We start from the raw sequence: 72089 nt of genomic DNA, 5'->3' as shown, positions 1-72089 counted from the left end.
AGCAGTCCTAGCTCTCCTTGCACTAGCTGTCAAGTTCTGACGCCTTTCTTTCCTTGCATTAGCCGAGACAATTGCATCCTCAGCCTTTTTACCTCCCCTATCCCTAAACAACAACAGAATGGTACAATAGGTTAGTAAACTGTATAATCAGAAGTTAACTTAAATCCAAAGTCCCGAATATACATATTCGGTTTGCTGAGTTAACCACTAGCCTTCGATTATGCATAATAGAGAGTATAAAAAGCGAATATGAATGATCGGAAACAAAAGAAATTTTTTGGTGTTCGAATATGTTTATCTACACAAAATAATCAAAAACTGAACTTCAACATAACCTTCCGAATACGAATAATCGAAAGTAATAAAAAGTATACCCTTCCGAATGCATCACAATGGGAAGCCTCACAAAACTAATCCCTACCGAATATGCAGTACTTTGTCCAGAAACTACTAATATGGTTGAGCCTAAGCAATCGGAAGCCTCATAAAATTAATTCCTACCGAATATGCATCACTTCCCTAGTATATTCGGGAGGTTAAAACACAATTACATTCCGATTATGATCGATTTAGGCCGCAGTAATGAAAAATGTTCAACAATCGGTAGGCAACCTAAATATTTTCCACCCGAATATGACAAATGTTCTTGTGAAATGAAGAAATCGACCACAATCGAAAGTTTAAAACAATTACTAACCTACCGAATATGGGTAATAACTGAAAACCCTAAAAAAATAATTCATGGATTCGACGAATTGAAGCAATATAAACCAAATTAATGGTAGAATCTTACCTAATAGGCGCTATTTGAAGTTGGTGGAGAGTTTGGCTTTCAGTATCGCCTACATCAGGGGCCGCATCTTCTTCGTGTTCTTCGGGTTCGTGAGTTAAAACTTCTTTCTTATGGGCATGCAATCAAATTTTTGGATCCTTACCGCGACAAATGTTTTTGGTTTTAGCTTTCTGATGTTCCTTTTCTTTCATATTTATAGAGAATAATCGACGATGATTCGATTCGACGATTAACGATGTATAACGCGGAGTTGAACGAGGAGGAAAGTTTTCCTCTCTGAAATTGGAAGGGAAGAGGATAAGAGGAGTTGAAGTTGAAAAGAAATGAAATGAAATGAATTTAGGTTGACATTGGTTTTATCTGTCAAACGGCTATTAATCGGTAGGTAAGACCACCTCATAAGCTACCGATTGTTGAGTAGCCCCAAATCGGTAGGGATGGTTACTTATAACCTCTCTATTATGGGAAGCCCCAAATCGAACCTTTGCCAAATTCCATAGTTACGAAGATACAGAGCCGACCATAACCATTTGGTTCGACTTTTGGATGTAGCCATAATCGGACGTCAATGATGTTCCACAACCTACCGATTATAGGTTGCCCCAAAGTTAGTTTTTTCTAAAATCCTTCGTTGAATGAAATTTGAAAGCAACCATAATCGTTAGCCATTTATACTTTCACCATCCCGATTATCGGAAGCCTTAAATCGTTAGCTTAGATAGTTTTTTATTCGTCCGATTATATAGGAGCCCCAAATTTCACCACTGCAAATTCTAAAGATTTCTTATTTCTATACTTAAAAAATCGGTAGTCTCTTGAGGTTCTTGTTCCTCCCGATTGTTATAGAAGCCAGATACGAGTTTGGCATAAAACGAGCTCAATCGGTAGTATAATCTCGTTAATACGCTTCCGATTAGGTATTAACAATCGTGCACAAAATATCTTCCGATTATGTAAGGGCATTAACTTATTCTCCGCGTTTTTGGACATCCCTTAATGTAGTGTATGGGTTGGGAATAAAAAAGTCGCCCCTAATTCTTTTGGGTCGCCCCTAAAAATGTCAGGAAAATTAAAGGCTAAGCATGAAAACCAGGTGTAAACATTTTTGCAAGGGGAAAGAATTATATTGTCATTGCAAAATAGAAATAAAAAAATAAAACTTTATATCGGAGTTTTCTTCACTTCTTATATCCCTCATCTCCGCCGCCTGCTGTGTTTCCAAAATCACCACCATCATCTTCGTCTCTTGTTAGCAATACTGTTTTCCACTCTCCAATATTTTGTTTGAAGATATGGGGTTCTGGTTTTTGATTCTTGGCTAGAGGAAAATTTTAAAAAAGATGATTCAAAGTTTCTGCTTTAAAAAAGATGATTTTGAAAGGGAAGAAAAGAACAGAAAAAGACATAGCTTCAGTCGACCGGGATACCGTCATCTTCCTCACCCGGATACCATCATCTTCTTAACCTTCTCTGTTACTGGAACAATTAAAAAAAAAAACAATAATCTTCGATTGCAATTCATCAAGTTTGATCATTCGTTGTGCTACAGATCAATAGATCGAAACACAATAGCTGCAGTTCAATCAAAACTTTAAAATCAGCAGAGAACTTTTTTTTTTATCTAAGAAGAAATTGATATATTCCAAACGATTTAATAGAGACTTTGATATACTTTAAACATGTAATTTATTGATTTGATTGTCTTTGATTGATATCCATTATCAATTTTCTCAATTGTCTCAACTTTTTTCTAAAATTCAAGAAATTGAATATTTTTTTGAGTTTTTTTGCAAAAAAAATTGTGACGCACAAACACACAAATTCTCATCCGTAAAGGACTTCGTCGTCGTCCAATAAAATATATATTGATTTTAAGCTGCAACTATATTATCAAGGTTGTATCTATTAATAAAATTTAAACCTTTTGGTTTGAATTTGAATTATCTTATCCTAAGATATGTGACTTCTGATAAAGGGATTCTTTCAAGAGATGCAACTTTCCATGAAAATATTCTTTGCTACCTGGTAAGAGTCACCCAGTATATAAACCTCACTAATGACTCGTTATAGATACAAGAAAAACACTTAACAAAGTACACTTTTCCATACTTTTGCCGCTTCTCTTCTAGCAAAGTATGATGATCTTTCTAGATTGGTTTGCTTCTTCGAAGCGCCTTTTGCCGCCTTCTTGGTTGTGGTGGTGGTGGTGGACAGGCCATTAAAGAAGGGGGAAAGGTTGGAGAAATTTGATTTCTCAGGGTTTTTGTTAAAGAAGAAAGGGTTTTGATTCAGCGTCTGCTGCTGGATATCGTTGGATCATATTAATGGTTCTCGAATTTGTGTGGTGAGATTCGAGATGATTAGTTGGGTAATTTACTTGCCTTCTAACTGTTAGGAGTCCTGTTAATAGGAGGGAAACAGTGGATTTGAGATGAGAAAAAAATCCACCAAATCCTGGTCAATGTTGGGTCAAAGAAAAACATAATCAAAATAAATGTTTATTTCAAAAATCCAACCCTACCCTTACTAAATTAGGGTTCTTAATCACTTTCCTCAAATTAGGGTCCTTAATCATTTGCCTCCCAATCACACGTTATATCACTTTATCTTCTTCTGAAAGCTCTAGAAGCAAATGAATTTTTGTTTGTAATTAATGTCACCCATTGTAATCTTAATGACTAAAGTCGGATTATGGGTGCACAGATGACAAAATAGTTAACCAAATTTATTTTTGTCACATCTTTCTACTTTTTCTTTAAACTACATTTATAGATGAACTAAAATACACCTTAAAATTGAAATATTAATCGAATTATTTTTTTGGACGTAATGGTTGAACTAGCTCTTTGCATGTATTTTGTTCTTTTTTAAACTAGTGGAAGGAAAGTACGTGATGTAAAATCATTAATATATCTTTTACCCGACCAAGAAAAGATCCTAGTCATTGATATGGGATTTAGATCTTGATGTCTAGAGCATCTTCAATGGAGGGTGAAAATGTTACTCTTTTCATGTAGACAAATAGGTTTTCAGATCCTTTCATCTTCAATAGTTAATAGTTAAGTCCTACAAACTATACGAGGGATGACATACTATATACGAAGATGTTAAAAAAAGTCTTTTCTGTATCTTTGGATTCACCACCATGTCATATTTTTCATTAATTTTTCTTTTTTAATAATTATTTGAAATAAAGTTAAGCATTTAAAATTTATTACATAAGAGATCACTCTAATGTTTAAATCATATTGGAGATAGTTTATTAGCTATGGGATACGATAGTTACTATATGTTTAAAATCTCCTAAATAAAGGTCTAGATAGTTTATTAGCTATGGGATCATGTAGTTACTATATATATATAAACCTCCTAAATAAGGGTCTTAATAAGACTTCTACCTAGGATTTTTTACACCCGTTGTTGGAGATGCTCTTACGTCTTTAAACTAATTAAATATAATTGCTAACTTTTCTTTGTTAAGAATATAGTTGTGATAATATTTAACTTGTTGCAAAATGTTAATAGACCCCTCAAAATTGATATTTCATGCTTAAATAATTGATTTTTTGTTTTGAAAATCATGTTTATAAAAAACACAAGGTAGATGAAACCCTGACGCTTAAGGAGGAAGAAAAACATTAATGAGAACAAAGATGAGTTTAATAAGTCACGTAAACTAGTTATATTTACAAATCATTGAACTTTTAGATTTTGGGTTGCATTTAATTTAATTGTTTGTTGGATTTAGTCCCTGACAAACATAATTATTCATTAGAAACAACGAATAGTGCTTCGGAAGAAAAAAAAATGTATTGAAATGGATATCAGGACTCTAGAGAGTAAAGACTTTAAAGCTGAAGCAAATATTGTAAATAATATAAAAGATATGACATTGAGTATGTTATCACAAACCAAAAGTGATGATTTACAATTAAAGTTTGATGATTAACTTGGGAAGCCTAAGAAACAAATGAAAATCGTCCGGTTTAGAAATAATGATGAATAGCTAAAAGAGAGAGTCAACATCTTGATAATATTAGAAACTATTAGAGCAGTGCTCAGCTGGACACACATATACTGGTATGATAATTTTGGAATTACCAAAAGATGTCAAAACTTACACTTGAAGCGTACAACTAGAGTCAAATTCGTAAAATTTATCAAGAATAGACTAAACTCTCATTGAAATTCTAGAACTTTTCTTCTAAACATTTTTTTCCTTTGTTAGGCTGGCACCGGCTCTGATTTACACCGTAAGTCAGTAACAATTGTCAATGATTTAAGAGATTAAATGTTGACGCTATCGTTAAAAGATAGAAACCTAACACAAACATATTATTGCGGTCCGGAACCCAACGATCCCATTTTCCTTGAACGATAAATTTAGCAATTGAATTAGGCGACAACATCTACTCATTTACGAAGTTGAAAATTAATTCTCCGGAACGATGCACTCTAGATCCTAAGAGCTAGCACTATGGAGAGGGATATCCCTTCCCTTTCCCTATCCCTTTCCATCCTTCCCTTTCCCTATCCCTTTCCATCCCTCAAAACCCCAAAAGTTCAAGTAGTGTGGTCTCCTAAATCCCCTACTCATGTAGGGATACTCACCTCTTTCTCTACTTGCCTGATCAGATCTGATCATCCTTGTAGGGAAGGGAAATCACAGGGATACTCAGTACCCGTAAATCCGTTGATACGAGTACTCAGTACGCGTAGATTTTTACACGGGTACTGAGTACGCGTTTCCGAAATTTTATTTGTTTGACCTTTATCGTTTACACCTCTCTCACACCTGATCCTAACCATCCATCATTAATAGCGGCTCTATTTTCTACACTGTCTGATCCCAACGACCATTTTTTCAAAATCCTCTATAAATACCACCCTAATTCTCTACTCAAACCACGCCAAATCAATTTCTTTTTCCTACATCAATTGATTTCTTCACTTAAATCTTTCTAATTTTATTCTCGTTTAATAGTTTTAATTTTGTTTTGCTCATCAATAGCGGAGAAACAAAGCCAAAAAAGGAAACACAGCAAGGTCTTCAAATCGAAGGTAAATGCTTCACCGGATGGTAATGAACAAATCCATTCAACTTGAGCTCCAAAATCGCACGGCAAGGTCTTCAAATCGAAAGTGTTGAGGAGGAGAGAAATAGGGAAGAAGGATGAAGAAAACAAGAATTGTCGACTAGCTCTGCTTCTGTGTTCTTAAACCTATGAAACGCGTACTCACTACTCGTTTTTTGGTCAAGTCAACGAGTTGACTTATATGGGTACTCAGTACGCGATTGGCACTATTCATACGGGTACTGAGTACGCGTCTCGTGTAGGGTAGGAATGAGAAGGCACCATAGCAAAATTGTCTTTCATGTGACATCCCTTCCCTACATTTGAGGGATAGGGAAGGGATAGCTAGCACCATAGTACTAGCTCTAAGAAGGTATTTATTGAATACCCACTTATGCACAATACGTACAGGTAATTTGGTTGGTCATGGAGACTATGTTGGACTGATTGGTTTATTTTGATAAGCTAGAAGGTTTGTTGCCGTCATATTATCAAAATTCGTATCTCTATGGCAAAGATAGATGTGGTAGTAAAATTAATTATTGGCAAGTCCTCCAAACTTATCATATCAATCCATTATCTTTATACGAAGGGATTGAATCATTTTCACTGATTCATAGTCATGAAAGACTAAATCATGTTAATCTTGATTACATTTCCATGAAACCTAAAAATTCTTTAAACAAAAAATATCACCACTTAATTCTTCTTCTGTAAATACAGTTCTACGTTATCTCCATTAATGGAGACCCTGCTAAATTTTTTTGTTTCAATGCTTCATGCAACCATCACCACCACCTGCAACCAATAGATTCTCAGTTGATCTTTACCGCCACCATCACTTGCATTCTACGTCCGCCAGTAGCACCAGCATATAAACCTAAAAAGATTTAAAAATACTGAAGAGCTAGATTTGTTGGTTAAACTTCAACATAGAAGTCACTAACAAGCTGGTTAGGACAAGATTAGGAAATTGATGTAATCCTAAGGGAATTAGAAGTCATCTAGTTCTAAGAAAAGAAAAGACATGTAATAAGGTAATAGGACTAGGAAAAGGAATTCATAGTTCTATATATATATGATCACCAAAGTTTTGGTTGATCATATGAGCAAGATTAGAGCTTGTGTTTAGTTTTGAGAGATTTTCTAAACATCAATAAAGAGAGTTGTCTTTATATAATCTAAGTTTCATCTTGCAGTTGCCATTAATTGATAAACGAAACCACCATTGTGGATGCAAAACAGCTCACGCCACCATCAATACAAGTTCCAATCCTCAACGCCACAAACTACACAGTATGGGTCATGAGAATGAAGGTATTGATGAAAATCTACAAAGTTTGGGAAACAATTGATCTTGGTACACTGGACCCAGACAAACACAATGTTGCCATTGGATTACTCTTTCAAGCAATACCAGAATGTCTTGTTCTACAAGTTGGTGAACAGGAAACTTCAAAGAAAATTTGGGATGCAATAAAGGCACGTAATCTCGGAGCTGATCGAGTTAAAGAAGCCCGTCTGCAAACCTTAATGTCTGAATTTGAAAGAGTGAAGATGAAAGACACTAATACTATTGCTAGCTTTGCAGGAAAGCTATCAGAGATAGCCTCAAAAGCTGCGTCACTTGGACAATCCATTGATGAAGATAAACTGGTAAAGAAGTTTCTCAATAGTTTACCAAGATCCAAGTATATTCATATCATAGCTTCTCTCGAACAAGTCTTAGATTTAAAGAAGACTAGCTATGAAGATATAATTGGAAAATTGAAAGCATATGAAGAAAGAATCCTTGATAAAGAAAACAATGGAGAAACTCAAGGAAAACTCTTGTACACAAACTCTTACCAACAAAACTCTGCAACAAGAGGAAGAGGTCGTGGAAGAGGTGGTAGAGGAAACAGAGGCCGAGGAAGGGGAGGAAGGTTTAACTCACAAGATAGAACAACAAGTCAGAATGATCAAAACCAAGGGAAAGAAAAGAAGGATAGATAAAACACTATTTGTTACAGATGTGATAAACCAGGACACTTCTCCTCTGTATGCCCTGAAAGAATACAAAAGATGGAAGAAACAAACAAGAATGAAACAAGGGAAGCAGATACATCTCTTTTCATGCACGAAGTTGTCTTCTTAAACGAAGGGAAACTAATACCAAAGAACTACGAATCAAAGGATGGAGAAGAAGGAATCTGGTATTTAGATAATGGAGCCAGCAATCACATGACTGGTAAGAGACACTACTTTTCTGAACTCAATGAGAAAATCAAAGGACAAGTGAAGTTTGGGGATGGATCTTCTGTAGAAATTGAAGGGAAATGATCAATTCTATTTCTGAGCAAGACCGGAGAACAGCAGTTTGTCACAAACATCTACTTCATCCCAAACTTACAAAGCAGCATTCTAAGTTTAGGACAAGCTACAGAAGTTGGATGTGATGTTAGAATGCGACAAGATTATCAAACAGTTCATGATCCAAGTGGAAGACTTTTAGTTAGAGTCTCACGCTCACAGAATAGACTCTACAAGATAAGACTCATGATTGGAAGGCCATTGTGTCTGAATATGAGACTGGAAGATCAGACATGGAACTGGCACGCAAGGTTAGGACACATAAGTTTCAGAACCTTAAAAACTATGTCTCAGAACAAGATGGTTCGAGGGCTACCACAGATAAACGAGGAATCAAGGATCTGTGAATCATGTTTAGTTGGGAAGCAAACGCGTCAAGGTTTTCCAAAAGGAACAACATTCAGAGCCTCAAAGCCATTAGAGCTTCTTCATGCTGATTTATGTGGTCCTATTACACCATATACACCACAACAAAACGGAGTGGTGGAGAGGAGAAACAGGACTCTAATGGAGATGACAAGAAGTTCTTTAAAGGCTATGCAGGTACCTAATTATCTATGGGTAGAAGCTGTACGACACTCCACATACCTAATAAACAGGATACCTACGAAAGCTCTGAAAGACATGACTCCATATGAAAGTTTGCGAAAGAGAAAACCAAACATAGATCATTTAAGAGTGTTTGGTTGCAAAGCATACGCAAAAGTTGATTCTGCAACTCTTAAGAAACTGGATGATCGATCTCAGACTCTTGTGAATATAGGAATTGAGCCTGGATCCAAAGCTTACAGATTATTCAATCCAACAACGAAAAGAGTGATAGTGAGTCGAGATGTGGTATTCGATGAAAAAGCAAACTGGAACTGGAAAGAAACTAATGATGGACCAAGTAGGGATCCAGGAATGTTTCACATGAGATGGGGTCAAGTAATTGATGAAGGCGAAGGACCCATAATCATCAATACCAATGCAAACAATGATGTTAATCAAGAAGAAGAAGAGAATAATGAAAACACTGAGAATAACGAAGAAGTAGTAGTAGAAGAAGAAGAAGAAGAAGAAGAGATCGATGAAATAACTGAACCCATTCCACTGCGAAAATCAACAAGACAGATACAAAAGCCACAGTATCTGGAGGATTATGTTCTTCAAGCTGCAGAAGAATGTGAGATTATGCTACTTTCTGTTAATGATGAACCAAGGAATTTTCAGGAAGCAAAGGTCTCGACTAAATGGACACAAGCATGTAAAAAAGAAATTATTTCAATCAACAGAAACAAGACTTGGTTTCTAGTTGATAAGCCAGGTGGAGTAAAAGTGATTGGTCTTAAGTGGATCTTCAAAATAAAACGGAATGCTGATGGTACTGTCAACAAATATAAGGAAAGACTTGTAGCTAAGGGATACGTCCAAGAATCAGGCATAGACTTTAATGAAGTTTTCGCACCAGTTGCTAGACTAGAGACAATTCATCTCTTAATAGCAGAAGTAGCATCAAACTCATGGGAAATTCACCACTTAGACGTTAAGACAGCAGTCTTACATGGTGAATTGCGAGAAGATGTGTATGTTGAACAACCAGAAGGTTTTGAAGTAAAAGGACAAGAGCATAAGGTTTATAAGTTATCAAAAGCTCTATATGGTCTAAGACAAGCTCCTCGAGATTGGAATACAAATTTAGATCAAATATTAAGCGAAATCAGATTTGTTAAGTGCTCTAAAGAAACATCAGTATACAGAAGAGAAGAAAAGGGAACGCTTGTTGTGATTGCAGTTTATGTAGATGATCTATTTTTGACTGGAAACTCCCTTAAGGTGATCAATGAGTTCAAGAGAGAAATGTCATCAAAGTTTGAGATGTCAGACCTCGGAAAACTCACTTATTACCTTGGCATAGAAGTCCATCAAGGAGTAGATGGGATTCAGATTAAACAAGAAGGTTATGCAAGGAGAATTCTGAAAGAAGCAGGACTTGAAACTTGTAATCCAACTAAGATACCAATGGAGTTTGGACTTAAAGTTTCAAAGGCACAAGAAGAAGCTGAGATTGATCCAACGAGTTATAGAAGAAATGTTGGATGCCTTAGATACTTGTTACACCCAAGACCAGACTTGGCGTTCTCTATGAGAGTAGCAAGTCGTTATATGCAGAGTCCACGCAAGTCTCATGGTGATGTAATAAAGCAGATATTGAGATATCTAAGAGGAACAATCAGCTATGGATTGAAGTATGATCGAGGAGGATCAAAAGGAATTGTTGGGTATAGTGACAGCAGTCATAATATTGACCAAGATGATGGAAAAAGTACAACTGGTCATATATTTTATCTAGAAGAAGCACCTATTACATGGTGTTCACAGAAGCAAGACATTGTAGCCCTCTCATCCTGTGAAGCTGAGTTTATGGCTGCAACAGAAGCAGCTAAACAATCAATATGGCTTCAAGAACTGTTGGGTGAAATCAAAGGAAGAGAACCTGAAAAAGTTCTCATCAAGGTTGATAATAAGTCTGCAATTGCACTCACTAAAAATCTAGTGTTTCATGGGAAGACGAAACACATTCACAAAAGGTATCATTTCATACGAGAATGCATCGAGAAGGAGGTCATTAACGTAGAACACATACCTGGAACTGAGCAGAAAGCAGATATATTGACAAAGGCATTAGCTCGGATCAAGTTTGAAGAAATGAGACAACTGATTGGAGTACAAGATATGTCACGGGTAAGGTTGAAGCTTAACGAGGAGAATGTTGGTTACACTTCAACATAGAAGTCACTAACAAGCTGGTTAGGACAAGATTAGGAAATTGATGTAATCCTAAGGGAATTAGAAGTCATCTAGTTCTAAGAAAAGAAAAGACATGTAATAAGGTAATAGGACTAGGAAAAGGAATTCATAGTTCTATATATATATGATCACCAAAGTTGTGGTTGATCATATGAGCAAGATTAGAGCTTGTGTTTAGTTTTGAGAGATTTTCTAAACATCAATAAAGAGAGTTGTCTTTATATAAGCTAAGTTTCATCTTGCAGTTGCCATTAAGATTCAGTTATGATTAAAAAAAAAAGCTAAATTCATTTATCACCTTGCATCATCGTTGAATCTTACTCAAATCCATCAACAAATTAATAAAACCCACAGACAAAATCAGTGGAAAATTAATTAAAACCCACGAACACTAGGATTGGTTGCAACTCTTTGACGATCACCTATGATAGAATAGTCTGTGTGTTCAATGGGACACATGATAAGGTGTTATTGATTGATAATCAAGTTCTTGAGTGATTGAATTAATTCGGTGTTATATTTTATTTTTTTTCTGGAAGTCAATTTGGTGTTGATGTTGTTGGGTCTGAAGGAAAACAAAGATGAAATGGTGTTGGTGATTATTTTCTTTTCTCTCCGTAAAAAGGTCTTGTAAATGAAATATGGAAATTTACAAGGGTTGTTTTATTTTTGTAAAATTAAATTAAAGGACTTCTCATGATCCAGCTGTATATTCATCTCAACGGCTATGAGAACTTATGTATTATCATCCGAGGGCTGTTAACCCGCTAGCTTATAACTCCTCCCCGCGCGGCCGTGCAGGGGAGCACTGCCCTGTTTGTTTTTATGTGTAAGAGAAGTAAATTTCATTTCCTTTGGCCTGATGCACCTTGTTTTGGTGCTTGTTGTCTTTAGTTTCATTTCCGTGTTTGTTACATTTCTATTGTATTAGATAATTAACCAGCAATTGTTTTCTTGTTTTTTCGATTGGGTGGGATCACTCATTTCTTTTTTCTTTTTTCTTTTTTTTTTTGAAGGTGAGATGAGTAATTCATGAACTTCAATTTTTAAGCCCAAATAAATTTGGTTCATCTCACTTTAAATATGGATGCAACAAAATTTATCTATGTAAAGACACGTGAAACCAAACACTTCTTAGTTTAAGTCAGGATGTATCCATATTCATCCTAGCTATTTTTTATTATTTTTTCTCTTACTTTAAGGAATGATGCATCCAGTTTCATCTTGGTTGTTTTGCGGATAATCTATTTTTCCAGACTTATTTTTAGACAGGATGTAACCAGTTTCATCTTAGCTGTATTTTAGATAATTATTCTTATCTTAGTTTATGCCAGGATGCATCCAGATTCATCCTAACTATTTCGTGAATATTTTTTTTTCTAGTTTAAGTCAGGATGCATCTTATTTCATCCTAGCTATTTTTCAAATATTTTTTGGTCATCTTAGCTTACGGCAGGATGTAACCAGTCATCTTATTCTAGAAATAACTTATATTTCTAGAATAATTTTTTCTATCTTAGTTAAGCTAGGATGTAAATAATTTCATCCTAGCAAAAAAAATTTGGGAAAAAAAAAACTTTGGAATTTACTATCAACAATGGATCTTGTTTTGTAAATAATTGAAAATCTTTCCAAAAATATAAATTTTATTAAAATCCGACTTATATTTTACAAGTTATCACAAAATGAAATAATAAGAATATAAAGACGAGGGAGGATCCATGGACACTCTTAGATGGACAAGGTCAGACAAGATTTGCGTCATTTTCTCCGCAAAACTTAAACGACAATGAAAATGTTGTTATAGAGCTTGTAGCCCATGGATGTGCGGCCCAATATTCTTCCTACTTTAAAAGTTATGTCTCCTCAAATTAATCTGATTTGGTTACATTTATGATGTCTGTGAACCTATTTTAAAATAAATTAATAACTTCATGTATGTTGTATGGTTGATTTATCTTTCTTTGGATGTCTGCATTACAGCCCATCACATGCGATTCAAATAACTATCTTTCCTAAATTCTTCTATACCGGCCATTTTCTTATAATGATCCTACTTTGATATTGAGATCGGAATATACATGTTTTCCTTTAAGATGATTGTTAGTCCACTGACCTCCTACGTTACGCGTCTATTTACATGAACTCCTTGAACGGAGTGAATCTTCTTATTTGCTGGCGAAGGGATTGAAGTAGAAACAAGGTAGTTGTTTCATCGGTGGGAATTCTCTTTAAAGGAAAGCCTAATCTCAGTTCTGGCCGTCGCTGGGAAATCTCTTTTGTGTAGACGAAGACTTTTGAAATGTAAATCTGTTAAAAAGTGAAAACTTTTCGGTCAGGTCAGGCCGATCCAGCCAACCTGGTCCGGTCCAATCCAGCCCGGTCTATGCTGTTCCAGCTTGAGCTTAGTTCCGGTGTCTCGTTCCTGTTTCTTCGTGTGTGTTTTTGGGATGTGCGCGGCCAAGGCTGTGCCGGTCCTGACTATATATAACGGGAACCAAAGATCAAGGTATGTAACTATAACACTAATGTGGACCTTTACATTGAATAATTGCTAGGCTTATTTATTCGTTTTTAGAACATGCCTAGGTTTATTTATTTTTATCTTAAGATAAGTCCATATCATATAGACAGTCAATTTAATTATGATTGTTGATCATTAAGAGTTTTGGTTTTATTGTTATTTTATTCTCTTGAATATGATATCGGCTATAGTTGAATGGTGTCTTTTGTTTAATTGGTTGTACCAACCCAATTCCAATGTATTTATTTGGGGTCTAGAAGTACTTAAAAAAAAATTTTCATAAAAGAGGCAAGCCTCGGAGATACTGATTACAATATTCCGATTCAAGGTGGGGTTCCATACTTCCATTACAGGACTGACTCTTAAGTTCACAACAGTTACATAGATTTCAAACAGACAACACAAGACATCAAGATAATTAACAACATAACTACAATGCCAATTCTGAGAATGATTTCCTACCATTCCAACCTGATTCAAAGGTAACAGAACTAGTTTAAATGGTCTTGGTTGGAAAAAAAGTAACACTTCAACCCAAATGACAAATCTATAATCAATAGAAGTGTTAGGATCTGTAAATCCAACCATTTCTCAAAGGTTTTTCAAAATCATAGTACTGACATAGGTGTAGAAGAATCCATAGATCCATCCAATTATCAATGATTTTATAGTAAAAGTAACAAAGGTAACCGGTATAACTTAACTCGGTTTCCAGGTGACGGAATCGGTCTGGGTCAGTTTGGGTCTTCATCTGACTCGGTCTCATAGAACTGATAGTTGCTGGGATCTTCCGTGTCTTTGTAGTAGCCGTTGTCCGTGTCTTTGAAAACTTTGGTGCTGGTGTCTTTGTTGTTGTTGCTGAGTAAATCGGAATCGGAATCATGGGGCTTGCTTGAGAACTTTTATGATGTTGCTGATTGAGTGTTGTTGAAAACTCCTTTGAAACAAGATCCAGAACAAATGCTGGAGTGAACATAATAGCAAGATTTTTGAGAAAAACTTGATGAATCTTCAACTCCCAAATAGGAATATCAACAAACCCTTATAAAATTACCACAGCAGGACAATAGATATCCTAAAAGAAGAACCCTAGAGAAAGCAAACCCAAAGCTAAAAAACAGAAACTAAAGACTTTGCAACTCTTCCTGAAATCAAAGAAGAGATTAAAGTAGCAAATAAATCTGAAGAACAGTGCTAATATATCGAAATCTAACTCAAGTTGTGTTTGAATCTGAAAAAAAAAATCAGATTCCAACCCAAAAATCTTAAAAAACAACTAGAAACAAAGCATATGTCGAAGATTAAATGAAGATTGATGGTTGGTTGATCTTATCCTGCTCAGATGTGCTCCAAGAGAGCCGATCTGAGCAGGAGAAGGGAATGAAGGCTAGGGTTCTGAGAGGGGTGGAGAGAAAAAAGTTTTAGGGAGATAGAAAAAGGGGTCTAGAAGTACTTAAGCACCATTATTGTGTACTTGATATTTTCTTCCCAAATTTGAAATGTTATGCGACTATTAAAAGTCGGTATTTTCAAAAACTACGTTGCAAATAAAATCACATGTATTCCAAATTTTGTGGAAGAACTCGCAAAACATGATATGAGTCAGAAAATTTACATTTCTCTACTTCATCCACGATACTAACAAACCAGTATATGTTGACATATCACAACAAGATAACTATCTTTAGTAATCTATTCAACCTAAAGTAATTGGTTGACATGTACCACTACAAGAAAACTGGCCTTTACCGACAAACACAATACAGACGCAAGATGTCACTTTTAAATTCTACAGCCCTCCAACGGCTAAATTTCTGTAGTTGCATCGGTGTCGCAAGAAAGTATGTGACTAAGAGGTTCGCAGCGACACTGTTGTCGCTAGAGATGCATTTCTACAATCATCAGCGGCTATAATACCTGATCACTATACAATTCTTGTTACTGGCGCGTTTCAGTCGCATGGGTGTAGTCAAACATGTGCTGCGACTAATCTTCATCACATTGCAGAGCAGGTTCACCGAGTACGATTATGTTGTAGTACAAGAGGTTCAGCGATAACATTTTTGTTGAAGCATAAGAGGTTGAGCGACTACATAGTAGTGGTGGAACAACAGCTGCAGCGGCTGCATATTTTTTGAAGCACGAGAGATTCAGCGACTACAATTAGGTTGTAGCATAAGCGGTCCAGGAATCAGATTATTGTTGAAGAACAAGAGGTTGAGCTACTACATCTAGTTTATAGCACAATTGAAGCATAAGAAGTCCAGCGACTGCATTTAGGTCATAGCACGAGAGGGTCAGCGACTGCATTTTTGTTAAAGCTTAAGAGGTTGAGCAGCTACACTTTAGAATGTTCATATTTGGTTTCAAGAAACTACCATATATTGCTCATACTACTATATCCGAACACTGATTATAAACTTAGAAGTCAGAACTAGCTATTATATATATAGAAAAAAGAAGATCTAACATACGGGTCATATCCAGAATATAAATGTGTGAATAATTAAGAAATGTTGTGCAAAAAACTCCAGACAAGTACCGTCAGACTTCCATTCATTCCTCATCCTCTTTAGCTTCATTATATGCTCATCCAATTCCCCATCATTCCCAATACTGACCATCCACCATATTTTCTTCTTCGCCATATCTCTCGTTTTCCTCGTCCTCGCTATAAGCATCATTCTCATCTTCAAGTTGTCGCCCTCCATCCTATGTTTCACATTTGGATCTAGTGCATCCTTTGGCAGAGAAGCTTGACCTAAATTCTTTAAAGCCACATTCATTAACTTGATGAATTTGGACCTACTCTGTTTCATCCTTCATATCTTCCTGTTCGCAGCATCAATACAAATAGTGAACAATTCAAATTAGAACAATAAAATACAAAGTTCAACTTCTATCAAAATTAGAATGATCCAAAAATTTGGTCTTCCCTCTTCGATCTTTCCTATGAAAAAAAAACAGGCCCTCTTCGATCTTGCCTATGAAAAAACAGGAATATAGAATCAGAATTACACGTAAACCACTATAGACTTTAGAAAAACTTAAATTCTCATTAGAGCCAAACATAATTACCATGAAATTCCGGTGCTCTCAAGTAATTCCACAGGTTGGCCCAGTTTTCCAAGTTTTCAGCCTTCAGCAGGATTTTTTAAAGAAATTTGGAGATTACGCTTACACTTCACCCTGAAATGTTTACTCAAACTTGCCCCGTAACTCTTATTGGCTGTCCTCATATGCTTTTTCAATGGCAGCAAACTCAACATCGAGTTCAAGCGTGTAATGGTCCTAAAGGTGACAGAAATTACTATAAGATTTCATAAAAAAAAAGAAGAAGAGTGAACCCGAAATGAAAAGAAAAAGTACATAACAAGAGTCCTATTACCCTAGCGCAACTCTTTCCATATGTACTTGGCTCAATTTGCGTCAAACATGGGGTTTTTATGCTTATTGACCCAGACAAATGTATATATATTTCATTACCATTTGTTGGTGGCTTCTGTCTTGCAACTGCACTTCTCTCTGACACAAAATTCTGCAAAGGATCAACTCTCCCACCAGATCTTTGTGACAATCCCCCTCTACTTCTTCCCATCATAATGACTGCAGAAGAAAGAAAATATTGATGATAAGAAATAAAATCAAACTGATGAAAAGGCTATATAACAATAAAAATCTCTTAAAATCAAATTGACTAGCATCACACATAATCTTCCCCTTCATACCTGCTAACAAATGTCTTCACAGCCTTATTCATGGCTTCTCCACTTGTTCCATACTTGACATAATTCAGTTCAGTTCCTTATCTAGCCTGCAGCACCACTTACAGTCTCCAAAACTACCTGCTATGCCAGCTCTATCTGCAACTTAACTGCCAAAATCCAGCTAAGCCTCAATCAGCCATTCACTGTATTAACACCAAAACTGCAGCCATCTAGCCATCTGTTGCAGCATCAGTTCAATGACCACCTAGCAATTGTGACCATGGAAGCAACTCCTTTAAGAACAGAACACAGCTCCAACATCTCTTAATTCAAACTAGACTTTGTCAATACTGCCAAAAATAACACAGCAATACAAGCTCCTATTTCCACCTGCAATCATCCACCAGAAATCTTCATTCAAAGCTGCAAAATCAACCACCATTAACACCATTGAGTCTCTATCACAATACTCTCAAATCCAATCCAAACCCAGCTTTTAATTATTGTTGTAGAATCAATTTGACAACCATTTTTTATTCTATCTCTCAATTTCATCCCCTCTGATCTCTCATTTTCCGTAAAAACAACAAGAATAGAGTGAGGAAACCAAAACATAATCTCACACAAGCAACACCACTATCCAAAGTACAATTCAATCCTAAAATAGAGAAATCCTGTAGATAATTTCAAGGAAATATTCACAAGCATATAGAGAGCAACAACATCCGGCTTGAATAAGAAGAAATACTACTATACAATTCAGACTGCAACCAATTATCCAACAATATTATTAATTCACACAACAGCTTAGAGTTGAAATCACTCACCTTAGCTCCCTAAGCAGCTGAAGTTCTAGAAGCACGAACACCACCACTACCAGCACCAATCACAAACAGATCGTAATCATATTCCTGTTCGTTAGAGATGTTCACTTCTCCATCGATTAGCATCTTTCTCGACATGATAACACAACCAAATCAAAATTCAATAACCAAATTTCGATGATTTACAACACAAATTTAAAGAAAGACTCCACTTGATTGTCCCTAATTAAAAAATGTAGGAGTATCCTTTTTCCGTCTGATTTCAGATCGGGGTTAAATAATTGTCTGTTGTTGTTGTAGTTGTTTTATGTCTGGGGTTTGGAAAATTTATCACGTTGAGATTATCCCTTGATTTCCCCTCAGCTTGAACATAAACACAAACCCATCTCTATATTCCTTGAAACCCTAACTTCTCTGCTTCAATTTCTTCGTCCATCAAACCCATCTAACAGACCTTCATACCAACCACCATCTCTTCCTCATCTTCAACCAGTTCCCCGAATTCATGGATCTCACTGAAATCCTGCAGCAGCTGTTATTCTCGCTTCCCTAAATTTGAGAAGAAAATGATTGATAGAAGCTCATTCCAAACCAAGTCGTTCTGCTATGCTGAAAATGATTGAGAGAAGAATAGCGGTGGTGATGGAGCACCGACGGTCGTATGTGAAGAAGAGGAAGAACATGGGAGAGAAAGAAAGAGAAAAACATACAGAAATTAGAGTTTGAGTGGTTGAGAGAGTGTGTGGTGATACAACCAAATGAAAGTGATGGATAGACCAGATTTCGTTTCATCCACTCATACGGATTGAGAAAAAGAATTTGACGGTTGGGATTGTATTTTGGGATAATCATACGGATTAAGAAGTATGTGTGTTTCTCTTTGTGCTAATGCGAACTCATGTCTTCCGTTTTATAAAAAAAAATTCCAAAAGATATTAATATATTTAGGACATTTTTATCAACATTCTGATATAAAAAATCCAAAAAAATATATAAGAATGAAGATGAAAAATAAGAAAAATGAATTTGATAATTGGTGTGTTTCTTTGTGTTTTCGGTTTGAATTTCGACAAGCAATTTCGACAAGTCACATAGGTCACGAAGTAATTTTGATTGGTCATACAGGTCATGAAGTAGCTTTAGTTCACACTCGTAGACTCAATAAGCATAAAAACTATGAACCAAGAAGCTTCGGGAGGGTTCTGATTAGCATCATACATCATCGAAATCGATAAATATGAATCTCAGTGTCGATTTGAACTTCAAATTTGGTATAATGGCATATAAACTATGAAGCACAAAGCTCCAGGAGGGTTTTGAATTCAAACTTAGCATGACACATCATCGAAATCGATAAATATGAATCTCAGTGTCGATTCGAACTTCAAACGTGGTATAGTGGCATATAAACCATGAAGCACGAAGCTCCGGGAGGGTTCTGACTTCAAAGTTAGCATGATACATCATCGAAATGGATAAATATGAATCTCAGTGTCGATTCGAACTTCAAATGTGGTATAATGGCATATAAACTATGAAGCACGAAGCTTCGGGAGGGGTTTGACTTCAAACTTAGCATGATACATCATCGAAATCAATAAATATTGAATCTCAGTGTCGACTCGAACTTCAAATGTGGTATAATGGCATATAAACCATGAAGCACGAAGCTCTGGGAGGGTTCTGACTTCAAACTTAACATGATACATCATCGAAATCGATAAATATGAATCTCAATGTCGATTCGAACTTCAAATGTGGTATAGAAGACTAGTCTTATTTAATTCAATTATACGATTCGATAAAGAGGGTCATTTTTGGAATCGACATATATATGTAATTCTAAGCATGCATATTCAACAAAGTCGAACGAATTATATAGCTAGACGAATATTTCTTGACATGTAAAGCTAAAAACGAAATCAGTCGCTAGACTTATTGTTGCTGGACGTGAATAATGTCCAACCTAAGTTGGTTCTAATTTAGCTCCAGTGACTAACATAAATTATCAGATGCAAGGAAATAGTAGATAGAGAATACTAGTGATTGAAGGAAATCAGTCACTACAAAAATTATTGTTACACAAAAATAGATTCCGACGTTTTTATGTAGTTGCTCCAAAATAAGTTGTAAGATAGCTCCAGCGATTAGTAGATATTTTCAGTCGCAAGGAATTTGTAGATAGATAACACTATCGACTAAAAGAAAATTAGTCGTTGCATTCATTGTGGCTGAACATAAATGGCTTCAAGCGTATCCAAGTAGTCGCTCCAAATAAGTTGTACGATACGTCCAACGACTAACGTAGATTTTTTGTTGCAAGAAAATAGTGTATAGTATTCTGTAGTGACTATTTTTTTTTCAGACGCAAACATGAGTAGCTACAGGAAACCAACGACTAATTTTTTAGACAGTCGATAAAATTAGTCGCAAGAGACACATTTTCTTATAGTATGTATAGTGATATTCTCTTGGCTTATTGAGATAAAGAAATTTCTAAAATTAAGCTAAATGTAGCAAAATTGAAAATGGAAAGAACCCCGAAGTAATAAGGGTTAGACGTAATGACTCATATAAAGCATGTGAAAAGGGACATATATATCATGAGACAAAGATGCATTTTTTCCCAGCAGTAATGACACCAAAGTACAAGTATCAGCTGATTACAGGATGAAGCTAAGATGTAATTCTACCTCCCATCATAAATGAAAGAGTTGGAAATGCACCTGGTCATAAGTGTTGATATAGACAATGTAATGTGTGTATCATAGTATATGGTAACAACCAATTTTCACATCAACTTTAATGGCAACAAGAACTTTGCCTGGCCAATTGACTATTTTATTCAATTGAACTAGATCCAATGTTTGCACTTATGGAGTGAAACCACGAGACATAAATTCTCTAAAGCACTTGAGATATATCTGGATGAAACGTAACATATATTCTCTTTAAAGTAATTGAGTTAAATTCGACTTTTGTTACGTAATAAGGCCACACCACTTATTAAATCTCTCACGACTCAATGTCTAAGCTCTGAATGTAATAAGGGCTAATCACACCAAAGGATGTCCATGCATGAACTATTACCTACCTTTTTGTAAACTTACAGTGAGAATGAAGTTGATTGCATCTATTAACTATTCCTAATGAATGTGTAAGAAAGGATATCCTTAGAAAATTAATGTGTAAATCTAGTGAATTGTAAATCATTGGAACTTGAGTTACTGAATTGTAAATGATTGTGATTGATTCGTAAAGACTTTGACATAAACATAAGGCACATTGGTTGTGACACGATGTTCCGTTTTGAAGTACTAATTATACTGGCATTACTTCATTTGAGTGTACAATACAATGAACTAATAGAATGCGAAGTTATGGCATCTATCACAATAAGTGATTTCTAAAGTTACTATATTTGCACTGCCTCTCCCCATTATGCTTTAGAGTAAGAAAGCACGTCACTCATCTTACAAAATCTTTCTTTAGTAAAACATGATTAAGACCATCCTGTTTTACTTAGGTGAAAATGGTAAATAACTCATTTTTCAAAGAATAAAGTGTTGTTAGTGAACATATATCCATGCAGAATGCGGACCAGTCAAGTGATTTATGGCTCTGGTGAATTATTCGACGCATTGAATTAGTTATTGCTCACAAAAAATGATGCGTTTAATTTTTGTAAAACTCCTAGCACATACTACACAATGCAAAGTGCAAAGGCTCACCACCCTTGTTAATGCTAGAGAATGTATATCAAAAGGACTTGATGAATATTGCATGTTTAATAGGATCAATATGGATCATATTTATACCCAATGGTCTCGCAGATACTACCATCAAAGGTTACGAATGGTGTCTAAGGAATAGGTTATGCGTACCAACCTACCTTTTATTGCTTTGGGGATATGCATTATTATACGCATCTTTACTTAATTAGTTTTAGAACCCAAAATTAGTCAACCTTTTCTGCATACCAGTTGGTAACTGGATATAAGCCTGACATTCGTGTTTCTTACGCATTTTTGGGTGCACTATATATGTTCCATTACGAATCCACGTCGTACTATGATAGGTCATAAACGATAAAGTAGTTTTGTTGGATATTTACTCCCAACAATTATCCACATTTTAAAACTTTCGGCAGGAGATCTCTTACCGCTAGATTTGCGGGTTGTCATTTTAATGAGATAGTCTTCCCGTTGTTAGGGGGAGATAAGAAAATTATTTTATAAGGGAACGACAGGAATTGTTGTGGCGTGTTCCCACTATGTCTCATATTGATTATTGTACTCCACAAATGTAAATGTGAAGTGACAAAGAATAATCGATTTCAGAAAGTGCACTGATATGGCCAACGTGACAAGATCACACTTACCAGCTACAAATATTCCTTCATGGTTATAAATCTTTAGTATGGGGTACACCGTAGACTAAGGTGTTGCAACTACACTTGGTGGAAATGTAGTTAAGGCCGTGTCTCCACCAAGGAAGATGGAGAGACCACCAAGTTCGATCAGTGTTCACCTAGAAAGGATGTAGATGAGTAAGGAACAACCTAATTTTATCATTAATGAAATCATCTCATTTGTTTGTCTCTGACTATGTCCATGAATCAATACCGGAGGACGCTCCGAAGTTTAATGATTCCACGGAAAAATGAAATCTTAAAGGATTATGAGAACCACACGAGTTAATGGAAAGATTGTGCGAGCATATTAATGATTATTTTTGTGTATAGTTCCTCAAGAAAATAGAGCACGACGATATCGAACCATGCTTCTTATTGCTTAATGTCAACAAAGAGCATATTTGGCCTACACAATCCAGGTATAACTTGGTTCTTTGAAAAATATAACGGGTATTTGGTGTGGTAGTGCTAACCAACCAAGCGTAAAGCCTTTGGGACATACATGATTGTTCGTCATAGAGAACAATGGGAAGAATGAAGTCTCAAAGTATCAAGACTCTCCTTGTGGCGCGAGGTTTCTCACAAAGCCCTGGAATTGTCCTCTTGTAATGAACGTTATAGTGTTCCTCTACTTAGATAGCTTGGTAATTTCAAAAAGACTTGAAATGCATCATATGTATGTGGTTTTTACGTATCTATGAAAGAATCAAGAGACAAAAGATATGTATAAAAGTACTTGATAGACTTTTGTTTCCCAAATCAAGTGACTCTAAACGACGGAGTGCGTTTACAGTTAGATAGAATGCTCACTTATAGATTGAAGCAATCAGGCAGATGTGGTGTACCCGTCTAAGTGGCTATTTGGTTTGGAGGGATATACAAGTAAGTTATTTTTCCTTGCGTATTCACAAGAAAGTTCTCGATTTGGAATTGTAGTTATTTATGTAATAAGAGACCTTAAAATCTATTTGAAATTCGAATTTGAGATGAAAAATCTGGGGAAAGCTCGACCGAATATTGATCTTGTGGTATATTATTCCACCAGTTTGCATATGTCTAAAATTTTCAGGCAATTTAACAAAGACATGCATCTTGATAGCATTTTCATGATTAGTCAAGGTTCAAATGTAAGTAAATGACCGTTTTGTCTAAAGGAAGATGATGAATACGTGTTGGGAGATGAAATTCCCATATCTAAGTACAATAAACGCATTGTTGTACTTAGTATAATAATGTACTCGATTAAATTACATCCCCAGGAAACTTGTTAGCTAAATATAGCTCAGCGCCAACGCAACGTCATTGGAATGATATAATGAACATAATAATATACTTAAAAATAGCCATTGACATGAGTCAGTTTTATCCCAGCAAATACATTAAAAGGGAATGCTAAAGGAACTGCAACCCAAAAGTTGTTGATTATGAAAGAACAATAATCTCTTCTGCAACGAAAGTAATCGGGGGGAGATATGGTAGATTATTTTCTAAGTCATTACCGATATTCAGTTTCGAAAAGTACATGACTAAAGGAACTGTTTGGAACAACTCTGAAAGTAATCAGGGATAGATGCCGACATCAGGGGGAGGATCCAAGGACATGATGTCGACAAATGTTACTTCGTAATTGAAGTTGCGTTGTACTCTTTTTCCTTTCGATCGAGAATAGTTTTCCCCAAAGGGTTTTGTTACTCGACAAGGTTTTTAGCGAGACAACACTAAAAACATCAAGTATGTTGAACGTTGGAGACATAAAGATCGCGTTGATATTACTGAAAATATCTGAATCAAAGAAATGAAACGCGATATTCTGTCAAGCAACGTAACTTCCAGAATCAACAACATGGTCATATAAACATTCAAGTCACCAAAGTATAGTGTGATAAACTCGTTTTGACTGCACTAGACTAATGAAAATTGACTGACATCAGGGGGAGCATCTAATGGTGTGTTGAACTATTTTCCTTCACCGAGGTTTCTTTTTCCCACAGGGTTTTGTTACTCGGCAAGGTTTTTAATGAGACAACAACAAACACCAGGAATGTAATTTCTCAGCAAAGGCTATTGTCTTTCCCACGAGGATTTTCTGCCTTAAGAGTTGTGAAATAACTAGTCAACTTCAACAGAGCAAAGTGATCATCTACAACAGATCACCTTTACTAGCATATGTCACGTTTACTCTTTTCCCTTCGTCAAGGTTTTATCCCACTTGGTTTTCCTTGTGAAGGTTTTAATGAAGCAACATATTCGAGTCCAACTATGTTCTAAGTTTGCTTAATATTGTACTTTTTTTCTTTAGTTCAAGTTTTGTCCCTTTGGGTTTTCTGACGAAGTTTTAACGAGGCAATTAACTTAGACTCATCGATCTTTGAAGATCGTATTGCATGTGATGAACTACATGTAAAGATGTGAAGAGTTGTACCAAGGTTTTATCCCACTGGGTTTTTCCTTGTCAAAGTTTTAATGAGGCAATTGATTTCGGCACAAGTTATCAAGGAGAGGACGATATTTGAAGAACTATATTCGAAGCAATATATGTGAAGCACTACATATGAAGTTCTACTGGAACGCACAAGGGGGAGTGTTGTAGGGATTGTAGCCTATGGATGTGCGGCCCAATATGGTGTCTGGGGTCTGCTTCCTACTTATGTATAAAGGAATATATTTATGTAATACAATTTACCCAGATCAATAGAAACTTCTCTCTTCCTTTTTATCTTCTCTACATTCCAACAACAATAAGTATAATATTTTGATGATATGTTACTTTTATAAGACTCTACATTCCTACAAAAAATGAACACAATTTGAGATGTATAAAACGACCATCTACCCCTTTGAATATCAGTCGTTCAAATTTAACGGTTGAAATTAAGATTGGTAGATGGTGAGGTTTGTTATCTCGAATTGCGTTCATTTTTTTATAGGAATGTAGAGTCTTATAAAAGGAACATAACATCAAAATATTAAACTTAAATTCATTGTCATTTGGGTTTTGCGGAGAAAGTAGCGCAAATCTTGTCTGACCTTGTCCATCTAAGAGTGTCCATGGATCCTACCTCAATAAAGATTAGGGACATAATTGTCTAAGATTTTTGGTGTCCTTTTCACCCATCTCTAATGTTTACTTGTCCATTTGAACCATATTTTAAGAATATTTAAGCAATTGATCCATTTTTTCTAAATTAATTAGTTGTTTAGGAACACAATATCGGAATGATTTTTAGAAACAAAAAAGCCCGTAGTTTTATAAAACAAAATAATTTTACTTATGACTTTTACGATTGACTTATGCGATTGATTTATGCTTTGGAGGAGCACAAACTCTTCTTCCTCTGCTATCCAAAGAAAAACTAAAAAATTTAGTGCAAAAATAGTCCACGCTCTTTTAATTAGGTACAAATTAGTATTTGATTCCTACTAAACACCTTATAAAGTATTGGACAACAACGACCACTTATTGAATTTTGCGTCAGCAGTATTATTTACCGCTCGTCCAGTGATGTAAAATTGGTCCAACTCATTTTTACCATTTTTGGTAAACTAGGTACAAATTAGGTACACCCAATATTAATATTTTGGATACCACCGGCCACTTATTGAATTTTGCGTTAGCAGTATTATTTACTTCTCCTTCAGTAATGTAACATTGGTTTAACTCATCTTTACCATTTTTGGTTTTGTTTGACTAGTCATAAAAACCCAAGGCGACCAAATTTATGGTATAAAAATCCCACTCAAATGTTGGAATTCATTAAAACTCCATCTTAAACTAAATTGATACAAAAACCCCAAATTTCAAAATTGGTTTCATCAAATTTTATGATGAAACCAAAAATTGGTTTCGTCAAAATCTACGAGGTTTCATCAAATTTTATGATGAAACCAAAAAAACTTTGGGGGTTTTGTGTTATTTTTGTTTTTTAAGGGTTTTATGTTACTTTTATTTAGGCGAGTTTTTTGTGAATGGATAGTGACATCTTTGGGATTATAACTCGCGGATCGTTGGACAAATGAATGAAATTGTTGGCTATAATCAACTCCGATCAATACATCTACCGATCAGCTTCCGTAACTAATAGCTGTGTTAGTTAACATCCATTAATGTAAATAGAAGGACCAGAAAAAACAACTTACTCCGTATTTGTTTTTTTGATTTTTTCTTATCAATCAAACAAGTCAACTGTCAACATGGGCACATAGCAACGGAAAGTCTTTGCAAGTTTTGATTGGGATAAAGCGATAAAGAATAAAAAAAAGTTTGTCGTGATCCACGAGATAAAGGCAAAAACATTCTATAAAAGTTTGACTTTTAGTAACGCGGCTTGACCCCAAGTCGTGCTACATATAGTACTAGCATATATCGCATCCGGCAGCGCCGACAGTATTCAGATAATGTTAGAAAGTATCATCAGTTGATTGGTATTTTCACGCTGATTGCGATGTAACGCGTTTTGATCAATTATTTTCTTACTTAACCTACAACTTCAGATAATTTTCCTATCAGGTGCGTTATGGTGTCTAAATAGTGGCATACACCCTAATATAAAAGTATAAACATTCATGTAGTTAAAATCCATAATATGTGCATTTCTTCTATCTGATCTATTTATTATTAGACCAGTTCTAAATAAAACAAGTGAATGCGTTCCATTGACTGAGTTTGATTTGCTGGATCTTGAATAAAATATGAACATTACTTATTTCCGGTAAGAATGCGATTGATGTCTACTTGTCATGTTAATAATTTCACCTTTACCAATAAACTCGTAGAGTCAGAGTTGATATTTCACAAAGATGCGACAGACAAGTGGTTGTTTTTTTATTTTGGTTTTAAACTCGATTATTGCACTTTCTTGGTGGTGGCCTGCTGGCGGTGGTAGGACTAACGCGTTTTTAAATATTTTGGAATTGTGTGAAGGCGGATATAGGGAAACCGGGGAGAAAGAGGAGACAGAGAAGTCGAAAAACTTCATTTCAATGGGGGTTTTAGTAGGTTCTTTGAATCTATTTGAAAACATCTTATCATATATCAGTAGAAGCTAGTAATTTGGGAGCGTGCGAGATATCAATGGCGCCGGGGCTTTATGAAGCTTCACTGAGAGGAGATGTTAAACTCCTCAACAATTTGCTTCATCAAAATCCACAGCTTCTTGATGAAACATGTCGGAGAAAATACTAATAATGTAACCGAGAAGAAAATACTTAGCTCAAAATAATGTTGCTGATGTTGTTGCACAGAAAATGTAGAGGCACGTAAACTACGTTGTCCTAAAGGCAATATCGCCTGCCACTCCTCTGAGATGCTACAGCAGTTGGCGAGTCACCTCCAGGATACAACTACAGTTAGTACCCCTCAATGTAGCATACAATGAGGGTACCCTTAGAGCTTGACAGAACTTAAAACAGTAGAAGAAATGTTTACAGAAAAACAGAGGGAGAGTAGAAGAGATGTTTCTCTGTGGTGTGTCAAATGAGCTCAAGACTCCTCCCTTATATAGTGTTTAAGACGTTACAAACGAGAGGAAAAATGCATGCAACCAAACCATGCGTATGACAGAAATACTGGTAATGTTGGGTTAAAAACAGTGTTGCTTTTGTCAGGCTTAGAGCAGTGTGTTGTCAAGAAGCCAAGCCAAACATGTACGGACAAGAAACCCAAAACAAATACGTACAGACAAGAAAGCCAGGACAAACATGTGCAGACATGGAAAGCAAGACAAACACGTACAGACAAGAAAGCCAAGACAAACATGTGCAGACAAAGAAGAAGATTCTTCTACATGTGTGTAAAACACGTACCAAAAGTTTCAGCAAAAAGATAGGATCTAATGAACCCACACCCACACCCGAACCCGAACCCACCGACCGACCGACCGGACGGCGGCGGCGTGCGTGCTTCTGTGCGAAGCACCGCGCGTATGGGAAAGGCAACCTTGCCCTAGTCTAAGCCTTCCCTCCAAGCACAAAAGTCTAATGACCCAAGGGCCATTCCCTTATAGCCAATTCTATGGTATTTATGTCTAAAACTCTTTAGATTTTAGTCAATGTGGGACTATTGTTTTATCTATTCAAAAGAAAAAACAATTAATGGGCAATAGGTCTAGGGATCAAAACATAGTCCATGGAAAAATTGGTAATTTTAAAGCGTTTTTTCTAACAATCCCCCACATGAATGATAAAACATATCGACGAAATACGAGAAAACATAATACATCAATATTAGGCTAAGGTGTCCCAGAGATTGAACCTTAACATAGTGAGAGGTTACCGGAACTGCTTGTTGTTTCGGTGAACACAATGTCTTGAACCGTCAACAGTGAGTGCAATTCAGAAATAACAACCACACTTTGATGTCTCAAAGAAAAAGAAAGCTGCCAAGCTCTTGCCGTTGTGCCCGTTTTGGCCGTGGGCTAAATCCCGGACTTAATGAATGTCTCTAGAGAAAAAGCTCAAATTCTCATAGGAAGCGGCCCCACTTCCAACATCCACATAGGTGAGTCCATTAATAGTGTCCTGCCACACTCCGCTTTAAGCAAAGCCATGGAACTCATTAAGATCTTGACAGATCATCCTAAAACATGCAGGCAACACTATCATACGGTTACACCATAGGGAGGGACAAAGATAGTGCTTTCTCTCGACATCACCAAAAATTAGTTATCTCATTGAACCTTGATCTTGGAGCTCCATTCACAAGGTTGAGTGTCCTTCATGACGATTTATTCTATGAGCTTGAGTCCCATCCCCTTCGATGTGGATCTAACTACCTCTCTAGATAACCCTTTCGTCAAAGGATCTGCAATATTCTCTTTAGACCTTACAAAGTCTATAGAGATGATGCCAGTAGAGAGTAGTTGTTTCACTGTCTTGTGTCTTCTTCGAAGATGTATAGACTTTCCGTTGTATACACTATTCTTTGCGCATCCAATAGCAGCTTGACTGTCACAGTGGATTGCGATCGAAGACACAGGCTTGGGCCAGAGTGGAATTCCACCCAGGAAACCTCGTATCCATTCAGCTTCCTCTCCAGCTTTCTCCAAGGCTATAAACTCAGACTCCATGGTGGATCGGGCTATACATGTCTGTTTGGTAGACTTCCATGACACAGACGCACCACCAAGTGTGAAGATGTACCCACTAGTGAATTTGCACTCATCTGAGTCTGATATCCAGTTAGCATCACAATACCCTTCTAGCACAACAGGATACTTCCCAAAACTTAGGCAATAGTTTGAAGTTCCTCTCAGGTACCGTAGAACTCTGTAGAGAGCATTCCGGTGATCCTGCCCAGGGTTGCAAGTGTAACTGCTTAATCTACTCACAGTATAGGCAATATCAGGTCTTGTACAGTTCATTAAATACATAAGACTGCCAATAACACGAGAATACTCAAGTTGATAAATACCCTCACCCTTGTTCTTTTTCAATTTGCAATTGGGATCATAAGGAGTAGTTGCAGGTTTAGCATTTTCATGATTAAATCTCTTAAGCACAGTTTCAACATAATGAGATTGACTAAGACTATATCCATCAGACATCTTTCTGATTTTCATCCCTAAGATTACATCAGCAGGGCCTAAGTCTTTCATGTCAAAGTTTTCGTTAAGCATGCTTTTAGTGGTATTGATACTATCAAGGTTACTACCTAATATGAGCATATCATCAACATATAGGCACACAATAACATGAGAATCATCCACAGATTTAATGTAAACACATTTATCAAATTCATTAACCTTGAAGCCATTAGATATCATTACATGATTAAATTTTTCATGCCACTGTTTAGGTGCTTGTTTTAAACCATACAAAGATTTTTTCAGTTTGCATACTTTATCTTCAAAACCTTTCACAACAAAACCTTCAGGTTGGTCCATATAAATTTCTTCATTCAATTCACCATATAAAAAAGCAGTTTTAACATCCATCTGATGTATATGCAAATCATAAATAGAAGCAATATCAATCATCATCCGGATAGAAGTGATTCTAGTGACCGGTGAATAGGTATCAAAGAAATCTAATCCTTCCTGTTGTCTGTACCCCTTAGCTACCAACCTAGCTTTGTGTTTTTCTATAGTTCCATCTGTTCTAAGTTTCCTTTTGAAGACCCACTTGCAACCTATGGTTTTACTACCAGGAGGTAAGTCTACAAGCTCCCAAGTTTCATTTTGTTGAATGGAATCCCACTCATTATTTGAAGCTTCTTCCCAGAAGGGAGCTTCCGGATAAGTCATAGCTTCCTTATAGGTTTGGGGTTCAGACTCTACCGTAAGAGTCACAAAATCTGGACCGAAACCTTTCTCGGTTCTGACCCTCTTACTTCTTCTAGGTTCGGTTTCAGCATCTAGAGACGGGGGTTGACTAGTCGAAGGAACATCTGAGAGATCATTGCGGACCCTTTTATGAGGTCCAGACCCTAAAGGGAAAATGTGTTCGAAAAACACTGCATCTCTGGATTCCATTATGGTGTTCTCACCAATTACCATGAACCTATAAGCACTAGTGTGCTCAGGATATCCTAGGAAAACACAATCTACAGTTTTAGGTCCTATTTTGGTTTTCTTGGAACGAGGAGTGGCCACCTTGGCCAAACACCCCCACACTTTAAAGTATGCATAGGACGGTTGTCTTCCTTTCCATAACTCATATGGAGTTTTGTCGGATTTCTTAAATGGAACTCGGTTCAAGATATAGCAAGCAGAGAGAATTGCTTCCCCCCACAGGTTCGAAGGTAGCCCTGAACTAGCTAACATAGCGTTCACCATATCTATGAGTGTTCGGTTTTTCCTTTCAGCTACTCCATTCGACTCAGGTGAATAAGGTGCAGTAGTTTTATGAATGATGCCATTAAGTTTGCAGAATTCTCCTATAGGTATCACATACTCACCGCCTCGGTCCGACCTAAGAGTTTTAATAGTAACACCTCTTTGGTTTTCTACTTCAAGTTTATATAATTTGAAAGCGTCTAGGGCTTCATCTTTACTTCTAAGAAGATAAACCTGACAGTATCTTGAGTGATCATCTATAAAAGTGATATACCATTTTTTCCCACCTCTAGTTGGTGTTGATTTCAAATCTCCCAAATCGGAGTGGATTAGTTCTAGGGGAGTTGTACTACGTTCAACCTTTTTGTTAAAGGGTTTTCTAGCATATTTAGATTCAACACAAATTTCACATTTATGACCTCTGTCAAAGTTTATTTTAGGAATGCAGCCTAATTTAGCAAGTCTTTCAATAGATTTGAAATTAACATGTCCTAGTCTATCATGCCAAACATGTGAGGAGTCACAAACATAAGCAGAAGAAGATGCATTATCATTCAAGTTCAAAGAAAGTACACTAAGCTTAATCATGTTATCAGTGACATATCCTTTTCCTACGAAGTCACCACCTTTAGAGATTACAACTTTGTTAGACTCAGCTACAAATTTAAAACCTTTTCCAAGTAAGATGGTTTCTGAGATAAGATTCTTGCATATGTCCGGGACGTGATACACACCCACACCCACACCCACACCCGAACCCGAGCCCGACCCGACCCGACCCGACCGACCGACCGGACGGACGGTGGCGGCGGCGTGCGTGCTTCTGTGCGAAGCACCGCGCGTACGGGAAAGGCAACCTTGCCCTAGTCTAAGCCTCCCCCCCAAGCACAAAAGTCTAATGACCCAAGGGCCATGCCCTTATAGCCAACTCTATGGTATTTATGTCTAAAACTCTTTAGATTTTAGTCAATGTGGGACTATTGTTTTATCTATTCAAAAGAAAAAACAATTAATGGGTAATAGGTCTAGGGATCAAAACATAGTCCATGGAAAAATTGGTAATTTTAAAGCGTTTTTTCTAACAATCCCCCACATGAATGATAAAACATATCGACGAAATACGAGAAAACATAATACATCAATATTAGGCTAAGGTGTCCCAGAGATTGAACCTTAACATAGTGAGAGGTTACCGGAACTGCTTGTTGTTTCGGTGAACACAATGTCTTGAACCGTCAACAGTGAGTGCAATTCAGAAATAACAACCACACTTTGATGTCTCAAAGAAAAAGAAAGCTGCCAAGCTCTTGCCGTTGTGCCCGTTTTGGCCGTGGGCTAAATCTCGGACTTAATGAATGTCTCTAGAGAAAAAGCTCAAATTCTCATAGGAAGCGGCCCCACTTCCAACATCCACATAGGTGAGTCCATTAAGAGTGTCCTGCCACACTCCGCTGTAAGCAAAGCCATGGAACTCATTAAGATCCTGACAGATCATCCTAAAACATGCAGGCAGCACTATCATACGGTTACACCATAGGGAGGGACAAAGATAGTGCTTTCTCTCGACATCACCAAAAATTAGTTATCTCATTGAACCTTGATCTTGGAACTCCATTCACAAGGTTGAGTGTCCTTCATGGCGATTTATTCTATGAGCTTGAGTCCCATCCCCTTCGATGTGGATCTAACTACCTCTCTAGATAACCCTTTCGTCAAAGGATCTGCAATATTCTCTTTAGACCTTACAAAGTCTATAGAGATGATGCCAGTAGAGAGTAGTTGTTTCACTGTCTTGTGTCTTCTTCGAAGATGTATAGACTTTCCGTTGTATACACTATTCTTTGCGCATCCAATAGCAGCTTGACTGTCACAGTGGATTGCGATCGAAGACACAGGCTTGGGCCAGAGTGGAATTCCACCCAGGAAACCTCGTATCCATTCAGCTTCCTCTCCAGCTTTCTCCAAGGCTATAAACTCAGACTCCATGGTGGATCGGGCTATACATGTCTGTTTGGTAGACTTCCATGACACAGACGCACCACCAAGTGTGAAGATGTACCCGCTAGTGGATTTGCACTCATCTGAGTCTGATATCCAGTTAGCATCACAATACCCTTCTAGCACAGCAGGATACTTCCCAAAACTTAGGCAATAGTTTGAAGTTCCTCTCAGGTACCGTAGAACTCTGTGGAGAGCATTCCAGTGATCCTGCCCAGGGTTGCAATTGTACCTGCTTAATCTACTCACAGTATAGGCAATATCAGGTCTTGTACAGTTCATTAAATACATAAGACTGCCAATAACACGAGAATACTCAAGTTGATAAATACCCTCACCCTTGTTCTTTTTCAATTTGCAATTGGGATCATAAGGAGTAGTTGCAGGTTTAGCATTTTCATGATTAAATCTCTTAAGCACAGTTTCAACATAATGAGATTGACTAAGACTATATCCATCAGACATCTTTCTGATTTTCATCCCTAAGATTACATCATCAGGGCCTAAGTCTTTCATGTCAAAGTTTTCGTTAAGCATGCTTTTAGTGGTATTGATACTTTCAAGGTTACTACCTAATATGAGCATATCATCAACATATAGGCACACAATAACATGAGAATCATCCACAGATTTAATGTAAACACATTTATCAGATTCATTAACCTTGAAGCCATTAGATATCATTACATGATTAAATTTTTCATGCCACTGTTTAGGTGCTTGTTTTAAACCATACAAAGATTTTTTCAGTTTGCATACTGTATCTTCAAAACCTTTCACAACAAAACCTTCCGGTTGGTCCATATAAATTTCTTCATTCAAATCACCATATAAAAAAGCAGTTTTAACATCCATCTGATGTATATGCAAATCATAAATAGAAGTAATAGCAATCAGCATCCGGATAGAAGTGATTCTAGTGACCGGTGAATAGGTATCAAAGAAATCTAATCCTTCCTGTTGTTTGTACCCCTTAGCTACCAACCTAGCTTTGTGTTTTTCTATAGTTCCATCTGTTCTAAGTTTCCTTTTGAAGACCCACTTGCAACCTATGGTTTTACTACCAGGAGGTAAGTCTACAAGCTCCCAAGTTTCATTTTGTTGAATGGAATCCCACTCATTATTTGAAGCTTCTTCCCAGAAGGGAGCTTCCGGAGAAGTCATAGCTTCCTTATAGGTTTGGGGTTCAGACTCTACCGTAAGAGTCACAAAATCTGGACCGAAACCTTTCTCGGTTCTGACCCTCTTACTTCTTCTAGGTTCGGTTTCAGCATCTAGAGACGGGGGTTGACTAGTCGAAGGAACATCTGAGAGATCATCGCGGACCCTTTTATGAGGTCCAGACCCTAAAGGGAAAATGTGTTCGAAAAACACTGCATCTCTGGATTCCATTATGGTGTTCTCACCAATTACCATGAACCTATAAGCACTAGTGTGCTCAGGATATCCTAGGAAAACACAATCTACAGTTTTAGGTCCTATTTTGGTTTTCTTGGAACGAGGAGTGGCCACCTTGGCCAAACACCCCCACACTTTAAAGTATGCATAGGACGGTTGTCTTCCTTTCCATAACTCATATGGAGTTTTGTTGGATTTCTTAAATGGAACTCGGTTCAAGATATAGCAAGCAGAGAGAATTGCTTCCCCCCCACAGGTTCGAAGGTAGCCCTGAACTAGCTAACATAGCGTTCACCATATCTATGAGTGTTCGGTTTTTCCTTTCAGCTACTCCATTCGACTCAGGTGAATAAGGTGCAGTAGTTTCATGAATGATGCCATTAAGTTTGCAGAATTCTCCTATAGGTATCACATACTCACCGCCTCGGTCCGACCTAAGAGTTTTAATAGTAACACCTCTTTGGTTTTCTACTTCAAGTTTATATAATTTGAAAGCGTCTAGGGCTTCATCTTTACTTCTAAGAAGATAAACCTGACAGTATCTTGAGTGATCATCTATAAAAGTGATGTACCATTTTTCCCCACCTCTAGTTGGTGTTGATTTCAAATCTCCCAAATCGGAGTGGATTAGTTCTAGGGGAGTTGTACTACGTTCAACCTTTTTGTTAAAGGGTTTTCTAGCATATTTAGATTCAACACAAATTTCACATTTATGACCTCTGTCAAAGTTTATTTTAGGAATGCAGCCTAATTTAGCAAGTCTTTCAATAGATTTGAAATTAACATGTCCTAGTCTATCATGCCAAACATGTGAGGAGTCACAAACATAAGCAGAAGAAGATGCATTATCATTCAAGTTCAAAGAAAGTACACTAAGCTTAATCATGTTATCAGTGACATATCCTTTTCCTACGAAGTCACCACCTTTAGAGATTACAACTTTGTTAGACTCAGCTACAAATTTAAAACCTTTTCCAAGTAAGATGGTTTCTGAGATAAGATTCTTGCATATGTCCGGGACGTGATACACACCCACACCCACACCCACACCCGAACCCGAGCCCGACCCGACCCGACCCGACCGACCGACCGGACGGACGGTGGCGGCGGCGTGCGTGCTTCTGTGCGAAGCACCGCGCGTACGGGAAAGGCAACCTTGCCCTAGTCTAAGCCTCCCCCCCAAGCACAAAAGTCTAATGACCCAAGGGCCATGCCCTTATAGCCAACTCTATGGTATTTATGTCTAAAACTCTTTAGATTTTAGTCAATGTGGGACTATTGTTTTATCTATTCAAAAGAAAAAACAATTAATGGGTAATAGGTCTAGGGATCAAAACATAGTCCATGGAAAAATTGGTAATTTTAAAGCGTTTTTTCTAACAATCCCCCACATGAATGATAAAACATATCGACGAAATACGAGAAAACATAATACATCAATATTAGGCTAAGGTGTCCCAGAGATTGAACCTTAACATAGTGAGAGGTTACCGGAACTGCTTGTTGTTTCGGTGAACACAATGTCTTGAACCGTCAACAGTGAGTGCAATTCAGAAATAACAACCACACTTTGATGTCTCAAAGAAAAAGAAAGCTGCCAAGCTCTTGCCGTTGTGCCCGTTTTGGCCGTGGGCTAAATCTCGGACTTAATGAATGTCTCTAGAGAAAAAGCTCAAATTCTCATAGGAAGCGGCCCCACTTCCAACATCCACATAGGTGAGTCCATTAAGAGTGTCCTGCCACACTCCGCTGTAAGCAAAGCCATGGAACTCATTAAGATCCTGACAGATCATCCTAAAACATGCAGGCAGCACTATCATACGGTTACACCATAGGGAGGGACAAAGATAGTGCTTTCTCTCGACATCACCAAAAATTAGTTATCTCATTGAACCTTGATCTTGGAACTCCATTCACAAGGTTGAGTGTCCTTCATGGCGATTTATTCTATGAGCTTGAGTCCCATCCCCTTCGATGTGGATCTAACTACCTCTCTAGATAACCCTTTCGTCAAAGGATCTGCAATATTCTCTTTAGACCTTACAAAGTCTATAGAGATGATGCCAGTAGAGAGTAGTTGTTTCACTGTCTTGTGTCTTCTTCGAAGATGTATAGACTTTCCGTTGTATACACTATTCTTTGCGCATCCAATAGCAGCTTGACTGTCACAGTGGATTGCGATCGAAGACACAGGCTTGGGCCAGAGTGGAATTCCACCCAGGAAACCTCGTATCCATTCAGCTTCCTCTCCAGCTTTCTCCAAGGCTATAAACTCAGACTCCATGGTGGATCGGGCTATACATGTCTGTTTGGTAGACTTCCATGACACAGACGCACCACCAAGTGTGAAGATGTACCCGCTAGTGGATTTGCACTCATCTGAGTCTGATATCCAGTTAGCATCACAATACCCTTCTAGCACAGCACGATACTTCCCAAAACTTAGGCAATAGTTTGAAGTTCCTCTCAGGTACCGTAGAACTCTGTAGAGAGCATTCCAGTGATCCTGCCCAGGGTTGCAAGTGTACCTGCTTAATCTACTCACAGTATAGGCAATATCAGGTCTTGTACAGTTCATTAAATACATAAGACTGCCAATAACACGAGAATACTCAAGTTGATAAATACCCTCACCCTTGTTCTTTTTCAATTTGCAATTGGGATCATAAGGAGTAGTTGCAGGTTTAGCATTTTCATGATTAAATCTCTTAAGCACAGTTTCAACATAATGAGATTGACTAAGACTATATCCATCAGACATCTTTCTGATTTTCATCCCTAAGATTACATCAGCAGGGCCTAAGTCTTTCATGTCAAAGTTTTCGTTAAGCATGCTTTTAGTGGTATTGATACTTTCAAGGTTACTACCTAATATGAGCATATCATCAACATATAGGCACACAATAACATGAGAATCATCCACAGATTTAATGTAAACACATTTATCAGATACATTAACCTTGAAGCCATTAGATATCATTACATGATTAAATTTTTCATGCCACTGTTTAGGTGCTTGTTTTAAACCATACAAAGATTTTTTCAGTTTGCATACTTTATCTTCAAAACCTTTCACAACAAAACCTTCAGGTTGGTCCATATAAATTTCTTCATTCAATTCACCATATAAAAAAGCAGTTTTAACATCCATCTGATGTATATGCAAATCATAAATATAAGCAATAGCAATCAGCATCCGGATAGAAGTGATTCTAGTGACCGGTGAATAGGTATCAAAGAAATCTAATCCTTCCTGTTGTCTGTACCCCTTAGCTACCAACCTAGCTTTGTGTTTTTCTATAGTTCCATCTGTTCTAAGTTTCCTTTTGAAGACCCACTTGCAACCTATGGTTTTACTACCAGGAGGTAAGTCTACAAGCTCCCAAGTTTCATTTTGTTGAATGGAATCCCACTCATTATTTGAAGCTTCTTCCCAGAAGGGAGCTTCCGGAGAAGTCATAGCTTCCTTATAGGTTTGGGGTTCAGACTCTACCGTAGGAGTCACAAAATCTGGACCGAAACCTTTCTCGGTTCTGACCCTCTTACTTCTTCTAGGTTCGATTTCAGCATCTAGAGACGGGGGTTGACTAGTCGAAGGAACATCTGAGAGATCATCGCGGACCCTTTTATGAGGTCCAGACCCTAAAGGGAAAATGTGTTCGAAAAACACTACATCTCTGGATTCCATTATGGTGTTCTCACCAATTACCATGAACCTATAAGCACTAGTGTGCTCAGGATATCCTAGGAAAACACAATCTACAGTTTTAGGTCCTATTTTGGTTTTCTTGGAACGAGGAGTGGCCACCTTGGCCAAACACCCCCACACTTTAAAGTATGCATAGGACGGTTGTCTTCCTTTCCATAACTCATATGGAGTTTTGTCGGATTTCTTAAATGGAACTCGGTTCAAGATATAGCAAGCAGAGAGAATTGCTTCCCCCCACAGGTTCGAAGGTAGCCCTGAACTAGCTAACATAGCGTTCACCATATCTATGAGTGTTCGGTTTTTCCTTTCAGCTACTCCATTCGACTCAGGTGAAGAAGGTGCAGTAGTTTCATGAATGATGCCATTAAGTTTGCAGAATTCTCCTATAGGTATCACATACTCACCGCCTCGGTCCGACCTAAGAGTTTTAATAGTAACACCTCTTTGGTTTTCTACTTCAAGTTTATATAATTTGAAAGCGTCTAAGGCTTCATCTTTACTTCTAAGAAGATAAACCTGACAGTATCTTGAGTGATCATCTATAAAAGTGATGTACCATTTTTTCCCACCTCTAGTTGGTGTTGATTTCAAATCTTCCAAATCGGAGTGGATTAGTTCTGGGGGAGTTGTACTACGTTCAACCTTTTTGTTAAAGGGTTTTCTAGCATATTTAGATTCAATACAAATTTCACATTTATGACCTCTGTCAAAGTTTATTTTAGGAATGCAGCCTAATTTAGCAAGTCTTTCAATAGATTTGAAATTAACATGTCCTAGTCTATCATGCCAAACATGTGAGGAGTCACAAACATAAGCAGAAGAAGATGCATTATCATTCAAGTTCAAAGAAAGTACACTAAGCTTAATCATGTTATCAGTGACATATCCTTTTCCTACGAAATCACCACCTTTAGAGATTACACGTCATTCAATGCGAGAGTTTTTCCTGAAGTGATTTTTAATTCAACCTTGCCTTTTCCCACCACTTTAGAGGTAGAAGAGTTTCCCATAAACAATTTCTCATCGTCTCCTACTTTGTTATAGGAGGAGAAAGCATTTCTGAACTTACAGACATGCCTAGTGGCTCCAGAATCAAGCCACCAGTCTCTCACATTGGTCACATTAGAGACAAGGTTGACTTTAGACACCATGCCAGTAAAATATCCAGAATCATCTACTACGTTTGCCTTATTTTTCTGTTTAGGATCATTTTTGGTCTTTTTAGGTGCCCTGCAATCTTTGGCCATATGACCAGTTTTCCCACAGTTATAGCAGTCGCCTTTGATGGTGTTTTTGGAGACACCACCCTTTGGCTTAAGATGGTTACCTTTGGAGTTACGTTGTTTGTTACGTTTACCATTTTTGCTGGATTCTCCGTGCCTTTTCTTTGACGCAACATTATCGTCCAGGACATGAGCTTTGTTTGACATGTCTTTGCTCAGCATCAGGCTCTTGTCCTTGCAGCACAGAAGTTCTTCCACCTGGATCTTTTTCCCCAGCTCCACCATGGTGATTTCACGATTCTTGTGTCGCAGCCTCCTCTTGTACTCGTTCCATGAGGGTGGTAGCTTTTCAATCACTGCAGATACTTGTAGAGATTCATCAATATGCATGCCTTCAGCAAGAATTTCGTTGATGAGTAGCTGGAGTTCGACTAATTGTTCTACAACAGGCTTTTCATCAGTCATCTTATATTCCAGGAACCTAGCCACCAAGAACTTCTTGCTTCCAGCAGCTTCAGCAAGATATTTTTCTTCTAGGGCTTCCCATAAATCAAAAGCAGTAAAATTCTCTTTTGCATTATAAAAGTCGTACAAGGAGTCATCCAGACAGTTAAGAATATGGTTTTTGCACATGTAATTTTTCATAGTCCACCTATCCAGTCTATCTTCATAACCACGGTCATGAAGCCTTCTTGAGGGTCTTTCTAAGGCAACTTCATCTAGCCTTTGGTCTTTTAAGAAGAATAACATTTTGGACTGCCATCGTTTAAAGTCTTTGCCACTAAACTTTGGGGGTTTGTCTACAGTACTCTTTCCCATGTTGTTACAAAATATAGTAAAGAGGATATTGCCTTTAGATTGTTGGAGAAAATACTAATAATGTAACTGAGAAGAAGATACTTAGCTCAAAATAATGTTGCTGATGTTGTTGCACAGAAAATGTAGAGGCACGTAAACTACGCTGTCCTAAAGGCAATATCGCCTGCCACTCCTCTGAGATGCTACAGCAGTTGGCGAGTCACCTCCAGGATACAACTACAGTTAGTACCTCTCAATGTAGCATACAATGAGGGTACCCTTAGAGCTTGGCAGAACTTAAAACAGTAGAAGAAATGTTTACAGAAAAACAGAGGGAGAGTAGAAGAGATGTTTCTCTGTGGTGTGTCAAATGAGCTCAAGACTCCTCCCTTATATAGTGTTTAAGACGTTACAAACGAGAGAAAAAATGCATGCAACCAAACCATGCGTATGACAGAAATACTGGTAATGTTGGGTTAAAAACAATGTTGCTTTTGTCAGGCTTAGAGCAGCCAAGCATGTACGGACAAGAAAGCCAGGACAAACATGTGAACCCGAACCCGACGGACGGCGGCGTGCGTGCTTCTATGCGAAGCACCGCGCGTACGGGAAAGGCAACCTTGCCCTAGTCTAAGCCTTCCCTCCAAGCACAAAAGTCTAATGACCCAAGGTCCATGCCCTTATAGCCAATTCTATGGTATTTATGTCTAAAACTCTTTAGATTTTAGTCAATGTGGGACTATTGTTTTATCTATTCAAAAGAAAAAACAATTAATGGGCAATAGGTTTAGGGATCAAAACATAGTCCATGGAAAAATTGGTAATTTTAAAGCGTTTTTTCTAACAAAACATTCACAGCTCACAAGAGAACTGCTTTACACATAGCAACTATGTGTGGCCATGTCAAGTTTGCAGGAGAACTTTTGAGTAAAAACATAGAACTCGCAATGGAGAAAGACTCGTATGGGTTTACTCCTCTTCACCTGGCTTCTGCGAGGCAATGCCCGTCTATGGTGAAGAAGTTGTTAGGGTCCAACCAAGACGCTTGTTTGGAACGAGATAATGAAGGGCGAACACCTCTACATTTCGCAGCAATGAAAGACAGGGTCAAAATTATAAAGGAGTTGATTAAGCAGAAACCTGAAGCAATCCACATCCGAAATCATAAAGAAGAGACCATATTTCACTTTTGCGTCAAACATGACAGTTTAAACGCCTTAAAATTGTTGGTAGAGGAAATGCCATCAATTGATGAACCAACTGATACGGACATGATTGCTCTATCTATCAACTCCAAAAACTCTGATGGCAACACAATTTTGCACCTTGCTGCTAAAATGAAGCAAATGAAGGTAAATATGTTGTGGTATTATAAATTTATAACTATATATAATATAATTTGAGATTTATGGTTCATGGTGAGGATAATACTGTCGAAGTCCAATGTTTTTACCATAAATTTTAGAGTTAATTAGTGTTTGGGTCGTAAGTTTTGGTATGTCTTTGAGTTTGGGTCGTAAGTTTGTCCGTTTTAGAGTTTGGGTGGTTGACCCCGTTAGTCAGCGAAGTCACCTGGTCAAACTGCTTAATTTGCAGTTTGTAAGTATTTACTGGAGAGTAAGAACATCGATATCAAAACGGATATTCGAAACAATAAGGGCGTCAAAGCACTACATATGTTTTCAAAGGCAGAAAGAGATGATCTTGAAATTGGTTGCTATAACAAGAAGAAGAAAACAAATCCATCTGATTCTGATCAGAAGTGGATGCTAGAGAAAGTGAATGCGTTAATGGTGGTTGCAACATTGGTAGCAGGAATCGCCTTCACTGCCGCTATGAATCCACCTGGTGGTGTTTTTCAAGAAGACTCCAAAATCAAGGCTAGTGAAAATCCTGTTATTTTTACTTATTATCTAAGGTCCGTGGCTAGTCCACCAAATCTAGTCGCTTTGGCAGATATCTAGATCAACAAGAACTAACCCAGAAACAGAATACGATGAATAGCACCGATTTTCTTCAGGAACTGTTAAACACACTAGATAATGATACTTATAGTGCTTATTCACCTTATGTGATGGGAAAATCACCCGGTATTGTTCTGGGACATGAGAAGTGGAACAAAATCATTTCCAAGTATAAGCTTAGGTTTTCTCCTTATTTAATACGCTACGCTGGGACACCAGTATTGGCTTACAGAAATCCCAGAATATACAATCTCTACATGACTTACAATGCGATTGCATTCCTAGTCTCCCTGAGCATAATAGTGTTAGTTATAAGTGGGTTTATTGACACCAAGAAAACTACTAATCACCAGGTTAGAGTTCTTATAGGGATGATGATTGTTTCAATCACTGCTTGGCTCTTAAGTTTCATTTCTGTTTTCATAAGTATGTCACCCCCTTTTTACATTAACCATCCTCTGCTGAATCAAGCATTCATTATAAGCATCGTGACCCTGGTGGTTTGTACGTACGGATACAGTATCTTGATGAAAACCATACATTGGATTACAATTCTATGGTGGAAGATCATGCATAAAGATAGATTAATCGACCAGTTCCAGAAAGAGGACAGTGCATTACTTAGTGATCTCATGAACCTGATGACAAGATCGGTAATCCTAAAGTTTTTGCCGGTTTTTTATTTGATACTTCTCGCCACTTTATCTCTTCCTTTTCTATATGGTTACACAAATCGAGCGTAATTATCCATGTCTTGTGTTAGTAAAATATCCTGATTGAGCTGTAGGTATATTCTATTGTAATCCCCCCACATTAGGGGTTTTTCATTGGTGTTAATATAACTAATTTTATGTAGCATTTTTGTTTCCTACGTAAAACTTTGTTTTGGTTTGTTTTGTTTTGCATTGAATTGGGTTCACAACTATTTGGGTTTTCTATTTCTCAAAGGAAATACACCAAAAACAAGAGAAATGAAAATTGAAAAAGCTAGAATCTAAAAAGTTATCAAAATTCAAGAGTTCTCACACAAAGTTAAAAAATGAGATAATTCTCACTGCCCATGCTTAAAATCAATAAATTGGTCTGTCTCATTGAACCAATGTTTGAAACCCAGACCTGTCAGTGACCCAATAAAGCCACTGGATCAGGGTTAATTGGGTTAACCGGTGGTTCAACCAGTGGTTCACTAGGTCATACAAATAATAATATTAGTATTTAGTTATTAATAATATTAATATTTAGTTTTGTAATGTGAAAGGTCCGCGAGTTATAACCCCAAAGGTGTCACTATCCATTCACGAAAAATCCATCAAAACAAAAGTAACACAAAAACCCCATCAAAACAAAATTAACACAAAAATCCCAAAGAATTTGATGAAACCAACATAAAATTTGATGAAACCAATTTTGAAAATTGGGGTTTTTGTATCAATTTTTAAAAATTTGAGGGTTTTGTATCGATTTTGTTTAAGACGGTGTTTTAATGGTTCCCAATATTTGAGTGGGATTTTTGTATCACAAGTTTGGTCACCTTGGTTTTTGGTCACTAGTTTCGTAATAATGTAAAATGCATAAAAGAAGGAAGTACACAGGATTCCAAGGGATTGCGTAGGGAGTTCTGGGACGTGCATGTATGGTGTGACGTATGATACTTAATTATCCAAAGTTTTAACTTATCTAATCATAATGGGTTCTTTCTTTCCATGATTTATAAAGGGGATACCAGTTCTAGTAAGTGCTACTACCGTCTCATATAAAACAAAAAGATCCCACCGATCCTGACCGTTGGATCGATGAAATGGTATCAGCACTTAGTAGGACTGGTATCCCCCTTTATAAATCGTGTTTCTTTCTTCCTCCGTCACAATATCACATCATATCCACGCCACCTCCTTGTGTCCATAACTCTCTGTACCTCTGCCCAATAACAACATAGCTTTAAGAAAAAATGAAGATTGCTTGTAAAAGAAATTGTAGATCAATCAAACATTTGTATAGCCTCGAAAAAAATATTCGTTTTATAGGAAGATTTTCACTATGGATTTTGTGTGTTTTGATCTATTTTATTGACCTTGAAACTACCAGTGTCTTTGGTCTTTTATTTTCTTGATGAAGATTTGAATATATCTAATTTCATTATGGATTTTGATCTTTATAAGCACAGTCTTTCTTTCAATTACAATGAAACATATAAAGAGAAAAATAAACACAACAACAATCTAAGAAAATCATGAAACTGGATAAAGATTTGTACATGGTATTGAGTAAAATTTGTGATGAATAAACGACCAAATGAACTTGCAAAAACCCAGCCGGGTCAGTGGGTTGGAGGTTGGACCATCGGGTTTACCGGTTCGATAATTTTTTAACATGTTGGTGGGTTAAAATCGGATCGCTTTCCTTACTGGTTTACCTGGTCCAACCGGCCGGTCTGGTCTGGTTTTTAAAACACTGCATTGAACCGCCTTTCGCTGCCTTCTCAGCTGGTGGTGGTGGTATCCATTCAAATGGGTAGAAGAGGAGGGAAAAGGTTTTAAATTTTGATTTCTGGACTTTTTTGGTTCACTCCAAAATGTCTAGTTCTAGGATGCCAAGGAGTGGTCCTTGAGATCTGTGTGATGAGATTCAAGATTATCCTCCGCCCATCCAATGTTTTTTTATGTTTTGTTTTTTGTTTTATGTTTTTAAATAATTTGCACCAAACTTGATAACCTCATCAATACCAGCACCAACCAAAACATTAATCATTTTTAGGTTAAAAGGATTATTATTGTTAAAGATACACTTGATTAATCTAGATCTTAATCTGCATTACAGTGAAGCAATCACGCCTGCATTGTGACGATAAGTTTGTCAACACAGAGTACATGATTTCGATAGATGATTTGAAGAAAGTGAAACTGCAAATTTGGACATCGATAGATGAGTGAAATTGTTAGGGATGATGGAGTTTACGAGTTCGTAAACTATATTGAAAAATATAAACGAGGTTTTTCAGAATCCAGCAGTTCCATTTTTTTTCTTCGTGACGTGGATATTGGCAAATTCCACATCTTTCCGCCATTGTACATCCCACGTAAGATCAGCTATCATTCAGCTGTCAACAAGCTGGTCATATACCATTTTCGATGTACATAGCATATACAAAACGATTCGGGTTTGGAAATATATTAGAAAGAACTTAGCGGAAATAGAGAATGTTGTATGAAGCATCACTTACGGGTGACGTTAACTCCTTACTTAAAAGAGTTGCTTGAGAAAGATCTTTTGATTCTTGATAGATCGTTAGTCCTTACCAGTTTCTGTTAACTCCTTACTTAAAACAGTTGCTTGAGAAAGATCTTTTGATTCTTGATAGATCGTTAGTCCTTACCAGTTTCTATGAAACACCGTTACACGTAGAAGCCATGCGAGGACATGTCGATTTCGCAAAACTGATTTTAAGTTGTAAACCGGAACAAGTCGGTACAAGTATTGTCATATGGGATGGATAGTATACGCATGGTTTTTATCTAGTTCACTATGTTTCAGCGAATAAGAATGTCGAGATGGTAGAAGTATTGTCATATACTGATATTTGTATGGCTTCTGATCAAGAAGGAAGAAACCCTTTACATCTAACAACCATGAAAGGCCGACTTGATATCTTTTAGAAATAATGTGTCAAGTCAAGTTTGTTGTTGATTTGACTTGATTGGTCATATTAATACTGTCTTAGTATGTTATATTAATACTTGATTGGCCAAGTCTCACCAATACCAGTGTTACAGTTATCTCTCTCTCATATTAATACTGTCTTAGTATGTTATATTAATACTTCATTTTTTGATTCAACATTCAATTAAACATCAACAAATTTATTAAACATCTTCATCAATTCAATATTTTCTTATTGTTTTCATCGATTAAACATCTATGCTTCTAAACCTTTTCAGTTTTTGATTTTCTTAATTTCAGATCAGTTTTATATTCATCAAATTCATTGTTTCTTCATCCTATTCTTCAATGGCAATTACTAGAAGTATGGCACAGTAAAATCTCAACAACAACAACAACATTAACAACAACATCAACAACTTTACTCAAAATCCATGGGGAACCCAATCTCATTCTTCCGCTGCAAATGAATCAGATCCACCTCTCCATTTTTCTTTACCTTTCACAATTATTACTAATTTTGTTTATGCGAAACTTGGTCCTGATAATTACGTAATATGGAGAGATCAGTTCAAATCTATCTTAATAACAATTGATTTGTTTGGTTATGTTGATGGTGAAATTCATGAATCACATAGAGAAATATTTGTTGATGGATCTACCATTATCAACCCTAGATGGATATATTGGCGCAAGGTTGATCGGTTTGTTGCAAGTTTTTTCAAAGCTACATTTACGGATACTATCTCAGGTGATATTCTTGGTATTTCTTCTTCTAGGGAGATATGGAATTACTTAGAAACTAGCTTTAGAAATCAATTTTTTGTTCATAGAAATATGCTTCATAATCAGTTAAGTGGTGTTAGAAAGGGAAATTTGTCAATTCATGTTTACTTGCAAACTATTAAATCCCTGGATGATTCTCTTACGACTATTGGTGAAAAGAAGAAAGACAATACTCATGCTGCTCATATTGCTTCTTAATAAGATGGTTTTCAATATATGGATCCTTCTGCAAATGTTGCTACTATGGAACAGGCCTTTTCCGGTATATGACAATGCATAATAATACAATGAGTGATCCATCTTCAACTTGGCTTTCATATTCTGGTGCAACCACACACATGACAGGAGATCAAACCTTAATGCAAAATGCCTCTCCTTATGGTGGCAAGGAAAAATTCATGGTTGGCAATGGTAAGTCTTTACCAATTTCTTTAACTGCAACATCAACTTTATCTACACCAACTTCTTATTTCATGTTAAAGAATGTTTTACATGTTCTTATAATGAAACATAATTTGTTATCTGTTGCTAGGTTTACTAGAGATAAAAATTGTTACTTCAAATTTTATCCATATAGTTATGAAATTGGGGATATAAAACATGATAATCTTTTGGCTCAGGGTGCTATGATAAATAATCTGTATCCCATTTCAAATCTTCATAATTTTTCACCTCATTATTCTTTGACATCTACTTTATGTGCTTCTCCTACTGTGTGGCATGATAGATTAGGTCATCCATCTTATCCAATTGTTAAAATTTTGCATGATTCACATCATATTGTTATAAATTCATCTCATTCATCCTCTGTGTATGAATCTTGTCAACTTTCCAAAAGTAAAAGATTACCTTTTTCTTCATCATCTTCTCAATCTCTCATTCCACTCTCACTTATTCACTGTGATGTCTGGGGTCCTTCTCCTGTCTCTTATTTACTAGGATATAGGTATTATATCGTATTCATTGATGATTTCAGCAGATTTACATGGCTATATCCAATGCATTAAAAGTCTGATGTTGAACAATGTTTCTCTCATTTTATAAATCTCACCGAAAACTTATTCTCCACCAAAAATGATCTCTTTTCAAACTGACGTTGAATCTGAATTAGTAAAAGGTCCTTTTAAAGTATTTTCTTGTGTCTCATGGAATTCAAATTAGAATATCTTGTCCAAAGACACCTGAAAAAAGTGGTCTTACTGAAAGAAAGCATCGCCATATCAATGAAATGAGAAATTACCTTTTGTTCAAAGCTTCTTGTCCTAAAGAATTTTGGTTTGATGCATTTTCCACTTCTTCTTATCTCATTAATATTACTCCAACCAAAATCTTGCATTATAAAAGTCCTTTTGAAGTTTTGTTCAGATCTGCTCCAAATTATTCTCTTTTTTTTTTGGATCTGTTTGTTATCCTTTTTTAGGACATTACAGAACAGATAAGTTATCTCCTAAGTCTGTTAAATGTATGTTTATTGTTTATAGTCTAATTCATAAAGGTTACATGTGCTTCAATCTTATTTCCAGGAAAACACACATCTCACGACATGTTATTTTCGATGAGTCTCAATTTTATTTCTTCCATTATGATTCATCTTCTTCATTTGTTGATGAACGTCCTTCAGTTTCTATATCCTCATATTCTAGTTCAATTTTCACTAGATCTAGTAATGGAATTTCAAAAGCAAAATAATTTCCTGATCATATTACTCATATCTCTGTTATGCATACAATCTGTTGTGCTTTTGTTTCTCTTCTCACTAGTCACCCTGAGCCCAAATCATTTATAGCTGCTGCTAAGGATTAGTCTTTACGAGGGAAGAGAAAACTTCTTTGGAGTATAATAGAACATGGGAGTTGGTCAAGCCTACACCTGATATGAATATTCTGGGTTGTAAATGGATATACAGAGTTAAAATAAAGGCACATGGCACTGTGGATAGACTTAAATCTAGACTAGTTGCAAAGGGATATAATCAGCCAGATGGTACAGATTATACAAGGACATTGAGTCCTGTAGTTAAGTCCACTACAATAAGGATTGTTCTCAATTTAGCTGTTACCTACAATTGGCACATCAAACAATTAGATGTATCAAATTCAATTCTACACAGAGACATAAATGAGAATGTCTACATGCAACAGCCTCCAGGATTTGTGGATCCCAATTTTCTTGATCATGTATGTCACTTAAAGAAAAGTCTTTATGGCTTAAAGCAAGCACCAAGACAATATTATGGTTTGCCAAATTTAGCAATTTTTTTCTTTTTGCTGGTATTGTTAAATCTGTGAATGATCACTCTATGTTTGTTCTCCATTCTGCTTCAGATATCTTAGTTTTACTTCTTTGTGTGGGTGACACAATTTTAACTGGTAATTCTGAATGCTTGATGAACAACCTAATTTCTTCTCTCAAGAGTGAGTTTTCTTTGAAAGATCTAGGAAATCTAAGTTTTATTTCTGGGTATTGAAGCTGTGAGACATTCAAACTCTTTGGTTTTAACACAAAAAAAGTACACTCTGGAACTTTTGGAAGGTATAATATGCTAGACTGCAAACCCTGTGATACATCAGTAGCTAAGATACACAGAGCTTATATTCATCATGGTACATTATTAGGTGATCATCTTGAGTTTAGAATTATTCTAGGAGGATTGTAGTATCTTACTCATACAAGACCAAATATCTATTTTGCAGTTAACTATTTAAGTCAATTTATGCATGCTCCTACAGATTATCATCTCCTTCTTGTAAAATGAATTCTCAGGTAATTGAAAGGAAGCATTGGTCAAGGACTTACTATTCATTCTGTTGATGTGAACTTACTAAAACCATACGCTGATTCTGATTGGGATGGATTCCCTGATACTTGAAGATATACTAGTGGGTATCCTGTATTTTTAGGTTCATCTATGATCTCTTGGTCATCTAAAAAGCAGCCCATTGTCTCTAAGTCCTCTGCTGAGGCTGAGTATAAGGCTCTGTCTGTAGCATATGCTGAGCTTAAATGGATTTCTTATGTACTGAATGATGTGCATGTTTCTTTTACATTACCAGTTAAGCTGTATTGTGATAATACAAGTGCTATTTCCTTGTCAGTTAATCCTGTTTACCATGCCAGGACCCAACACATAGAGATTGAGTATCATACTTTCAGGGACCTGGTAGATTCTGGATTTATTATTGTTTCTTATGTTTCCAGTGAAGAGCAGATAACTGATATTTTTACTGAAGGCCTTTGCTTTTTCAGCTCATTCGAGACTACTTCATTTACTGCTGGATGTTTCAGTTACTTAGCAGTTGAGAGAGATTTTTGTTTAGCTTTCTGCACACTGTTTCCTTTACAGGGGTGTTGCTTTCTTGGTTTTTTTTCTTTTACTTTAGTTCTTCAAACTTCACAGACTGCCTGTATCAGTTTGCATGGGTGTGTTAGAAATAATGTGCCAAGTCAAGCGATTGGCTTGACTTGATTGGTCTTTTCTCACCAGTACAACCATCTCTCTCTCTCTCATATTAATATTGTCTGAGTCTGTTTGTATCAGTTTATCTGAAAAACATTTGTGTATTGATTAAACATTAAAACTTCATTTTCTGTGCCATCTTTACAATATCATGAAGGATTTGATAGATAAGCAACCGAAAGCGATTCATGTAGTCTCAAATCGAAGAAGAGAAACTATTCTACACTTGTATGTCAAACACAATTATTGAGGCCCTAAAGATTTTGATGGAGAACTTAAAGGATGTTAATGAGAACGAAACTATAGTTGATATTTCAGAGGCTGGGAATGAATCAATATGTGCGAATTCAATGGATTAATGATGGAAATACTGTATTGCATCTCGCCATCGCCAGGAGGAAAATAGAGGTACACATCCGCGATTGTATCCCATCCTTTTAGTTTGATTTTGATAATGATTAAAGGAATTTCATAGCACGCGTGAACTAAAGAAATGCACAAATTTGGATTTGTGTAGATGATAGAGTACTTACTTGGGGAGATTTTGGAATACAAATTAATGGCATAAATAACTTTGGTTTCACGGCCCTGGATACAATGGCTCAATTTACTGGAAGAGACATTAAAGATTTCTAAATTGGAGATCTTCTTCGAGGTTTCGGAGCCTTAAGATCCAAATATGGGGTAGTAAGGTCATATGATACCTTTACATCGCCTGATTAAGTTATGGATCCAGTGAAAGTCACTATTATGGCTTCTTCTCTTTCCTCTTTTCACCATTCTCCATTTGCTAACTGCAACTTTTTAGAGTCTAGATCCATTAGAAACCTTTAGAGACTGTAGTTTTCCTTTAGATTTCTTAGTTTAGATCCTCCATCCCAATCATTTCAACTGAAAACATATTCATACAAGTAGATCGAAAATTCTTTAGGATCTCTTATAGCAAACGGATCCCTTTCTCACCCATCCTTTTAACTGAGTTCTATTCCGCTGGATCAACCAAAGGATCGTCCACTTTCACTCGTTCCAAGTATCTACAAAGCATCTTAGTCGAAGTTGCAAAAAATGGAGATGCTGGTAGGAGAGTTTGGAAGTATGAAGAAAATCAATCTTGGTTCTTAGTGAACAAGAAATTTAATCCTAATGGTTTTTTCCTTCATGTTCTTCTTTCCAAACCAAATCCTAAGGAAGATCCAACATCTTTCTACATCCCAGCGGGAGATTGCTTTACATGATGGTTTTCTATGGCTAATGCTCTTGAAGACATAATTCTCTTCTCTAGTTCGATTGGAAAACCCATTTCAAGCTGCAACTCTAGAGCACACACAACGAATACCAAAACCTATGATCGAGTCCTAAATTCAAAAGCAACCCCATCTACTCGTCAGCCTATTTCCTCTGCTACCTCACCTTTCATCCGTGACTCTTTTGCGGCACCTTTGATCTCAACATCCTGCAAACCTAAACGAATCAACATTAAACTAGCAAGTCACCAAAATGTTCTTGGTCTTTGGAAAGACTCGTTTATTGTTTCTGCACCAGCAACCAACAATAACTGGGTTAACATTGTGAAAGCTTTAAGTGCAGTTTTGGCCTGCACCACTCGCATTACTTTGTAACCAATTAATTCATATCAGGCAATTTTTCATGTGGATAAAGATTTGTCTAGAGCTAATCTCGAATTTATTTTTCCCCATGATAATATTGATTACTCCATATCCAGATGGAATCGAAATCTTTGGAAATCTCCTACTTCAAGGGAGACTGAGTTCTACTTAGACATATATGGAGTACCTTTTCAATTCTGGTCACCTGAGGTTTTTCACAAATTAGGAAATCTATGTGGTGAGATATTGTTGATCAATATTAATACTCTTGAAGATTTAAGAGCAATTCGACTAAAAATCCGTAATCCAAAAGGCATTAATGCCATTCCCAGATCAATCAACATATTATCTGATTTTGGAAATTTTACGACGCATATTTTCATTGCTGAAGTTCCACATTCAACACACCGAAATTCAACTTCCATTTGCCGGAGAATTCAAATTTCAAATTCCGTGATAAGTCAAACATCCCCGTTGATTCCTCACAATTAGCGGATCTTCAATTAAACAAAAAAAAAAGAAAACCTGCACCACAATTGCGCCGGTCAACAATCAATATAACTGAAGATAATGTTTTGGATGACTCTACGGATATTCTGAGGACTTTGCCAACAAGCAATGTAGAAAGCTTAGATACACGTAAGCTATCTCACCATGGGTCAGTCCCCAAAAGTAAAAAACTCAAGTACAGGAAAAAGAAGTCCAAAAATACAAAGCTCAAGCAAATTTGGCGCAGAATGGAAGAATTATCTTTTTCAGAAACTTCAGCTAAGGACACCTTGGAAGATGATAGTATGGAGATGGATATTGACAGAAACCTAGCACTCAAGATGAGTTTGTTTGATATTGAGGTAGAGCCAATTCAAGCAACTAGCACGATACCCATTCATAAAGAGAAGAGGAAAATCTCGGTAAAATCCTATAAGTTCATTGACCCAATACCTAAACCTATTCACCCATTCATAACTCTACCCCTACCAACCAGAAATTCACCCATCCTTAAAAATCCACCAATCATTCAACATCTAATACACCATATACACCAGTCAATACCTGCTAGTTCAAACTCTCTTAACCTTATCTCCAACACTAAAGTTACATTGCCCTATAACTTAGGGCATAACTCATATCTTACGGTGCCAACATGGGACACAGATGAATTAAACAGACTATTCAGTATGGGGATTAAATTGGGTCTTTCTTTTGAAGTGATTCCAAACCACTCAAAGAAGGTTTTGTTGTCTAAAGTGTCTGTAGAGGGACCTATTCTAAAAAATCAAGGTTTCATAGAAACCACTGATATTGTTAAATATTTTGGTGTTTAGAGAATTTTCTTGCTTGAGAATTGTGTTCAAACTGCCCTAAGAGAACCTAAAATCAAAGCCCCACTGATGGTGGAGTTAGAGAACACTTTCATGATACAACTTGAAGACGATCCTATCTATCCTCCAGGCTTTGAGCCAACTTTGAATGCAAGTCCTGATGCTACAGTTAGTTCTGATGATGTTTCTAGTTCGGGTATCGTGCCAAAGAAATTTGAAGGAGAATACAAAAGACTAGGAATCTCACTGAATGATATCAACAGTAACTCTACACCAGGAAGAATAAAAAGACAACTGGGTTCTTCAGTTTCAAAATGAGTTTGCAGATCATGACTTGGAATGTTAGGGGTCTTTGTTCTTCAACCAGAAGAGCAATTGTTAAGCAAATGATACAACTTACTAATGCTACCATTATTTTGCTGCAAGAAACAAAAATGATGAATTGCAATAACTGGGATATAAGTCAAATTTGTGGAAAAGGTAATTTTGGTTGGACTTTTCAACAATCATTAGGAAATTATGGAGGTATGATTCTTCTTTGGGATAAGAATTTGATTGAAGTTACTGATTCTTCGGTGGGCACTTATACTCTCTCCATTGTTTGTACCAAAAAGTCGGATAACTTCCAATGGAATCTCTCAAATGTCTATGGGCCAAATAAGCCATTTGAAAGATCTGATTTCTGGGAAGAATTGGATAACGTCTGTAGCTATTGGCATTATCCATGGTGTATTGGAGTAGATTTTAATACCATCCTCAAGTGTGAAGAAAAAAAGGTTGCAGCAAAGTGACCAAGAGTATGCAAGGTTTTATAAACTTCGTATCTCAGCAGGACTTGATTGATCTTCCTCTTAAAGGTGCTAGATGCACCTAGTCCAATGGTCAAAACAACCCCATTATGAGCAGACTAGATAGATTTCTTGTTTCACCTTCTTTTGAGCTTCACTACCCTTTTGTTTCCCAGCTAGCTAAATCAAGACCCACATCCCCGTAATCATAGATATTTCTGATCCTTCCTGGGGACCCTGTCCATTTAGGTTTGAGGAAATGTGTTTTTTGGAGAATGATTTCATATAAATGATCGAGGAGTGGTGGAATTATTTTTCTTTTGCAGGTACTCACAACAAGGTTTTATGACTCAAACTCAAAGCTCTTAAAAAAAAACTGAAAGAATGGAATAGGGACACTTTTGACACACTACTGTGAAACTTCAAAAGATACTGGCTGAGATTCAACTGCTTGATAATGAAGCCAAAGTTAATAATTTGGTAGAAGAACAACTTGCAAAAAAATTAAAGTACGTGGCTGATTTTGAGAAAGTTACTTTCATGCAGGAAACTTCTTGGAAAATTAAATCAAAAAAAATGGCTTAAAGAGGGAGATAGGAACACTTCTCACTTTACGAGAACTTCCACAGCAATAAGAAGGTATAATGGAATTCTACAACTTTATATTGATTGGGTTTTAACTGATGACAGAACTAAGTTGCAGGATCACAGTGTTCGATTTTACAAAGATCCTTTCAGTGAAGAACAAGTTATGAGACCAAGTTTAGAAGATATTCATTTTGATCAAATATCTTCAACTGAGTCTTCTTTTTTGGATGAAATGATTTCAGAAGATGAAGTTTATAATGCAATTAAGGAACTTGGTCATGATAAATCACCTGGACCAGATGGCTACCCATTATTATTCTTCTTCAAATGCTGGAGTTTTCTTAAGGAGGATATTATGGAGACTGTAAAGGAATTCTGCAATACCGGTATTATTAATTCTAAACACAATTCTACTTTCATTGCTTTAGTGCCAAAGAAAGATTATATTGAAACTGTGAAAGACTGCAGACCTATTTTATTGTTAACAAGTGTGTACAAGATTACCTCAAAGGTACTATCTTCTGAACTCAAAGTTGTTATGAATAAGATTATCTCCCCTGTTCAGTGTGCCTATGTAGAGGGAAGGAAAATCATTGATGGTACTTTGATATCCAATGAGTTGGTAGACTCTAGGTTTTCTTCTGGTGTACCAGGAATTATTTGTAAAATAGACCTTCAAAAAGCTTTTGATAGAATCGGCTAGAGTTATCTTAAGATAATGGGTTTTAGCACAAAGTGGTGTAACTGGATATTTCAAAAGTTCTAGAGAAGTTAGGCAGGGAGATCCCATCTCTCCGCTGCTTTTCAACATTGCCATGGAAGGTTTCTCAAGGTACTTGGATAGAGCAGCAAACCTGAAGCTTTTCAGTGGGTTTTCTTGCACTGAAAATGGAATAATAGTTAATCATTTGCATTACGCGGATGATACTATCTTCTTCTTATATAACGATAGAGAGGAACTTCACAATTTATTTTCTGTTCTTCACTGCTTTGAGTTTATCGCAGGTATGAAAATCAATACTTCAAAAACAAGATTAATCCCTATTGGTGATATTCCAGACTTAGATAATTGGTCTACTGAATTGGGTTGTTCTAAAGAGTCAATTCCTTTCATCTAATTGGTTTTCCGTTAGGTGCAAAAGAAAATTCTAAAGATTTATGGGATCCGGTACTGGTAAGGTTTGATTCTAGATTATCTTTTTGGAAACAAATCTGTCTTTCAAAAGGAGGTAAACTTACTCTTATCAAACACATTTTCACTTCCTTACCACTTTATTACTTTTCACTCTTTAAAGCACGTGCTTCCGTTATTGCACAACTAGAAAAGAAATTAGGAATTTTCTTTTGGAAAGTAGGGAAGGTGCCAAGATCTCCCACTTGATTAATTATTCTCTAGTTTGTTCTTCAAAAGAAAAAGGTGGTCTAGGCATTTTGGATCTTAAGGTGATGAATCTAGATTTACTTTCCAAGTGGTGTTGGAGATTTGGAATTGAAAAGAATCATCTTTGGTTTCAAATAATTTATTAAAAGCATGGGAGTAGGTTCTCTAACTGGATACCTAGTAAAGTGGTTTTTCCTTTTCGTTTTTCTTGTTGGAAGGCCATTGCTGATACAAAAGAGCTGATTAACAACAACTGCAACATTTCTGGCACTTTAATCTCTTTTTGGCATGATAAATGGGTAGGTTCAGTAGTTTTATATGTTTCTTATCCAGACATATATAAATTGGATATAGGGATATTTTCATCTTTAGCTGAACATATCACGGTGGATGGTAGTTGGAGTTTTTCTTTCATAAGAACATTTACAAACTCAGAAGCAACCAATTTTCTAGTATGTTGCAAGTTGCAGGAGTTTCCCTCCGGTTCTAGATAGTTTGGCAGATACGAGAAGATGGTCACTCAGTTCAGATGGCGTTTTTAATGTCAAATCTTTGTAACTAAACTGAATTCAAATGCAGGACTCGATAATTTCCCTCATTCTTTCGTATGAAAGAACATCATACCTCCAAAGGTAAATTTTCTCATTTGGTATGCAGTGCATGGGAAGTTAAATACTATTGATGTTCTTACTAGAAAAGGGGTTATTTTTGAAGATGGCTGCATTCTATGTGGAAACTCTTTTGAAACTGCTGATCATATCTTCTTACATTGTAGAGTTGCTACTAGGAGTTGGTCGCAGTTAACTCCGTCAAACTGAGCTTGGTTCATTTCCAAGAAGTTTGTATGATCTCGCTTTCTTTTGGGATTTTAAAAATGGAAACCTGTTTTGAGGCATACTGATTTTTTTTGAGGCATACTAAATGATGATACCATCTAAGGTATGTTTATAAGGGGTGTCCTAGCCGTGATGAAATTACTAGGTTACCATTCAAATAAATTAAAAACCTAAACTAAAACTAATCAAAATCAGTTCAATCTTTCTTCTTCTCATCTCCCGCAGCCGAACTATTCCCTGCATAAACGTTGAAATTTCTTTTCGTCGCCGATTAACCATACAAATCAAGCAAGTTCTCAACAAAAGTAAAGAGCTAATCCAATTGAGCGACGTTGGAAGGAGAAATCCAAATCTCGATTACTCTCCAATTATATTAGAAGATATTTCCTACAAACCCATCTTGTTTTTCATTGTTTTTACATCGTTTGATTGATAAAATAGGATTTTTTAGATGAAATTAGTGTTTTCAGAAGGGGGTTCGACTGAGAAATTAGAGCCGAACCTAGCTTTTCTCTTCGTTTTTTGTTTTTCAGTACATCAGTTCGGCTGATCTGGGAATATCAATTTTAAGCCGAACATAAGATATAGTTCAGGTAAACATTATATTCGTTTAATTCGACTTTGCTAGGTTTTCAGCCGAACCTTTGACTTGGCTAAGTTATTGAGTTCATTGAAGCTCGGCTGATTCGACTTCGCTATGTGTTCAGACGAACCTTCTGATAACCTAAGTTTTTTTTGGAAGTCGCACTACAAGGTTCGACTGAACATAAGTTAGCCGAACATTTCTCTGAAACTCGCCATTTTCATTAAACCAGGAGGTTCGGCTGAAATCTATAGTAGTACGAATCAGCCGAACCACACATATATTTACAAAACCCTAAGGTTCGGCTGAAGACTAGGAGCCGAACTGTTCTTCGCGCCAAATTCTGCTTCCAAAATAGCAGTCGAACCTAATGTTGAACTCTGAAAAAATTTGTAAACATTCAATTTTTTTGAAGAATAGAAGAGAAAAAAAAAACTCCTTCATCATTTGGGATCATCCATTTTGAATCACAATAATCTCAAAAACCTGGTTTTCCTTACAAATTTTTTTTGTAAACATTCAATTTTCTTCTTCCTCCTCTAAAAAGATTTGATTTCTCTACTAATATAACATTAGCAACTTAACTTAATCAATGAATTAACATTACGAATTAATCATAATCATAATCATTAACATTTAATTATTATTATTAGAACTAATTAGATAAAAGTATACTTGCCATTATTAAAAATGGATGGATAAGGGGTGATGGTCTTTTTTATCTAGTGACCCTATTCATTTAGCTTTTGTAGATCGCCGTTACATAATGCATCAGAGGTGATCTGGATGAAGTATCAACAAGTTTTTGTAGATCGCCGTTACATAATGCAGTTATGTGTGGTGACATTAAATTTGCAGAAAAAATTGTAAGCATCAGAGGTGATCTCGCACTGAAGGCAGACTCACAAGGATTTACTCCTCTTCATTTAGCTTCAACAAGAACAAGCTTACGTATGGTGAAACTGTTGGTAGAGGCCGATTCAGATGCCTGTGTGTATCAAGATCAAGATTGAAGAACGCCCTTACATGTAGCAGCTATGAAAGATCATACTAAGATCATGGAAGTACTGATTGAAAAAAGACCCGAAGCAGTTCATTTAAGGCATGATAGAGAGGAGAACATTCTACACTTTTGTGTTAAACATAACACGTGAAGGCCCTTAAATTATTGGTCGAGTACTTGGTGAGTGCACAACCAGCGAACCGAAATTATATATATATCAACTCCAGGGACAATGATGGCAACACAATCTTACACCTCACCGCAGAAATGAAGAAATTTAAGGTGATAATTTACTTAAGATAGATTTTTAAGATTTATTATTTTATGAACTTGTGCTTGCAGATTTTGAATTATTTACTGCAGAGTAAAACATTAAGAATCGACATAAATGCGGTAAACAATCAAAATGTTAGAGCACTGAATTTGTTATCAGAAACTGAAAAGACCGATCTAGAATTTGGATTTTATCATCATCTTGGGCGAGCTAAGAAACAAAAGAAAAAGGCAACGTCAAGAGATGATGATGATGGTGAATGGCTGAAAGAGAGGGTAAACGCCTTGATGGTAGTAGCAACATTAATAGCTGGAATTGCTTTTCAAGCTGCAATCAATCCACCAGGGGGAGTTTGGCAAGAAGACACTAAGGTTGATTCTGGTACTGACCCTATTACTTTTGTGTATTATATACGTCATATGTTTGGCTGGTCTATATCTGGATATTGGGGTCGTTATCTACAAAAGCACCAGAATAGTAGTATCGGAGAAGGAACCAATAGTTACTTTGCCAACAATACTCTTGTTGTTCCCCTGGATAACCTTTATGATTTTATCGAATCTCTAGAGCTTATTTCCATAAATCAAACTAAAAACATGTATGGAGGTTTGATTACGGCTGATGACGACTTCAGGAATATCGTTTCAGATTACAATGATAGAGGAAATAGTTTTTTTCCTTATTCAATACGCTACGCTGGATACCCAATATTGGCCTATACATACCCACTGCAATACACAATTTACATGGTTACTAATACAGTAGCTTTTCTGGTGTCTGGGACTATAATTTTATTAGTCATATGTGGGTTTATGAATGATACATCTCGAGCTCAAGTTCGACTACTTATTGTGCTGACTTCCATTTCAATCGGATGTATCACATTCGGCTATTTAACTATTTTCGTAGCTATGATGCCAGATTATTTTGTTGGAGATCCTGCACTATATTCAATATATGGGTATACCGGCTCTGGGGCATATGTGGGATCTGCCTCTTTCTTTCGAAGTTGGTATCTAACATAGTTAAGATACAAAAGAGGAACCTTGTTGGAACTCGTCAATACTTTAAAGTGCTGTACCATGTTGGGGTAAAAGATGCATCGAAATGGATTCTGTTTATCTGCTGTATTAGTGTGTTCTTCATTGTATTAGGTTTTACTTTTAACTATTCCTTGTTCGTGTATCTCCACGCTGACTTGCTTGCATGAGATCAATAAGGTGCGTATCTTGCCCATCATATATCAACGACACTGCGTTTCTTGCTTCATCATTTTTGTTTCTGATATATACATTGTTTCAAACCGGAGATCCAAGGGAGCACCTTACTGAAGGAGATTAATAAGAAGCTCACGTCACCATCTGACACCCCTGATAGGGCAAAAGTGATGATATTCCTATGTACATGTACTGCTTGAGATTAAAAAGCAGAGAAAAATCCTGTTTTTCTTCTTCTTCTTCTTCTTTTCAAGGAATCTGAGAATCAAAACAGAACTTCAAACAGAAATCAAAACTCATACTCCATTCATCCATCATCTTCAGAAAGGAGCTGATAAATATTATCAAGATCAAGAAAAATGCTTGAAGAATCAGTATGGGCTACAATGAATAGTTGGTGTACACCCACTGTCTTGTTCTTACTGATGAATGTAATGATTGGAGTAGTAGCAGTTGCATCTGGTTTTGTAACTCCTGCTAAACCTCAACAGAAACAAGCAGAAGATGAAAAACGTCTTCATCCACAGCTAGTTAGATCACCATCAAGATTAGAGAGACTGAAATCTATGAATTTCTACAGATTTAGATCTGAAGATCACAACCCATTTAACTCCATTACTACAACAATCAAACCAGAATCAACAACAGAAACAACCCACCATGTTACTGAACACAACTCATCAGATGATCATCAAACCCATGAAGATGATCAATCATCTGAAGCAAATGATGTGGTACCAGAAAGAGATTTAGACGAAATCTATCATAACCATGTTCATGTGCAGAGAACAACATCTGATACAAAACCAGCTTATGGGGTTATACCAATGAAATTACCAAAGAAGATGAAGAAATCAGCTAGTGTGAAATCTGCTTTTTCACATTTTGAAGAAGAGGATATTGTTCAAACTCCTAAAAGACCATCAACTGTGAAAGAAGGGAAAAAAAAGTGTAATGATTTGCAGAGTTTCGGTGATGATGAAGAAGTTGATGCTAAAGCTGATGATTTTATTAATAGGTTTAAGCAACAGCTGAAGTTACAGAGACTTGATTCTATCTTGCGTTATAAAGAAACCATCAAGAGAGGTTGATTGATGATCATCAATAGTAGGATTTCATCATCTTAACTTCACTCAATGGGTTCTTCTTCTTCTACTTTTACTCTGTTTATCTTTTTTTTTTTCAAATTTTGAAGCAGGGTTTTAATGGAGATGATACTCAAATGTGTTTGTCGATCTACCTGCAGTTTCTTCATAACAGTGTTATTAAAAAAAATCATTCTGATTATTTACATATTAATTGTTCTAGCTTTACCTGCAATTTCAATTATTAGTTCAGGGTACATTTGTCATCTTGCGCTGTTCTTTCCTCTGGTTATTCTCAGTGGGAGAGAAGAAGAAAAAAGAAGAAGATGATGAAGTATGAACAACAAAACAGTGTCGGAATGACGATAATAACCTTGTAAATTCTGATCTTTTTGGAAGGGTACTGGGAGGCACAAGGGTAGATGTGTCAATATGTGTTTTGTATTATTGGGTTAGCTTTATGTACCGGCCGTATAGTGCGGTTGGAAGTTACTGCTGGTTTTGGTCGGTATATGAGTATATGCACATGGTGAGTATCACAATTTTGGTTCGTACACTTTTTCATGTATGTATGGAATTAGACTGTGTATTCACATCCCCATATGATATCATCATGTATTTATCAAATTCTATCCTTTATTGGATTCTTTTTCTTTTTTATTTTTCTGGTCCATGGAAATTAAAAATTAAAATACTTGGAGTGATGATGATGTCTTGTTCTGATGATGCTCTTTAATTTTTCTGGTCCAATGCAGTATGCAGCCAGCTTGAGATTATAAACTCCACCATTTCCTGCAATCAAACCCTCATTTCAATCGACTTCAAAACAGCCACTGTACAGTCAATCAACTCATTACTGCCTGCAACTTCAGTTCGATGCCATCTGTATTTCCTAAACCAAATCACCTTTGAGAAATCGGTATTGGCAGCTGTTCGTAGGAGATCTAATACAAGCCACCACCTTGCTGTAAGAAATGGAGAATTTCTTTCTGTTTTGGCAAAGAAAAGAATACTCCCTTGGTTGGAAACTACCACATGAATGTGGTGAATAAGTAGCCACGTCCCACTGTATTCTTTAACCCCAAATGAAGCTTCACATGCTTGACATTTGCAAATGCCACTAACGAGAAATTTAGTGAATACTTCCTGTATTCACTGGCCGTGAGTGGTGCTACCAAAGGGATATGGATGGCCTTCTCATTCCTTGCAACGGTGAACTGCATTGCTGGTGATTTTAGTCGCCCTTGCCGGTTAGCTTTCATTTCACCATTTATTCTTCCGATGATCGGATTCGCTCGTACTTTCCACAAAAGCACTAAAATGATATTATTAGCCAATTAACAAGTCCTAACTAGTGTAAATATGGGTATAATTATGTTGCATTTGCGTGCTTATCTTTAACGTTCTGAGTTCTATTGACTAAATTTACGTGTAGGTTGTATTGTACATTAGCTCAATATTGCGCAAATGTTAGCTTGTTGCCACTATTTTATCAGTTTGACTTGGCTACGTTGTTCAGGTAACTTTTTGATTTGCGCACTAGCTAGGATGATAAAATTGTGCGTTTCATTATCTGTCAGGCTCCGTTATGTGGTTGATGCAGGGGCATAATCATTTTGGTGTCCATTCTGTTTAATTGCGTTATTCTATCACTTTTCTGAGAAACGCATCAGTTGTGTTATTCATTTTTCATTGTTTACCCCTTTTTCATGATCATTTTGAGGTTCAATTAGCGCCATAAAAAGACAGTATCTTGCAGAAACATAGTAATACAACAAGAGCCTTGTATACCACTACTTTATATTGCTCTACTGTGTAAGTGAAGTTTGCTGTTTTGACTGTTTCACTTCATCTCTAGGAAGTCAGAAGTTTGCTGCCGTCTGTATTCCTGTATCGCAGTGGATAACTTATTATGGTCTAGCAGTAAATGTTTCCACAGAGTCACAGACCTTCGGCACAGTGGTCGGTAAACTTATTTCGCGACTTGAATTTTCTTGAGATAGGGAGAGGGATGATTAATCACTGACCAACTACAGCCGATGTAAATGATTTATCATCATTTATGACAGTTGTTGGAAGGTAATGCAAATTACCAATCTTTACAGGGGAGGTAACAAAAATTATCCCAAAAAAAATAAAGACCACGTATAAGTTAGTACTGAGTCAGCTAACTTGAAATACACGAAATCATTGACGAGAGGAGATTTTATTAATTTTATTCCTATAAGAGAGGTAACGCAAACTACCAATCTTTACGGAGGAGGTAACGCAAATTATTCCAAGCAAAAACTTAAATTTTCATGAAACGATTTCTTTTTTATTTCTTATTTATGGGATCGATTTTTGCTTTGGAAGCAAATGTGCCTCTTCTAACTACCAATATCATTCTAATCTTCTATTTTGTTCCATTTTACAAATGCATCTTGCTATTTTCCTTCACCTAACTGTCCCTGACACTTCCGAGAATTTGAGCAACATTTTTTTTTATGGAAATCACATTTCAATTCATTCAAACTAAAATAGTGATTACATGATTACTAATAACATTATTAAAAACACCAGAATACAAGAAAATAAAAACCCAAATACAAATGACGACACCAATTGCAAATACATCGCGAAAATAAAGAGCCATGAACCGCAAAGATATCCAATTTTTGTACCAGTAGTATTGACGAATGAGGGTGTGAACCGGAATCAACTCAGACCATTTAAAATAATTATCTTCTTCAATAAGAGATGCTCCAAATAAAACAAAGTATTTTTCTCAAAATCTTCTAGACCAAAGGAATCCGGATGCCCTAAATCCATCTTGTTAAAGATGAATCCAAAGCGAATCCGAGCAGAATCATTGATTTTCTTGATGAATTGAGAGTAGAAAGCCAAGAAACACCAGGAAGATTTGAGAGAATTGTTATTAGAATGAAGAAAAAATCGTCCTAAAGATGAAAAAAATATCGCCTAAACAGCGAACAAATGTGTACATAAACACCAAAAACAAAACCTAAAACTAAAAGTTAGACAATTTTTTTATTCATAAAAAAACTAAAAACTCTTACTCAGATCCATCTAAAAAAAACTAGATATGAGCAAGAAAAAAAGGAAGTCTTTCTTTCTTTCTTTTTCTTTTTTTCCTTTTTCTTTTTTTTTTATTGAAAGAAAGGAGAGAAGTGGGATTGACCCAGAAGATTAAGGCAAAATTATGATTTTTTTTCATTGTCGCTCTTACAAAAACATTGAACTGCTCACTAAAAAGCTTGACTTTTGTACAGAAGACCGTTCCACTCAGCGGTGCTGCTACTTACTCCGGGATAAAGACAAACGAGAAATATCTTGTCTTGACTCTTGACTAGAGTTATGTGATTATTTCTATGTCCTGAGATAAAACTGTAGTCCCTGTATGAAGGGAGAAAACTGTTTTCAATGTGTTTTGTTGCGTGTATATCCTTATTTAAGTTTATTAATATTAGTAAAGATATTTATTACTAATAATAATTTTCTAAATAATTATTAATATAAAAACGTTCCCATCCATACGTTTTATTCCTACATTTATTGTTTAGCCAATTTCTCTCACGTTATTCTGTTATACTTATGTTATGTTGTTTACCGGAAAACAAATTCATTGAATCAAGATATTTATTAATTATCAGAATTTTTAATACGTATAAATCAGGTAGTTTAAGGAAAATTTATGAAACCAAAATTTTTCTTATTCTACGGGATTTCTCCTTCTCCTCCTTTATAATAGGGACGGATGGAGTAGTTGCTTAAAAAGGCTAATTGATCAAGAAAATGTCGTCTGAATTTAGTTATGTTTCTTTCCACCCATCCATTTTTTTTTAAATATTTTCAATAATTTGCGGATATCTAATTCACTCAGTGTATTACTACTTACTAACAACAGGTTTCAACTCTGATACTTCTAAAGCCAAAGAAAGATGCTGACCTACAAGTTGAGACGATTCAATGCAATCTCGAGACGGACCAGGATTTGGATTACAAAGGACCAATAAAGTCTTCTACGCGTTTCACTTTTTATTTCACACAAACCTTAGCCATAGAGATTTTACAGGTCTTATGAAATGTGTCTTGTTTGTACCCACCACACGACTCCCCCGGAAATTTCCAAGAAATTTGAGCGAACTTCTTGAGATTCAGAATGCCTCTAGGACAAGAGAAGTGGCCATATAGTATGAAATGTGAAAATGGAAGTAAGAGAAAACTCACAACATATTTATGATTGGGAAACACTTTAATGTCTCTTGACCGGAGAGTTATGATCATTCTAAGGCTAAGTCTTATGCTGTGCTAATGTAGCAGATTAGTAGTCAAGACTACCTCCTAAGTCTTATGAGAGTGCTAATCTAGCAGCTAGATTAGCAGTCCACGTCAGCCCAGCGATGAACCATTCAGTGCTCAACAATGAATGGTTCAACGCTTTATATCTCAGCTGTCAGATTAAAAGATATATCCCAGCACTGAACCATTCAGCGAAAAGATGTTTTTTTTGGCGTTGAATCATTCAGCGAAAATATGTAGCGCCTAGTTCACATGCTACCAACTGGTAGGAGAGAGAACTAATGTTAATTTTTTTGCCACACTTTTTGAATTGCAACACTTTAGTGCTAATCTAACACCTCCAATCTAGCCCATAAGACTTAGCCGATTTATTCATCCTTGAGAAGGACAAAATTATGGCGAGCCTTGGTTAGATCAGATGTAGAATTTTCTGGCTTAGTTTAAAGTGGGAGAAAATTAAAATACCTACATCAGAGTTGCTTTCTGAAGTGGATTTTATTCGTATCAGCTGGAAACAAAATTGCTCCATTTTATCAAGGCTGCTATTGGGAGTACCAATTTGCTTGGGGATGTACCAACCTAAAGAAAATGCTGTTTTGTCTTATTTGTATTGTGGTACATCCCAAGCAAACCTGTCCCCCTATTAGCAATGTTGCATTTTACGAAATACATCTGGTTCGTATCCTTCACGTGACTCCTCCCGGAAATTTCCGAGGATTTGAGCAGCGAACGCTTGCCTTCAGGACAAGAGAAGTGGCATTGACCCAGAAGACAAGGACACAATTATGTATTTTTTCCATTGTCGTCTCTGACAAAAGTACTGAGGTTCTCACTAAGAAGCTTAACTTTTGGATAGAAGACCATTCTAGTCAGCAGTGCCGCTAATTTCTTGACTTGATTCTTGACCCATATTAAATATCTTGACTTGACTTTTGACGAATTCCATGATAATTTTACACAAAATTGATTAAAAAGACCAAAATCAACAATTCCTGGGTGAAATGGACAGTTAGATTTTGATACTGTTTAAATGGACAAAAATGTAAAAATAGGCAGGGTGTAACCAGTTTCATCGTGCCCATTTTCAAATATTTTTTCTTATTTTTAATTTATATAGGATGTATCCAGTTTCATCCTTGCTATTTTTTAAATTTAAACTAGGATGAATCCAGTTTCATATTTGTTATTTTTTTTTTGGCCATTTCACCCAAACTATTTTTTACTCGTCCATTTGAACCGTGATTTAAAAATATTTGGACAAATGACCCATTTTCCGATAATTTTAAGCGATTTCTTAATCCTGAAGAGCATTTGAAAGTGTAATTAAACATTTGAACCAGCAAGCAGCGATAGTGAGAGAGGAAAAATATATCACAATCCACACGGTATTATTATTAAGGGTTGTTTGATTTGCATTACTGTTTTCATAATCACAAGTGATAAGTTCTTAGCATAACTCTTTCTCCCTCACTAGAACTTGGATTTACATAATTCCATTCAGTATGTTTTAATAAAATTGTACCTAGTATATTAACTATTAATATGTTGCATAGAATCGCAATCGCAGATTCACAATGACAGATTCACAATTCATGTTTCATATTTGAACTTCAATACTTCCTATGATTGCATCGTCTATTTCCAGGTGACGTTGGTGGATTTTGGATTAATTTTAGGAATCTATCAAAGTATCAATCTACAAATTGATTAAGGTACATATATTTCCTCGCCTTTTCATTCCCTTGGTAGTTACATACTTATATTGTCATCAATTACTTAAAGTATGCCTCCTAAGAGGGCAATACCAGCTGAAAGTGGATATGCAAGACTTAAACGTAAAGAAAAAAGTGATGCATTGGTAGAGTCTCCATCCAGAACCATGAATAAGTTCGTTGTTCCTTGAGTAGTTGGCAAATGAGTTACTGTTTGTTTTCATTTCCAATAAAAACTAAAAACTATTTCATTTCAAATATCTTACACTGCAATGTGGTTTATAAGTATGTGGTTTATAAGTCAAAAGGCGTCCGAGTTCTTTTGCACAAGGTTGTCCAAATGTCAGAGACGACCCTCTTGATCATATTGTTCTTGATCATATTGCATTTCGAAGGTGTCACTGATTATACTTTTTTGGGCTAGGGTTTTGGTTCGTTTTCGATATACTTAATTTTCCTGGGATAGGATTTTTCAATTGAGCTTTTAGCATATTTGAGAGTTATCAATTCTTGATAGGGGTTATTCGGGGACTATAGCTTTTTGCAACTAGTGTAATTAGCATTTGGGAGCTTATTTACAACTTGTTTTGTAACAAGTATTTATGTTCTGGGTTTTCATTTTTATATTTTAGTGTAAAATCTTCAGTTTTAATCAAATTTTTCTTCCCATCAAAAAAAGAAGAAAATAGAAAAATGAAATATTGGGATAACATCATAGGTAAACTAAACTATTTTGTATTATTGGTAGTAGAATAAGAGAATCACGACGACTCAGTCAACGAGAGAAAAGTCAGAATTTAGAACCATACAGGAAGGGGGGAAGAAGGAGGGAGGAGACAGATATTGACTCGCAAAAATATCTTGTTTATCATGTTGGTGTGATCAACTAGATCCTTAGAACGACCTAATCCCTTTATAAATAGCAGCTAAGGGTACTGTCCATGGATGTAAAAACATCTCATCAATTTTTTATAAGGATCAGCTAGTGATTTCAGAGTTCGGCGAAAATGGTTACAGCCCTTACGGATGAACTTTATGGAATTTCATTGAGAGGTGATGTTAGCGAGCTTACAAAGTGGCGAGAGAAAAACCCAAACCTTCCTCTTAACCCAAAATTTACAGCTCATCTTAGAACTCCTTTACATATAGCAGCTATGTGCGGCCATGTCAAGTTTGCAGAAGAACTTTGTCGTCTTGACAGGAAACTCGCGAAGGAGAAAGACACGCATGATTACACTCCTCTTCACTTGGCTTCTGAAAGACCAAGCGTATGTATGGTGAAAAAGTTGTTAGATGTCGATACGGGAGTTTGTATGGATAAAGATGAAGATGGACGAACACCTATATATTTAGCAGCAATGGAAGACCGATATAAGATCATAGAGGCGTTAATCAAGATGAAGCCTGAAGCAATTCACATTCGTTATGCTCAAAATGAGACGATACTGCACCTCTGCGTCGAACATGACAGTTTGAAGTCCCTAAAATTGTTATTGGTAAAGGACTTGCCACATGGGGATGCACAGTCTATGAACATGGATGTTATATCTATCAACTCCTGAGATGATGATGGGAACACGATTTTGCACCTTGCTGCAGATACGAAGAAAGTGAAGGTATGTACAAATGTATACTGATATTTACATGATTTTTTTTTCTAGAACTATTTATATCAATATTCATGACCATCACAGGGAAATGTTCAAATTCATTGTTTTAGGATTTTAAAATTACTTCCAATCTTTGTTGAATTTGCAGTGTATAAAGTTTTTAGTCGAGAGCAAGAACTCCCGAATGGACATGAATGCCTTGAACAACAAAAACATCAAAGCACTCCATATGTTAACACCAAAACAAAGAGATAATTTTCATATTGATTCCTCTCGTTTTAAGAAGCCAGAGAAAATACATAAAGAATGGTTGAAAGAGAGAGTGAGTGCGTTAATGGTGGTTGCGACATTAATTGCAGGAATCGCTTTTCAAGCAGCTATAAATCCGCCAGGTGGTGTATTTCAAGACGACTCTTATATTAATTCTCGTGAAAATCCTTTTACTTTTACTTATTATCTGGGGTCTGTGGATGGCTCCCCCATGTCTAAGTTTGGTAAATATCTAAGTAGCCTTATTAACCCGAAGCCAAATGATACACGTACTACGGTTAATGCACAAAAATACACCACCCAGAGCCAGAATTCCACAATGATTATGAAAACCGCCACTTTTGTTAGGCATCTGTTAGATACACTGAAAAATGGTTCTTATGCTTCTGGTAATTCTTGTGTGGAGAGCAAATCACCTGGTATTGTTTTGGAACATGAAAAGTGGAAACCAATCCTTTCCGAGCATGACCGTACTGCAAATTTTACCCCGTATCTCATACGTTATGCTGGGACACCAATACTGGCTTATGCACACCCCAGAATTTACTTTGTCTACATAATATGTAATGCAATTGCATTCTTAATTTCTGTAAGCATAATCATGATAGTCATAAGTGGGCCTGTGTACGAACATTCTATACATCAACAGGTTAAAGTTCTTGCGTGGATGTTGTTCTTTTCAATCACCGTATGGATCGGGAGTTACATATCTGTATTCATAAGCATGTCTCCTCCTTTTTACAAAAATTCGAGTATTTTATCAAAGTCATCCTACTGGTGCCTTATAATCCTGTCAGCTTTCATAGTTGGGTATCTGATCTGCCAGAAGTTGAAGTATTGGAAGCAAATGGTGATGTTGCACATTTTGAAGAAAGAAGTGTTAATAGATCAGTTACATAAAGAGAAGAATGAATTATTTGAACGCATCTTGAGACCATTTGTGTTTAGGTATCTGGCGGTCTTTTATTTGTTTGGGCTCTCCCCATTTCTCTTGTATACTATATTTGATTAGTAGTTACACCAGTTCAGTGTAGTGTTTAATTTATTTATGTGATGGTTTCAAAAATTGGAAGGCTGTTGTATGCTATGGGTTCCAATAGTCTTACATACTTATTTGAAGCAACGACTCTTCTTTGGCAGGTTTAGTCAACCTGTGCCTCTGCCCCTGCTCGGATGGATTTAGTCCTGTCCACTTTCCTTCTCCAAGACCAAGCCTTTGTACGGTGAGCAGTTGTTACCACCGTTGACCATTTTTAATGCGTTAGCAATTCCATTGTAGGGATGGACTCTGGATTTTACCTAGGGTAGGCCTATTTTTTACAGTCCAGACATGGCGGCCAAAGGTCACAATAATTTTTACGAAGTAAAAAAACCACATTAAGATGCTCATCTATTGGTTGGGAATATCTTCTTCAAATTTTTTCTCAAAAAAAAGGTTAAATCGACATACCAAATCCAATCAAGGAAACTTCTCTTGTTACGCAAGGATTTAGTAAACTTATGGTACCACCATTAATTTTTCGACAAGTCTATTTGTGACGAGTCATTTGGCTGTGCCTTTACTCCACATCATCCGATTGATTATCCACGTATTGGACCCAATGAGGTTACACGTGAGGGGGCGCGTTGAGATTATTATTCCCACATTGTCTGGATAATCTAAGATTCTGAGATTTATAATCCTTAGAACCTCTCCACCCATTGCGAATTGGTTTGAGTTGGATCCCGATATTCTAATAATCAATAATAAAATAACATAATTCACTTATATGGCCATTAATTTAATGGTAAGGGCTAACACCAAATTTCCTTACTGGGCTAAACTAACAATGGAAATCTACCGAAATTTTTACTGGCCTACTAGTATAACAATGAAACCTGTTTTGAGGCATACTGAGTTTTTTTTAGGCATACTAAATGATGATACCATATAGGTATCCTTATAAGGGGTGTCTAAACCATACCAAAATTACTAGGTTACCCTTTAATTGAATTAGATTACTTAATTGCCCTTTAATTTAATTAAAAATTTAAATTAAAACTTATTAGATTACTTAAATACCTTTTGACTAAATGAAAACCTAAACTAAAACTATTCAAAACCAAAAAATCAGTCAACATTCTTTCTTCTCTAATTCTTCTTCTCCCTTTGCACCTTGCTGCAAATATGAAGAAAGTGAAGGTATGTACAAATGTATTCTGATATCTACACGTGAGGCGACGCGTTGAGATTATTATTCCCACATTATCTGGATAATCTAAGATCTCGAGATTTATAATCCTTAGAACCTCTTCACCCATTGCGAATTGGTTTGAGTTGGATCCCAATATTCTAATAATCAATGATAAAATAACATAATTCACTTATATGGATATTAATTTAATGGTATGGGCTAATTGGTAAGGGCTAACACCAAATTTCCTTAGTGAGCTAAGCTAACAATGGAAATCTACCGAAATTTTTACTGGGCTACTAGTATAACAATGATACCTGTTTTGAGGCATAGTGAGTTTTTTTGAGGCATACTAAATAATGATACCATATAGGGTATTCTTATAAGGGGTGTCTAAACCATACCAAAATTAATAGGTTACCCTTTAATTGGATTAGATTACTTAATTGTCCTTTAATTTAATTAAAAATTTAAACTAAAACTTATTAGATTACTTAAATACCTTTTGACTAAATGAAAACCTAAACTAAAACTATTCAAAACCAAAAAATCAGTCAACATTCTTTCTTCTCTAATTCTTCTTCTCCCTTTGCACCTTTGCTGCAGATATGAAGAAAGTGAAGGTATGTACAAATGTATACTGATATCTACACGTGAGGCGACACGTTGAGATTATTATTCCCACATTGTCTGGATAATCTAAGATCCTGAAATTTATAATCCTTAGAACCTCTCCACCATTGAGAATTGGTTTGAGTTGGATCCCGATATTCTAATAATCAATGATAGAATAACATAATTCACTTATATGGCCATTAATTTAATGGTATGGGCTAATTGGTAAGGGCTAACACCAAATTTCCTTAGGAGCTAATCTAACAATGGAAATATACCGAAATTTTTACTGGGCTACTAGTATAACAATGATACCTATTTTGAGGCATACTGAGTTTTTTTTTGAGGCATACTAAATAATGATACCATATAGGGTATCCTTATAAGGGGTGTCTAAACCATACCAAAATTACTAGGTTACTCTTTAATTGGATTAGATTACTTAATTCCCCTTCAATTTAATTAAAAATTTAAACTAAAAC

At 36.4% G+C, this 72089-nt stretch overlaps 4 protein-coding genes and 1 long non-coding RNA gene across 8 annotated transcripts; 4 read left to right on the top strand and 1 right to left on the bottom strand.

Moving 5' to 3' along the window:
• Positions 1–15174: 15174 nt before the first annotated feature.
• LOC113347657 lies at positions 15175–18786 on the bottom strand. 4 transcript variants are annotated; one of them, XR_003359159.1, is made up of 6 exons: positions 18069–18786; positions 17263–17664; positions 17021–17140; positions 16613–16825; positions 16077–16518; positions 15175–15804 (listed from the first exon to the last, which is right to left on the bottom strand). It is a non-coding gene; the product is annotated as an uncharacterized LOC113347657 (long non-coding RNA). The 4 variants fall into 4 exon arrangements; XR_003359161.1 differs by lacking the exon at positions 15175–15804 and having other exon boundaries at positions 15903–16518; positions 16923–17140; XR_003359158.1 differs by lacking the exon at positions 15175–15804 and having other exon boundaries at positions 15903–16518.
• Positions 18787–41266: 22480 nt separating this feature from the next.
• LOC113351030 (ankyrin repeat-containing protein BDA1-like) lies at positions 41267–42340 on the top strand. The gene is made up of 2 exons (XM_026595107.1): positions 41267–41728; positions 41993–42340. The coding sequence occupies exons 1-2, from the start codon at positions 41267–41269 to the stop codon at positions 42338–42340; spliced, it is 810 nt and encodes a 269-aa protein (XP_026450892.1).
• A 17848-nt stretch (positions 42341–60188) lies between these two features.
• On the top strand, positions 60189–60976 carry LOC113353293. The gene has a single exon (XM_026596939.1). The coding sequence runs from the start codon at positions 60199–60201 to the stop codon at positions 60928–60930; it is 732 nt and encodes a 243-aa protein (XP_026452724.1). The 5' UTR covers positions 60189–60198; the 3' UTR covers positions 60931–60976.
• Positions 60977–67908: 6932 nt separating this feature from the next.
• LOC113353291 lies at positions 67909–69863 on the top strand. The gene is made up of 2 exons (XM_026596938.1): positions 67909–68554; positions 68697–69863. The coding sequence occupies exon 2, from the start codon at positions 68733–68735 to the stop codon at positions 69828–69830; it is 1098 nt and encodes a 365-aa protein (XP_026452723.1). The 5' UTR covers positions 67909–68554; positions 68697–68732; the 3' UTR covers positions 69831–69863.
• On the top strand, positions 67946–68500 carry LOC113351029 (ankyrin repeat-containing protein BDA1-like). Its single transcript, XM_026595106.1, has one exon. It carries the CDS (start codon positions 67946–67948, stop codon positions 68498–68500), a length of 555 nt encoding a protein of 184 aa, XP_026450891.1.
• Positions 69864–72089: the final 2226 nt, after the last annotated feature.

This window comes from Papaver somniferum, chromosome 2 (assembly GCF_003573695.1).
Source record: "Papaver somniferum cultivar HN1 chromosome 2, ASM357369v1, whole genome shotgun sequence".
NCBI classification, from domain to species: domain Eukaryota; kingdom Viridiplantae; phylum Streptophyta; class Magnoliopsida; order Ranunculales; family Papaveraceae; genus Papaver; species Papaver somniferum.
The sequence above is the reverse complement of the archived record's forward strand: the minus strand, read 5'-3'. Positions and strand labels throughout refer to the sequence as shown.

Coding starts and splice junctions, on each gene's coding strand:
- LOC113351030 (XM_026595107.1), top strand. CDS start 41,267: ATGTGTGGCCATGTCAAGTTTGCAGGAGAACTTTTGAGTAAAAACATA. Junction 41,729..41,992: donor CTAAAATGAAGCAAATGAAG/GTAAATATGTTG, acceptor TATTTACTGGAG/AGTAAGAACATCGATATCAA.
- LOC113353293 (XM_026596939.1), top strand. CDS start 60,199: ATGCTTGAAGAATCAGTATGGGCTACAATGAATAGTTGGTGTACACCC.
- LOC113351029 (XM_026595106.1), top strand. CDS start 67,946: ATGGTTACAGCCCTTACGGATGAACTTTATGGAATTTCATTGAGAGGT.
- LOC113353291 (XM_026596938.1), top strand. CDS start 68,733: ATGGACATGAATGCCTTGAACAACAAAAACATCAAAGCACTCCATATG.